We start from the raw sequence: 69,310 nt of genomic DNA, 5'->3' as shown, positions 1-69,310 counted from the left end.
ACTCTTAAAAGTTAAAACTATCCAAAACGTTAATCATCATTATCTAGAAAAATCACACTTTCTACAAAGACGGTATTGGTTCTCTTTATGCTATCATCCTTTTTATCCTTAAAATTAGAGGCCTTAATCACTATCAATGCTGCAATCGTGAGATTTTTTTTTTTTTTTTCTATTTAGGCTCAGCTGGGATTTTGGTTTTACAAAATTACATATCCTTTTACTGTTAATTGGCATCTTTGTTCTTCTGGTTTATCCATTTTTGTTCTACATTCGTGTAGTAAATGATGAGAAAGGAAAAAATAATAAAAAAGTTTTGGAGCATTTTCACAAAATTAATGTATATTGCCTCAAATGCAGAAATATTTTTGCAAATTGTTCTTGATTGGAAAGGGAGAATGAAGGAATTTAAGGGTTAAAAAACAACTAAATTAAGACCTAGCCCAAAAAATGAATAAACCCACACCCACACACCGGTTAATAACATCAATGCAATTTTGTTGTTCATTTTTTTAATTATGTCTTATCCCATGCTTGGTTATTTTGGTGATTAACAAACACACAAATCTCAATGAACTAAGACATAAATCTCAAATTGGGATTAAAAAAAAAATCATTAATAAATGTCCTAAGAACATCCATTAATTATATATATATATATATATATATATATATATATATATATATATATATATATATATATCAAAAACCAGCTTAAAGATTCTTTTTGAGTCTACCTAAATGTAATCAAATATCTATATTTATCTCAAATCTTAACAGTAATAATTATCACATATTTACTATTCTACACATTGTATACTCACTTCAGTGGGGACAAACATAAAGAATAGAAGAGGGAGGGGGTGGGTTGTCAAAAACGTTATAGAAAATGGGAGCAGGATGTGGATTTTGTTGATGTTTGTTGTAGTGTATTGGTATTTTCTTTGTGTTTATTAGTGGTTGGTTGCTCAGAAAGTGAGAGAAGAAAAAGAAGATGATATTTTGAATTTTCATTTATTTTTGTTATTTGAACTTTTTCATTTAAATGCTAAGGTGGTATTATTATGTTTTCTGGAGGTTCTTGTTGTGTTTTTGGGTTTATGTTTTTGTTGTGTTCTGGAGGATCTTGTTGAATTTTGTGGGTTTGTGTTCTTGTGTGTGGATGTTCAAGATGAACCAAGATCTTAATTCATGTGTGTTTTGTCTTTTAGTTTATTTTTTTATTTTGTAAAAATTGATAAATTATTATTTTTAATTATATAATGACGTGGACGTGACATTTATTATTATTATTATTATTATTATTATTAGCATCTAACATACTAGCTGTGCATTCAGTGTGTTACATATTCTATTTCCGTCGATGAGATGACGATAAAGACTAAATTTCATCTCATAAAGACTAAATTGAAACAGATCTTCAAATTTTATGGACCAGAATATGAGCTCAAAAGATATGGGGATCAAAGTGGAAAATGAACCAAAAGTAGTTTTGTCAAGAGAGTCAATTTCGTAAAAGAGGCCATTTTGGTTTCCCTAGGAGAACAAAATATTTTGATACCGATTAATATGCTTGTGTGCACGCGGGTGGAGGAGTGTGTGTTTGTATTTATCTATATAAGTATGAATTTTTTACTTTTTATGTTTATCAACAAAAAGTTTAAAATCCACATATTTATAAGCCTAAATACATTAACCAATTTATTAATTTAAAATAACATGTTTTTTAATTAAAAAAAATCAAATTTGTAACATTTTTCTTAAAAAAAATTTATTGTATCAGCCGAAACACTCAAAATACATTACAGGTTGGTACAATTCCATATTTTTCCTTATATATTTTGGTGGAGTATTGATATTGGTTTAATAGTTAGTATGATATATTTTCTCGGTATTAATTTATCTAAATTTTTCCTTCACACTCTGCAAATAAGCTACTAAATTTTTTTTTAAAAAAAAGTACTAGAGTTACAAATTATTTTACAAACTACAAACATAGTGAGTAATTATTGATAAGTAAAAAAAAAAAAATGTTAATACTGACCTAAGCGAGAACTAATAATAATTTACCATTACAATAGTTTATAAAAATATCTATAAAGGCAAAAACATCATTTTAGTCCCTACATTTTGGAGCTACAGTCAATTTGGTCCCTATTATTTTTAACTTGTAATCAATTTGGTCCCAAATGTTAACTCACTAACGAAAAATACCTACATGACAAATGATGTGAACAGCTGGCATACTTGGCGCTGACGTGTCATTAAAATAATAATAAAAAATGCTCTAGCATTTGAATAAAAAAATTAATTTATCAATTTTAATGAAATAAAAAAAAAAACCAAAAACTAAAAACATGAAGCCAGATGATTTTGAACATGAACCTAGATATAGAACCTATTCAAATCTCAACCATCCACAAAACCACTTTGAAATTTAGCGAAAACCATTCAAATACATAGAACCTTTGAGATTTCCTCACGAAATTGACGGAAAAACAAAATCTAACAAAAATTTTCCAGTACGATTTTTTCTCAATGTGTAAATGATTCCAGGGACAAAGTTAGGAACATGAAAAGGAAAGTGATAGAAAATATTCAAGGGATTTTTTTTTTCTTTCTTTTTTTGCGTTTTTTCATTTATGAAATTTTCGCTTTTCGGTAATGAATTGAAGTTGATGAAGAGTTTTGCTGTAGCATTGAGAAAGTGAGCAGAGATATTGTGAGTTTGGGGTTTTGGCTTTGTGGCTATGGTTTTGGGCTCCGTGGAATGGAACAAAAAGTTGTGAGGGAACGAATAGAGATATTTGAGTTTGGTTTTTATTTTTTTGTGTGGATAAGATCTGGGTTTAGTTTATGGAGATGTGTATTTCGAGATCTAGGTTCACGTTCAAAATCATCTGGGCTCATGTTTTTGGTTTTTGGTTTTTAATTTTTTAATTTTCTTATTTCATTAAAATAGTAATTTAATTTTTATATATTCAAATGCTGATAGGCTATTTTTTATTACTATATTAATGCCACGTCAATCTCAAGTATGTCAATTGCTCACACCATTTGCCATGTAAATATTTTCTATCAGATATCAAATTAATTACAAGTTGAAAATAATAAAAATTAAATTAATTGTTACAAAAATACAAAGACTAAATTAATTATAACTCAAAATATAGAAAACAAAATAATATTTTGGTTTATTATAAAATTGTTGGCTGAAGTTAGCGTTTCTTAAAAAAAAAAAAAAAGCAATTCAATACGTACACCCAAGAAAAAAAGGAAAGAAAGAACCAATGTAGACAAGTATATGTGAACTGCCTCAAAAGAAGAAGGTAAAGTGTATAGTTGATTCAAAAAAAAGAAAAAGGTAAAGTATAAAGGGTTGATTGAATAATAGCAAGAATGGTCAAACAAGCGCAATATAATTTCTTGGGAGATGTGAGGAGATAAGGCAGAAAGTGACTCATGCACTTTGTACTATCAAAAGAGCTTTTGAAATTGGTGGAAGACAATTGCATGTGAAGTGTGAGGTACCTAACCAGAAGTGTTCAGAAATGATCAGAATTTGTAATAATTGACTTAAAAAAGACAAAAGTGATTAGAATTTGTAATAATTGAGGTGAAAATTATTGAAGCGTGAATGTGAACGTGAGAAACTGATCGGTTTCGGATCAAAAGTATCTGAATTTGCTGTTTGTTTTAAAACTACGAAAAATCAAAGTAAGTTCGGGTGAACATATTAGAGTCTTTTAAAAAAAAAAAAAAAAAAACCAAAATATTGGTCATCGTCGCCAAATTTTCACCCCTAGGGGTGAAAATTATTCAAGCGGATGGTGTGTTAGCAACGATGACCAATTTTTTTTTTTTTTTTTTTTGAGAACTGATTAGAAACTTTCATTAAAAACGAACCAAAAGAGCAAAAACAAAGAAACCCAAAAAAAATAAAAAAGTATAAATCCCAGGCTTAATTACAGGCAATTAGCCAAGGAAAACAACTACTCCAAGTGCAGGAAAAAAAAACTACAACCAGACCTTACACAAAGAGCAGCTACTAAAATTTGACTTGGGGTGTTACTCAACCAAAAAAAAAAAAAAATTGACTTGGGGTGAGATTTTATTTATTTATTTATTTTTTAATACTGAGTTTGGATTTGACACGATTCTCAAAAAAGAGGACCAAAATTTAGACCTCAGGTAGGATTTGATTTTTTTTCCCCCTACATGATTGAGTTTGGGTTTCACCCAAAATTGATTAGGGTCAAGATTGGATTGAGTCTACCCTAATCAAACTACTTTTAGACAATGAAAATAGGAGTTTAGTTAAGATCAAAATTAGGATGGCAATTCTAGTTCACGAGTCGGGTTTGTGTTATGTCGAGCCATGAGTATTGAATTATATGGGTTTAGTAAACGTGTTAGAAATCCTCAACTCGAATACAACCTGTTTATTAAACAAGTTGACTTAACCCGACACGTTTAACTCGTTTAATTAACAAGTCATGTAAAAATCAATACATATGACCTGTTTAATAATCTATTTGATTAATAGGTCATACCTATTCTATATAATTTGTATCAATTCTCATATATGTAAAATTAAAATACAATTGGCTCTAAAAAAATTAAAATACAATTATAACAATAAATATAGTAATAAACATTTAAAAATAATCATAAATTAAGCAATAATATCAAAATAACTAATAACTTTATAAGCCAAATGGGTCAAATGAGTCAAGCGGGTTAGCCATGTCAACCCAAATATGACCCGAACTCATTTAATATCAACTCATGATGAATTTATAAATGAATTGGTCATATCGAATTTATGAATTGTGTGAGATTTTACCACCCATAATAATCATCCTATAAGTTTTTTTTTTCTTAAACATTGAAGGTAAACTAATCGTTTAATTAATATTATATAATAATGGTTGAAAGGTCAAATATTGTTGCCAAGGGAGTGGCACTCAGAGGAGTCCCGCCAAACGAGCACAACATGATTTCTCGGAAGATGTGAAGAGATAAGGCAGAAAGTGACTATGCACTTTGTACTATCAAAAGAGATTTTGAAATTGGTTGAAGACAATTGCATGTGAACTGTAAAGTGCCTAACCTGAAATGTTCAGAAGTGATCAAAATTTGTAATATTTGACTTAAAAAGACAAAAGTGATCAGAATTTGTAATAATTGAGGTGAAAATTATTGAAGTGTGAATGTGAACATGAGAAACTGATCGGTTTCAGATCAAAAGTATCTGAATTCACTGTTTGTTTTAGATCTATGCAAAATCAAAGTAAGTTCGGGTTAACCTATAGGAGTCTTTAAAAAAAAAAAAACCTAAGGAAGCGTTTGGACGCGCTTCCCACGTCCAGCATTTGCGTTTTTTTAGTTTGATTTTTCTGTGTAAATAGTGCACACTGGTGGATCTGTGCATCATTTATAGGACCTACAAATCTCATTTCTCAACGACCTTTTCATTAAAAATAGGTATCATAGTATTATTTATATATTTAGAAATTATTATACTACAGTGTTTTCAATTGTATCCAAATTAATCCTAAATATTACAAATTATTTAATCAATTAATTCAACAAATTACCATAAAACCAGAAATACGAGACAATACACATATTAACAGAGTAATTCAATATGATTCCTACTAGTACTATATACACACAAGTATTGAACATCAATTCAAAACTATCAACCATGTACAAAACCATATATCAATTAAGATATGATATCACCGTTAAATTACCAATTGTCCCAAAAACTTAAACTTTTAGAAAATGATGAATTTAATCACTTAACCATTAGTCTACCACTCCCCCTTACTTGTGGGTCTAAACTTTCCCTTAATAAGTAGGGGCCCAACAAGTGGGAATTTAACATTTTAAATGGGAAGTAGAGTAAAGTCAGGGATCGAACACAGGATCTCCTGCTTTAAAACTTTTAGGAAATAGTAAATTTAATCACTTAGAGCCCGTTTGGTTTAGAGATAGCTCAGTTTTCATAACTTAATTTTCAAAACTCATAACTCAGTTTTCAATTTTTGAAAACATCCATTTGCTATTTCTTATTTTCATCACTCTAACTCAAATTTTTGAGTTTTGAGTAATGGAAACAAGTGTTGAAAACTAAGTCAAACACAAATTTTTTTGTAGGACCCACATGTTTTGAGAACTCAGTTATGAAAACTGAGTGATATGATTCAAAAACCCACTCATTCAAACAGGCTCTTAACCATTAGTCTAACAATCACAAGATAATACAGTTTATAACTGTTTAGATCAATTGATTCAATCAATTACCATAAAAATATGAGAAGATAATTTTAATAATTTAATTGTTACAATAATGGAAGGGAATTTGAATATTAGATTTTTAGAGTAATGACATCCAGGAGGAGGAGCCTGCCAAACAAGAAATTTCATGGAAGATTCATTGATGAAGAATGGAGAACAATGGTTTAGACCAAGTGAGATGTAATTTTTCTTTTCAATTTTTAATAATTGTGATTAGTTTTAGATTTTTTTTTCGAGAAATACACACAAACACACACACACACATATATATATATAGGGATGAGATTAGTTTAGAATTTGAATGTACAAATGCATAAATGTAAAAAAAAAAAAAAATGAAAGGAGATAAATAAATAAAATAAAAATAAAATCTCAAAGCTTACCAATAAATTAAGTGAGATTTATAGATATTACATTGTAAAAAATTTAATAAAAAAAATTTATGTTTACCTTGAAATACTACCAAGCGGCAACTACTAGTATTAATTATATTATTATGGGTCCGATTAATGTATGCCCTTAGAGCACATATTAAACTATCGATTTTTAGAAATATTTTTCTCAAAAATTAAAAAAGCTGTCAATACTTTTTCAATTCTTGATAAAATATTTTTAAAAATAATTAATTATTATATACTTTTAGGATACACATTAACAAAATCCTACTATTATTTATCAAAAAAAAAAAAAAAAAAGGATAAAAGCAACAAATATTTTCTTTCTTTCTTTTTTTCAATGGGAACATCTTTTTTCACACGTTTATCACGTACGTGTCTTTTTTCTAAAAGGAGCCTTATGTGCTGGAGCTTGTAGTCTTGGAGATCGTCATTAAGATTTGGGTAGATCTTGATAAAGTGCGGAGCTACATGTTAGGGTGGGGGCCTATCCCTAAATATTTAATATTTTAATAATTAACCCTCAAAAATGTAACTTGGCCTCTAATTATTTGAGTTGGTCCAATAATGTTCTTAAATATATTGCCCAATTTGTCTAGTAGTTATAGAGAACGTATTGTTTTTTAAATTTATTTTTTATGGTAAAATGTGTTCTCATATTTTTTAAAGTTTTGGATCATTCATGTCTTTGAACTCTTCATTAATTCAATTGAAATTTTTTTACTCACAATTGTAGGCAATTTGGTAACTTATATTGAAAATGAAAATTGTAAGGATTTCACTATGGAAGACGGTAAAAGATTAATTCTATAAAACATTTAATTTTGAGAATTTATTATGAAAGATACTAATTTTTGTGTATGTGTATAGAAGCATGTGTTTGTGTATTCATATTAAAGTTTGTATAGACTAATAAATTAGCAACACAAATCGGCCCCTCAAACAAAAATTTTTGGTTTCACCCTTGGATAAAGACTTGGACTCACTCGCTTTACTCATTCCTTTGAAATCATAATTTGAAAATTTACGTATGAATACACACACACAGATATATATATATATATATATATATATATATACTGATTTTATCAAAAACCATCTTAGAGAATTATTATTTTAATGTCAAAATTTTTTATTTACCCCCAATTTGAGGTTTATGCCTTAGTTCAATGAGAATTAAGTGTTTGTTAATAACCAAAATAGCCAAGCCTAAGATGAGACATAATTTTAAAAATAGACAACAAAATAGCATAGAAGTTATTATCCAATGCGTGGGTGTAGATTTATTCATTTTTTGGACTGTCTGTTCCCATTATGGAGTCTAGACTATTTGGATTAAGGCATAATTTCAAATTGTGATGAATGGAATTTTTCGACTAAAAAAAAGCTTCTAAACACATATAGTGCACACAATTAGCCTAGTCTCTATTGCTACTGCTACAAGGAAAAAAAAAAAAAACAAGGCAATTCATTTATTTTAAGACAAAATCACATTAAATTGTTAATAAATAAATCCAAGAGAAATACATAAATAAGTGAAATTAAATAGCCAAAAATAATTATTTTGCAGGTGTTTTTTATAAAGCAAATGTCACAACATTATTTATGTAAGCCTCCAAATCAAAACATTCCCACTTCAAATCATCCTCATCATTCGTTTTTTACTATATTTTTTAAGATGTGTAATTTTTTCTTTATTTTTTTTTTTCATTACTCTTCTATAGTAGTTTGTCACTCTTAAAAGTTAAAACTATCCAAAACGTTAATCATCATTATCTAGAAAAATCACACTTTCTACAAACACAATATTGGTTCTCTTTATGCTATCATCCTTTTTATCCTTAAAATATAAAATTTGAGGCCCTAATCACTATCAATGCTTCAATTGTGGGATTTTTTTTTTCTATTTAGGCTCAGCTGGGATTTTGGTTTTACAAAATTACATATCCGTTTGCTGTTAATTTGCATCTTTGTTCTTCCGGTTTATCCATTTTTGTTCTACATTCGTGTAGTAAATGACGATAAAGGGAAAAAAAATAAAAAAAAGTTTTGGAGCATTTTCACAAAATTAATGTATATTGCCTCAAATGCAGAATTTTTTTTTGCAAATTGTTCCTGATTGGAAAGAGAGAATGAAGGAATATAAGGGTTAAAAAAAAGCTAAACTAAGACCTAGCCCAAAAAATGAATAAACCAACACCCACACACTGGTTAATAACTTCAATGCTATTTTGTTGTTCATTCTTTTAATTATGTCTTATCTCATGCTTGGCTATTTTGGTGATTAATAAACACACAAAATTCAATGAACTAAGACATAAATCTCAAATTCGGATTAAAAAAAAAAGCTCATTAATAAATGTCCTAAGAACATCCATTAATTATATATATATATATATATATATATATATATATGTATGTATCAAAAACCAGCTTAGAGATTCTTTTTGAGTCTACTTAAATATAATCAAATATCTATATTTATCTCAAATCTTAACAGTAATAATTATCACATATTTACTGTTGCACATGTTGCATACTCACTTTTTTTAGAGAGTCCTTAAGATTTGATTTAAGATAATTTCACAATTTTATCTAAAATTTATTGATTTTTTTTTTATTTTTATGAACAAGAACCCAAATTTCTTGATTTCACATTTTAACCCAAATTTGTGTTTTCAATACGTATATATTTCTTTTGAGTTTGAGAAAATTTTAATACATAATTTTAAAAATGTATGAGTATATGTCAAGATTTAACCCAATCTTTAAGGATGATGTACAAGGTCCAGCATATGGTCATATCCCATCCCATAAAGATTCTTTTAGAAAAAAGACACGGACCTGATAGACGTGTGAAAAAAAAAAAAAAAAAGTTCCCCACTAAAAAATAAGAAAGAAAAAAGTTGCCCACTAAAAATAATAGTAGTTGCTTTTTATCTTTTTGGATAAATATAAATACTCTGTAAATAGTTACTGCTATTCTTTATCGTCACAATTCTTCTCTACTTCCCAAATACTTCCAGCATATTTGTGACTTACCTGAGTACCAAAGAAGACATGGCTGAGGCTATCGTTACTGAATTTGCTAAGGGAATACTAGGAAATCTGATAACACTGGTTACTGACCAGATTGGCCTTGCTTGGGGCTTCAAGGATGAGCTGACACGGCTTCGTGACTCAGTAGAGATGGTTCAAGCTGTGCTAGCTGATGCAGAGAAAAGGCAAGTGGGAGAAGAGAGCGTGAGGCTTTGGCTGCAGAGGCTTGAAAAAGTTGCTTATGATGCTGATGACGTGCTAGATGAGCTTGCTTACGAGCTTCTTCGGCGAAAGGTAGAGATCCGAAACCAAATGAAGAGAAAGGTATGCTTCTTCTTTTCATTTTCAAATCCCATTGCATTCCGTTTCAAGATGGCCAACAAAGTTAAGACTATTGCTGATTCACTGAAAAGGGTTTATGATGAAGCAATTAGATTTGGACTTATTAGAGCCGAATCAATAAATGCTAATCTTGATACTATGCTAAACCGAGAGACAAACAGCGTTATTGATAATTCAGAAGTTGTAGGAAGGGAAGACCATGTTTCAGAAATAGTGGAGTTAGTGACAAATTCAACTAGTGAAAAACTCTCAGTGATTCCCATAGTAGGAATGGCGGGTTTGGGGAAAACAACTTTAGCAAAACTGGTCTACAATCATGAGCTAGTAAAGAGTCATTTCAATAAGAAAATATGGGTATGTGTCTCTGATGATTTTGATGAAAAAAATATTTTAAGAGGCATTCTAGAATCACTTACAGGTAACTCAAGTCTATTAGAACAAACAATGCAATACTTGAAAAAGTTAAAAAAGAGTTGGATGAAGGAAGATATCTTCTAGTCCTTGATGATGTATGGAATGAAGAGTCACTTAAATGGGATACTTTAATAAGTTGTTTGTTGGGAATTACTTCAAATATTGGAAACAACATTATTGTAACAACTCGTAAAGACAATGTGGCAAATATCACTGGGACACTTCCCCAATGTCACTTGGAAAAACTTTCAGATAATGAATGTTGGTCCATAATCAAGAAAAAAGTATCTCCTAATGAAAGAGTTCCACTAACTCTAGATTTGGAGGCTATTGGAAGGGATATTGCCAAAAAATGTGGAGGGGTTCCATTAGCTGCAAAAGTTTTAGGAGGGATAATGTGTAGTAAAAAAGAGAAAAATAAATGGTTAGCCATTCGAGATAATGAAATTTGGAATTCCGAACATGGTAGCAATGAAATGCTACAAATATTAAAATTGAGCTTCAATCATCTTCCATCACCATCTCTTAAAAAATGTTTTGCATATTGTTCAATTTTTCCTAAAGATCATGAGATTAAAAAGGAAGAATTAATTCAGCTTAGGGTGGCCGAAGGGTTCCTTCAACCATCTCAAGGAAGTAGTTTGGTGATGGAGGATATTGGTAACATGCATTTTGATATTTTGTTAGCAAACTCCTTATTCCAGGATGCGGAAAAAGATGTGTATGATAATATTATAAGTTGTAAGATGTATGATTTGGTACATGATCTTGCCCTCTCAATTTGAAAATTTGAAACTTTGATTTTGAAGGAGGATTCACGAGATGAAATCAATCATGTACGACATTTATTAATCCAATATGATAATGAAACAGTATCAAAAGTGCCACTTTCAAATGATCATGTTCGGAGATTGCGCACACTTGTTTCAAAAAATGCTATGTGTGGAAATATATTATCAGATTTTAGATGTTTGCGTGTTCTAAAATTATCTGGGGAGATAACAGAGTTATCAAACTCAATTGGTTGCTTGGTACACTTGAGGCTTCTCGACATCTCAGAGACTAAAATCAAAGCATTACCAAACTCCATCACCAAGCTCTACAATTTGCAAACTTTAAGACTTGAAGATTGCCATAGTCTCAGAGAGCTTCCAAAAGATTTAAAAAATTTGGTTAACTTGAGGCATTTGCATGTTACTCGTTATGATGAATACCGACCGCTAAAAGATATGGGGAATTTGAAATGTCTACGAACATTGTCATTTTTCAGAGTGGGTAAAGTTGCAGGTGAGCAAATCAAGGAATTGGGATGCTTGGAACAGCTTAGTGGAGAATTAGACATCGATAATCTAGAGAATGTGAGAGATCAAGAAGAAGCTAGAAGCGCACATTTAGCACTAAGGGCGAAAATAAACCGATTAAGATTTTACTGGTGTCTTCGTTTATTTAGAGAAGTCAACTATGGTAATGACGAAGAAGTGTTGGAAGGCCTCCGTCCTCATCAAAATTTGAAATCCATAACAATTTATGGCTTTGATGGAAAGAAATTCCCATCATGGATGTCGCTTTTTGACAATTTGATCCAGATAAATTTAGAACACTGCGAAAATTGTGAACAAGTTCCCACCCTTGGGCGTCTACGTTGCACAATTTCTAGAATTCTCCATTACAGTTTTTTTTCTCTCAACTTTCGTTTCTTTCTTTCAAGCTTTTCATCTTCCTTTTCATGGTATCAGAGCCACTTTCCATGGCTTCCACAGCTTCCACCACTGCTTCCACATCTAGCACTAGCTCTCCTTCCACAACTCACACTCCATCATTGCAATCTCCACTACTACTCCTCTCTAACATGTCAAACTTGATGTCAATCAAGTTAGACTACACAAATTTTATACCATGGAGGCATCAACTTGTCACCATTCTTGAAGCTTATTCACTGTTTGATCATATTGATGGCACTGTGCCACAGCCATGTCAATTTCTTCTTGATACTCAAGGTTCTTCCACTGTGAATGTGAATCCTGAGTACTCAGCGTGGAAAATTAAAGATAAGGCCTTACTTTCTTTGATCAATTCCACACTGACTCCACAAGTGTTCTCTCTTGTGGTTGGGATTACAAGCTCTCGAGAGGCTTGGAATACTTTGGAACAAAGATTCACATCTACTTCAAGAGCTAACATTCTGAATTTGAAGCTTGAGCTACAAAGCCTCAAGAAAGGAAATGATACTGTGAATGTGTTCTTGCAAAAGATCAAGATTGCAAGAGACAAGCTTCTTGCTGTAGGTGTTGTGGTTGATAATGAAGAACTGATTTGTATTGTTCTTCGAGGCTTGCCTAAAGACTTTGCTCACTTTTGCTCAGCTATTCGCACTAGGAGTGATCCAATCACGTATGAGCAACTCTCCATTATGTTACAGAGTGAAGAACAGGCTATGGTTGAGAATCTTGAGTCTATTCCTCCATCTCTGGCCATGTTTGCCTCTAATTCTAGACCTAATGGAAGCAACACTCAAAATCAAGGGTCTGGTAGAGGTAGGGGCCGCAATGGCTCTAATAGAGGAAGAGGTGGTGGCAGATATAACAACAACAATGGTGGTTTTTCTCATCAGAATTTTTCTCCTGGTGGTTCTTCTCATCAGAATTTTTCTCCACATCAGAACCAATATAATGCTCAATTTGGAAATCAGTCCTATACAGCTGATTCTGGTCGTCCTGTGTGTCAGATTTGTGGAAAAACAGGACATTCAGGACGGGATTGCTATCACAGAATGGATTTTGCTTATCAAGGCAAAAATCCTCCAACCAAACTTGCAGCTATGGCTAGTGTCTCCAATGCTGCTATCACTGGCAATCAAGATCCATGGTTGGCTGATTCTGGTACTTCTGATCACCTTACAGCTAACTTGAACAATATTACCAATCCTTCTCAGTATAAGGGTGCTGAACAAGTCACTGTAGGTAATGGTCAAACCCTTCCAATCAACAATATAGGTAATTCTTCTATTCATACCAAAAATCACAAGTTTATACTAAAAAATGTTTTACATGTCCCTAAAGTAGCCATGAATCTTTTATCAGTGCACAAGTTTTGTTTACACAATAATTGCTCTTGTCATTTTGATGCTAATGAGCTCAAAATCCAGGATATTCCTACGGGGAGACTCCTCTACAGGGGCTTGAGTGAGAATGGTGTCTATCCTATCTACTCAAACCTTCAAGTCAAGCCTTCTTCATTCACCCATCCTTCATTCAATTCTGCTCCTACAGCTTCACCTTCAGCTTTTAATATTAGCAGGTCTAATAAATGGTTGCTATGGCACCATAGACTAGGTCATCCTAGTGATAATGTTTTACATTCTGCCATTTCTGTTCTTGAACATTCTGATGTTTTCAAGCTCAATTCTGATGTTGTAACACATTGTAAGCATTGCCTTAGTGGCAAAATGCATCGACTTCCCTTTGTTAAGTCTAATAATCAATCTACAGCACCACTTGCTCTTATTCATGGTGATGTATGGGGTCCTGCTCCTATTATTTCTGAGAATGGTTTCAAATATTATCTTGTTCTTGTTGATGACTATACTAAATTCACATGGGTTTACTTGCTTAAACTCAAATCAGATGTTTTTAATATCTTTAAGCATTTCAAAACCACTGTTGAATCTCAACTTAATCTGAAAGTTAAGACTTTTAGGTCAGATGGTGGTGGAGAATTTTCCTCTAAAGCCTTTGCTGAGTTTTGTTCCTCTCAAGGCATTATCCATCAGTTTTCTTGTCCTCACACTCCACAGCAAAATGGTGTTGCTGAAAGAAAACACCGACATCTTATTGAGTGCTCACTCACTATGTTATCTCTTTCAAAACTACCTCTCTCATACTGGTCTTATGCAGTTGCCACTGCAACTCATATCATTAATCGGCTTCCTACACCCAATCTGCATAACAGGTCTCCTTGGGAACTTTTGTTCAATTCTGTTCCAGACCTCACACACCTTCGGGTCTTTGGTTGTACATGCTTCCCTTTCCTTAAACCCTATAATACTCACAAGTTACAGCCCCGTACTAAGCCTTGTGTCTTTCTTGGCTACCCTGCCTATTCCAAAGGTTACATCTGTTATGAACCCTCTTCTCATAAAATATATCTTTCTCGGCATGTATTGTTTAATGAGAATGAATTCTTGGGTTCTGAGGTCTCTTCTTTATCCATTGGTCTCTCAAATTCGGCTGCTACTTCTCAATTTTCCACTTTTCCTGCCTGGCTGTCCTATCTCTTACATACCTCTCCACCATCTATTCACACATCCTATCCCACTGCTCCTGTCCTTGCACCACTGTTGTCACAATCCTCTGATTCACTACTAACACAGTCCATTACTCCTGCTCCAGTATCACAATTATCCGCACCTAATGCACAAATATCACCCACTAGCAATACACCTCTTGCAGAAATGCCACATACCATTCCTCCTTCCACTGCTTCCATTATTACTGAGTCTTTGTCTACTGCATCCCGGTCACCAGATATTGTTCCACCAGTTGTCATTCCTACCACTAATACCCATCCCATGGTTACTAGATCTAAGGCTGGCATTTCCAAACCAAAAGCCTATGCTGCCAAACCTACCCCCATTGACTATACCCTTACTGAGCCTCCTACATACAAGGTTGCCGCTCAATTTCCTCAATGGTGTTCTGCCATGGATGAGGAGTTTGAGGCCTTACAGAGGCAGGGTACTTGGAGTTTGGTTCCTCCATCATCCTCTCAAAATGTTGTTGGTTGCAAATGGGTGTTTAAGCTCAAACACAACAGTGATGGTTCTATTAGTAGGTATAAAGCTCGTCTGGTTGCTAAGGGGTTTCATCAACAGTATGGTGTGGATTTTGAGGAAACATTCAGTCCTGTCATCAAACCTCCTACAATAAGGATTATTCTCTCTTTGCCTGTCCACTTCAATTGGCCTCTACGGCAGCTTGATGTCAGGAATGCTTTCCTTCATGGTCTACTTAAAGAGGAGGTTCACATGGTTCAACCTCCAGGGTACATTGATCCCATCCACCCTAACTATGTTTGCAAGCTCCATAAATCACTCTATGGCCTCAAGCAGGCCCCTCGTGCCTGGTTTGACAGATTCTCCACTCAGTTGCTTCATCTGGGATTTCATGCCTCACTTGCTGATTCCTCTCTTTTCATTTTTAGACAAGGCAAAATTCTGGTTTATCTTCTTGTCTATGTGGATGATATTGTTCTTACTGGCAACAACCCTTCCTTTCTCAATGCTCTTATTCAGCAACTTAGCCACGCTTTTGAGCTCATGGACCTTGGTGATCTTCACTACTTTTTGGGTCTTCAGATCACAAGAACTGCTAAAGGATTGTTTTTGAATCAAGCCAAGTATGCTCATGATCTTCTTGCACGGCACAATATGCTTACTTCTAAGCCTGTCAGTACTCCTTGTGCTCCTCACATGAGACTTGTGCCTAATGAAGGTTCATTGCTAGCAGATCCCCATCCTTATCGTAGCTTGGTGGGTTCGTTGCATTACTTGACATTTACTCGCCCTGATCTCAGCTTCGCTGTGCATCAAGTTTGCCAGTTTATGTCCAAACCCACTGATGTGCATCTCATTGCTGCTAAGCGTATTCTCAGGTATCTCAATGGCACTATGGACTATGGCATCTTCCTCCAACCTGGTCCTTTGTCTCTTTCAGCCTTTTCTGACTCGGATTGGGCTGGTGATCCCTATGATAGGCGTTCAACCACGGGTTACTTGGTCTATTTGGGGTACAACCCTATTACTTGGAGTGCTAAGAAGCAACTCACTGTATCTCGTTCTTCAACTGAGTCGGAATATCGTGCACTTGCTTCCACCGCTGCTGAACTTTGTTGGCTTCGTCAATTATTGAAGGATTTGGGCATTTTCCTTTCTTCTCCTCCCAAGCTTTGGTGTGATAACATCTCTGCCCTTGCCATAGCTTCTAATCCTGTCTTTCACGCCAGAACGAAGCATATTGAAGTGGATTATCACTTCATTCGTGATCGTGTGCTTCGCAAAGACCTTCAGGTCAAATTCATCGTCACGGCTGATCAACTTGCAGATGTGTTTACTAAGAGTCTTCCTACTGCTCGATTTCAGTTCTTGCGCTCCAAAATCATGGTGTCTCTTGCCCCCTTGATTTTGAGGGGGGATGAAAGAGGAAGACATTCATTGCCCGATTTACCAAATCCCATTGCAACAGCTAGATAACAGTAACTTACCAAGCGGTGTCGTTTCCTTTATAAATAAACGGCATCGTTTGGATAAGTGAAGACCATGCTCTTTATGACTCAAGACGTCACTGTTTCTCATTTACTGACACGACGACGTTTTGATTTAATGCTTCAGGCTTGGTCTTCTTTCTTCCGTAGCTCTGCTTCAGTGTTCTGCAGTAGAAGTCATTGTGATCTTTTCTTCTAGATATTTTCTGTAACAAAACAGATATTTATTCCGTGAGATTAGGATAGTTTGTTATAGTTAGATATCACGTGTTCAATTATAGGAGCTATATAAATAGAGTTGCATGTAATTTTTCATTTGAGCATCTTGAATACAATTTCTAGAATTCTCCATTACAGTTTTTTTTCTCTCAACTTCCGTTTTTTTCTTTCAAGCTTTTCATCTTCCTTTTCAGCCTTAAGGCTCTAGAAATACGCGAAATGGGTGACGTGACATGTATTGGAGTTGAGTTTTACGGCACGTGCAGTGATGCATTGTTCCCAAAATTAAGAACACTCAGAATTGGATATATGTACAAACTAGTGGAGTGGAAGGATGCACCGGAGGTGACATCAGCATGTGAAGTGTTTCCTTGCCTTGAGGAGTTGACCATTGAATATTGTATGCAACTGAAGAGTGCCCCATGTCATTTTCCATTTCTACAGAAATTAAAGATTGTAGGAGACAACAACACGGCTTTGGAAAGGATTAGCAGCAATCTTACCACGCTCAAGTCCGCCGATATTTCTGGAGTGTCAGGACATACTTTTGCGCCAGGGCGACTTTTCTGTACCTCTATCCAATCACTCTGCATATCTGATTGTGGGGAACTGAGTTATATATGGGACCCCTCGCAACTCCTCATTTCCCTCGAGGAGCTGACAATACATAATTGTCCTAAGCTGAAGTGTTTTCCACTTATACAAGGTCTACGCTGCTTGGATATATTCGAGTGTGGTTTTGAAGTTCTATCTCAGCTAGAATTATGTACGTCTCTCTCAGAATTGTATATATGTGCTTGTCCTGATTTGAAATCACTTCCAGATCTACAAGAATTCCATTCTCTTGCGCAATTAAAGATCTACGCGTGTGATAATCTCAAATCAATTTCAGATCTACAAGAATGCCATTCTCTTGCCGAATTAGTTATCCATGGGTGTCGTAAGCTCGAATCAATTCCAGATCTACAAGGATGCCGTTCTCTTGCGCAATTAGATGTCTACGATTGTGATAATCTCAAATCAATTCCAGATCTACAAGGACGCCATTCTCTTGCCCAATTAGTTATCTGCGCGTGTCCTAAGCTCGAATCAATTCCAGATCTACAAGGATGCTATTCTCTTGCGCAATTAGATATCAGGTATTGTGATAATCTCAAATCAATTCCAGATCTACAAGAATGCCATTCTCTTGCCCAATTAAAGATCTACAGGTGTGATAATCTCAAATCAATTCTAGATCTAGGAGAGTTGTGCTTTCTTACCCGTTTAGAAATTCAAAGTTGCAGCAACATCACGCGTCTGCCAGAGGGGTCATTAAAATGCTTGAAGAGATTGGAGATTGGTGAGTGTTGTGAGGAGCTGGATGTTTTTCCCAGTCTCAATTTCACCCAACACTCTCATACGACGCTCGAATATTTACGCTTGGAAGGGTGGGATAAACTCAACTCTCTCCCGGGCGAAATTCAACAGTTCACTGCACTTGAAACTCTGGTTATCCAAAGTTTTTATGGAATAGAATCTTTACCTGAGTGGTTGGGCGACTTTTCTTCCCTTAAAAAACTCGAAATTGACTGGTGCAATAACCTGACGCATCTGCCCACAACCACAACACGCCTCATCAAATTAGAAGAACTACATATTTGGTGTTGCTCCAAGTTAGAGGAAAGATGTGCAAAGAAAAGCGGGGAAGAGTGGTTGAAGATTGCCCACATTCCAAAGATAGACATGTAAGTTTTCTGATACCTCAAATCCTCTTCTCATATACTCTCCTTTGAATGAACAAATTATATATATTATTATTCATAGTCAACCCTAATTTCTTTATTCCTCTTTTCACTTTCCCAAATAGACCATCATCAAGAGATTAAAGTTTTCGGCATCCCCAGTCACAGAAAAAATGGCCCAACATTGCCCGTATTCCAATTATACCGAACTAATGGGGTAATTCCATCTAAACCTTATCTCCTCTTCTTTTCTAGTAAACATTTTTTTTAACGAACCAGATATAAATTTATGTGCTTGTAGGTTATTTCGTGGTTTTAATAAACTGGGGAGAGAACTGAAATGCGTTAATGTGAAAAACAAGTTCAGGTAAAGTGGTCGCCGTTAACAGATTGGTTGTAGGTTCAAATCCTACTTGGGGAGATTTGACTCATCTGCTTTGACCGTTATTGATAGGTAACCTGTTCCTTTGTCTTTGTTTCTATTGCATTCTATACATGATATCTAATCTTTAAAATCAAGATTTATAACATCTGCGACGGTTAAAAAAATTTGTGAGTGAATAAGAAAGCTAAAGCCAACATCTTTCTAGCTAAACCTTGTGAAAGCAGCAAGCGTAGTGTGTGTGTGTATATATATATATAGCCATTGGTGGTACTCTGCATTCTCTATTCTTCTTGCAGAGACCTAATAATATTCAAATCGATTAAAACTTTGACACCTAATAATATATATATCCATTGGTGAAGGTATCATATTCGGACGATCTTAACGCTTTGCTAGACTTTTGGGGCAACTCTTCCTTTCATGAAGAGCTGAATTTTAGGGAACAAGATGGCTGATTTCTGGAGCAAATTATGGAAGAAGTGCAATCCATGCCAATAGAGATGCTCTCTGTTGTTAGCTAAGTGGAAGGTCTGCCAAAGTGGGTGGAAATTTATTAGAATTTACTACCATCTAATGCTCACTTTACAAGAAAAGCTGAATATTTCGTACTGTTTGCTGCCAGAGTGGTTAAATAGCTGGAAATGCCAGGGTGTTAATTTGATTCCTATCTTGTTGAAGTTAATTAAAATTTGTGAGTTTCCTCCAATCTCATATTCTTCTCTTCTGAGGTGTCCGTATTAAGTAAAGGTAACCTTCAGATTTCTCTATTTTGTGTGCTTACTAGATTTCTTGAATTTATAAAAACTGTGATCAAATGAAATAGAACAAGATGGCTTTGTTTGTGAAGATAATTGAACTTAATAAGTTGGGCACCATACTTTATCTCCTAATAGCCCATTTAAAATTCATTCTTCTTTGTTAGGTTCAATTTTTGTGGCAAATTGATGGCAGTTAGAGCTTGAGGACCCTGCACATGTTATGATTGTCATTGAAGTTGGATTCTTGAAGGTTTTATTAATTTATCTTTTTTTACGCTGCTCATTTTTATTTCTTCTTATGCATCATCTATGCATTGGAATGAACATAGGATTTCTGTTGAACAAGGCTAAATGCTTAGGGATTTTATGCTTACCTCAAGTCTCTGCCTCATCTACTTTAATACACAGCAGCATAATAATTAATAGCTAAAACCACAAATTAGAAAGAATGGAATTTTTTTCTTCTGTATTTGGGGAACCTTTCATTTATACATCATCTGTTTGTTTACAGTTGCAAGAAGCCAGAATTTCTACCAGCACTGGATGTGGTGGAATGCCTCGTTAATTTAAAGTTGCCAGTTATTTTTCAATGTTCCAAATAAAAGGTCACATTTGATCAACAGGCTCTCAATCTATTTCATTCCCTTCAAACTTCAAACAGCTGACAAAGGATTTGAGCAAAGCGCTGTGAAATTCTATCATTTGACTTGTCTGTAAATGACATGTTTAATGTCCCCAAGAAAGAGGAACAACTTGAGATTCAAGTCAAAAGAGAGCATCTTTTCATTTTATGTCTGATATCAAGTTTCAAATTTTTGGTAAGCCATCTTCGTTTTAACCTGTGTGAAATTTCTGGTTGCTGGCCAATTGGACTAACATTGCATCTATATCTACAAATGTCTACAAGTTTACTGTACATGATAGCACTACTACCTTTGTCAACCAACAAAATATCAAGTGAGTCCAAGTTTTCCAGCTTTTACACCATGGTTTCTTCTATCTCCTATGTACTTAGCAGTGGATCTTTTCTAATAAACTGAATTCCAGTATGTCATCCACCCATTGAATCTTATTTTTTTTTCTGGTTTATGGTTGGTTAACCTAGGGACCTCTTCTTTCATCAAAATCTGAACTTTACTGCACTCTAAGGTATATATCTGCCCAAATAATTTCTTCTTCATATCTTTCTAGCTTTAATTAATGTCAGTTTTGTTCTTCTCTTCTTGTAAGCTTTTCCTTAACAAAAGGGCCAATTGGTTTTGGATGCTTCAATTCATGAACGTGTTGGAAGAACAGTTCTTAATAGTAAGCAGATAAGGTAATGGACATATATAACTTTTATTGGCTATTATTCAAAAATTACCATTTGCTTTAAAATTTCATTTTGTTACTCAGAAATGATCTGAAAGTTTTACACATTAAGTCATGTATGATTATGGATATAAAAACAGTGAATGGCCACTCTCCCAAAAGATTTTGATGACTCCCCTAACCAATTAGAAGAGGGCAAGATCCATGACATACTCCAACAGTGTGGCAGGATAGCATATTCTTGTTTCAATTGGGCTGGTACAATTACAATGAACTTGCCACTTGAGAAGCTACACATATTCATGACAATGGTGGCTTCTTAAAAGCTTTTTAAATTTCTGCATTTTGGTAAGCTATGTTCCTTGTGAATAAGTTGGTTAGATTCCTTGAAATTGATTGTGGACAATGCTAACCAAAATTAGCTACACAGATTCCTAACAGTTCATCCACCTATCAAATCTTATTCTGTTATTATGGCCTCACTTAGAGCCCTTTGTTCTAGTGACTACAACACTTCAATGGTTGCTAAGGTATGAATTTGGTGGTTAGCCATCTTGCAAGCTTGATTGATTGTCAAAATTGTTCCACAGAAAATCACTTCTACATATCTTTGCCAGAGAAATTTAACATACTAGCTTCATTTATGAATTTTTACACATCTGTTACAGCCTTCTGTTCTTGTCAATCTTGTTATCTTGACTGAGTGGCCAACCTGTTTGGGTGCTCCAATTCATACAAGAGTTTGAAGGATACTAGCCTACAGTGACTGGATATGGTAATGAACATATGTTTCTGTAAGTTGACTCTTATTTGCAATCAATTAGTACCATTTAAAAAAAAATTAATTAATTGTATTACTCAGAAATACGAGCTAAAAACCTCTATTAATTAAGTCAATCATGACAAAAATATCTTACTGTGCTATTATATAATTTTAATAACGAACTGTATACTTCAGGTGATTCTATTTTGGTCTCAATAAAGTTTATTACTTATTAAAAAAAAAAAAGTTGTAGTTCCTACCCTAAAAACCTTATTGTCAATGAATAGTTGAAGCAAGATACAGTATGTAGTTTTCCTGGAAAAAGATAGAACATACATGTATGAAAGCTAAATCTAAATTGCTTACATAAACTAATTTTGCAGTGATAGTTGCTAATTGCTAATCAAGGCTGAACAACTTTATGCCTGGTCAATATATTGAGACTTAAGCTTTACTATTAATAACTCTGTTACTTTATCTTGTAGCCTAAACAACCCACTAGCAAATTTAATTTTATGTCTGATATCAAGTTCACACAATTTTTGGTAAGCCATATTACATTTTATAATACTAGCTTCTCTTAATTGAGTTTCACTTGTCTGTTACAGTCTTCTCTTCTCATCGGTCTTGCTGTCTTAACTAAGAGGATATGCTGCTTGGGCGATCTAGTTCATTCAAAAGTTCTAAAATAACTAGCCTACACTGCGTGGGTAAGGCAATGAACATATATCTCTGTAATTTGACTCTTATTTGCAATTATTCAATTAGTACCATTAGGTTTAGAATTGATTGTATTACTCAGACATATGACTTAAAATTTCCATCAATGAAGTCAGTCATGACTAAAATTTCTTACTGTGTTTTAATCCAATTTCAGTTGTAGCTCCTACACTAAAAGCCTCACTGTCAGTGATAAGTTGAAACATGATACAGTATACAGTTTTCATTTTTTTTTTTTTTACAAGGCAATATGCAGTTTTCTTGGAAAAAGATAGAACATACTAGCATGAATGCTAAATCTAAAATGTCTTACATTACTAATTTTACAGTCTACCCCAAAATGAAGCTGTGATAGCTGCTAATTTCTAAACAAGACCGAACAACTTTATGCCTAGTCAACATTTTGAGCTTTAAGCTTTGCTATTAATAACTGTGTTACTGTATCTTGTAACCCAAAGCATCCACTAGCACATTTTATTATATTCTTCTCCTGGTTAAATTTATGTTGAATATTTGTTTATACAGGTCCCGAAGTTGTCTGATTTGCTACAATCTCAACTAAATTTAAACTTCACTTGTCGAAAGCTGATGTCAATTGCTGATACTCATTCATTAGTGCTGTTCTGCTTTTCAATTCGTTGGGCTGATATCTTGGAAAACATCAAAAGCTAATGGCAATTGCATCTGAATTTGAAGTGTATTGGTCAGTAGAGGAATCATTGCTGCATGTATATAAGCCTCCAATCTGGAAAATAGGTAACCTTATCTGCCGCAACAACAGATGAGTTCTCTAAGACCTGACTTAGATACTAAAGGTATACCTTCTGTCATTGTTACTGTTTTTACGTCATATTTTACTTGTAAAAGAATAACTAGTGTTATTTAATGCCTTATCCTTTGTCATTCGGTTTAACCATTGAATTGTAGAACATAAAGAAATGTCTTTTGTGTGTTTTTGTGTACCTTGTGATGTTATTGTTGTGATAGCAGAAGCTCTAATACAGATTTGGTTGGCTTGGTTGGCAGCCTTGCATATGCAGTAGTATGCACTCATTGTCTCGGCCCAACATTTCTCAAGCTGTCAATGTGGAACCTAGTTGCTATGTGCAAGATTAGGATAATGGTCATTCACAAGTTAATGGATCTTGAGATGTATTTTGGGAATGCTGATTTGGGTTTGAAGTTTGAGAGATGAATCTGTTGGAAGACATTTAGCTGGATATGTTGATTCAGACTATGCTGGAGAAGATCTGGATAATCTTTGTTCTACTCTGAAGCTAGAGGTTGACCTCCAGTGAGTTGGAGGTTGATACTGCAGTCAACTATTGTATTATTAACCAGTGAAGTGGAATACATGGCTATGATTGAAGCTATCTAGGAGGTTATTTGGCCACACGGTTTGATTGAAGTCTTTGGGAATCATCTGGAGCATGATCTCGAAAATTCAACATAGCTAGGAGTTCTATTTGACTTTGTCAACTTTTATATATATGTTGCTTTAACTAAAGAGAGGGCTGCAGTGCTGTGCAATGATTACAGAGTAGAAAAACTTCTCTTTAGCTGAATCCTTAAACCTTGTATATTGGAGAGTTTTTTGTGTATATTTGGGGTTTGAGTTTTGTGAAAGTGACTTTTTGCCTATTTTGTGATCTCCATATTTGATTAATGAAATTTTCTCCACACCATCACCCATGTAGGCTATTGCTGAACTACGTAAATCCTTGTTTCTGTGAATGTTTATTTTTCTTTTAGGTCTTTTTTTTTTTTTTTTTAATTTTTAATTTCTATTATTTGTTTGGAGATCTTTCTAAAATCCAAACTAGTTTTCACAATTGATCTTGTATGGAAGTGCTATTTAGAGTATGTTTCCCACAATAGTTATTTGCGAAATAATTTGCTATATCTATAGAATAATTTATCATCAATTATCACCATTTTCACAATCCAAATTTCTCTACGATCTAATGTGGGTTATTGTATGGTATTCCCTACCTTAATATCCTAGAGCTTCCTTATAAGTCATAATTATAGTTCTTTAGTATGCCACCATATGTTGGTATTGAAATATATTTCGGACCAACAGGCAAAGCAAGGGAGATATGGCAAGCTTTAATAACCTATGTTAACCTCGAAGGTGGCTGCTTTGTTCTAATTGCAAACCAATTCTGCATAGGAAGGGAAGACTATCTACTGTCACTATAATGTATTTTATATTTCAATTATAAACTAATCACCATCTAGATCCATCATTCAGTTCTAAATGATGTGGTACATCCTTTATGCTCTTGATAACATCATATACACGGGAGGTAGTGTTAATATATCACCATCTGACCATGTCCATTCTAGCCAGACCTAATACTAAGGAGAGGCCATCTTAGCTTATCCAGGTAAGAATTTATACTTTGCATGATTGTTAACAGTTGGGAATTGGCCAAATCTGAAAAGTATAGGCATCTTTTCATGAAAGATGGATTGATCCACGTTGACTCTCAAAACTGAAACAATTTTATTCACTCTTTGATATTCCAGATCTTTAAGAGAATTGTACGAGCAAAGCTAGATTTTAGTGGTATTGGGCATCAAGTGGGACTAAACTTTGTCAAGCAGACTCTAAATATACTCAATCCAATTTTGTTTACAATTATAGTGAAAACAGAAGTTTTTAATGAGCTGTAATGATGAATTAGCTGTGTAAATAAATTGAATTCTAGAATTTACTCGTCTTAGTTGTCTTCTTACTAAACAGCTAATTTAGGCTTCGCATTTTATTTTCTAAAGTTTAGAGGATGTACAAAGGTCGGATAGTGGCCACAATTTGTCAAAAACATTGCAAGAAATCAAACCAAAAAAATAATAAAAACAATAAAAATTAAATATTGTGTAATTTTTGAAGTTGGAGTGATGAACTTAAATATGTAGACAAAACATTGTATACATTACATATAGCCTTGTACTAATAAATATGAACCGGCCAAATTGTGTACGATGACAAGAACACAATATATTCTTTCAAGCTGTGGTATCATCCCTATTAGAGAATTTAAGAACACTCACTTGGTTGGTTGAATTGAGTGTTGTTAAATAAGTCGACAATAACACACATCATCTTTCTATTAGGGGTTAAAGCATAGGGCTCCAAACAAGTTTGGAGAAACTTTGTCAATAAATAATTATATATATATATATATATATATATATATATATATAATATAATCTTTTCACCGATCACACTAGAAGATAATATTGAGAGTACCATGCAAGATCTTTTACCTTTTTTTGGATGAGATTATAGTTAGACCCTCACTATCAGGTGCTTTTTTTTTTTTTTTCATGGCCTTCAATTTGTGAGTGACAACTCCCCTTAAAATTGCCAAGGATTTTCTACAAAAATTCCTCTCAATAAGGTTTTGATTGGACTAAAGGAATGTGGGAGGTGATCATAGAACCTAGATGTATTCACAGATGCCAAAATACATGTAGAATCAATTTTCCAAAATGGAACATAATCTTCCAACAATGCCAATAAAGATAACAAAAGTCAACTTGGGGAACTACAGTAGAGATACGAATACGACCTTTCGAAAGTCTTTGAAGGGCCCTTACAGAGCCAACAATTAGCTGAAATAACGGTCACTAAGGTGTAAGTTCTTCAAGTTGCGATTCTCAGATCTCCCCCAAATAAATTTGTTTATCACTACTGCAAGATCCAACAATAGGTTCACTGGGATGGAAGACACACTCATTGATTGAACCAGTGTGGCCAGGGAGCTTATACAAGATGCGTCTAGATGTAGTATCCCAAATGTAAATCATCCGATCTGAACTCCCGGCAGTGACTTTTTTTCCATCAGGTGACCAGCTACACCTCAACAAGTTCTTTTCAAAGTTGTGTTGGTGCCCTTCCATTACCTTTACACACCGACTTTGTGGTGCATATGGACGCATATCCCATATGCAGAGTTTACAATCCATACCATTTGTAAGGAGATCAGAGCCATCAGGACTCAACTGCATGCCTGCTATCATATCTTGATGGCCTTTAAGTGTCATTGTAACTTCACCTTTGTGCTAGTCCCATTCCTTTACTTCATTGTCAATACCGCCTGTGAAGATCTTATCAGATGCATCCTAGAAACTAACTGCTGTGATTTGGTATTTTATCTGGAAATGTCTAAATGGCGCCCCTCTGACACATATCCAACAGTTTGGCAGTTCCATCATCAAATCCACTGACAACAAGTGGTGGCCCTCTTCTAGAAGGACAGCATGAATTCACAAATGAGGAGTGTTCTACCATTTTCTTGATTTGTTTTCCTCTTTCAACATTTCGTGCCCTCAGATTCTATGTGATGTATCATCTCTATAAAACTTTATGAGATTCTTAATGGTATGCTTAGAATAAAGAATACAAGTCATCGTCCAGGTTTAATTCATGTTTTGACATAATATTAAAAAATCAATCATTATATACTATATAGTCTAAGCACTTGGATTGGGTCCATTATCCAATTACACCAAATGATGACCTCCAATAATAATAAAATATGGTATCATCTACATGGGTTCAATCCAACTTACTCAGATATAGGTTTCGAATTATACTATACCTATATGTAATTTTTTTTTTTTTTTGGCTAAATTGTAAATTATATCTCTAAAATTTTGAGGTGTTTAGATTTTAACATCCTAAAATTTTAGAATTTAGAATTTACCCTTAAAAAAAAAAAATTATTTCATCTGCATCAGCAACTCCTCCATTCATATTTTTCATTAAGTGTCACACAAGCTTGTTACACGTGTTTAATTCATCTAATAAAATAATGCCACGTCATTTTTATTATGTCATATCATTTTTAATTATTTTTAATTTTATATATTGCAAAAGTGATGTGGCAACATTTTATTGAACAAACAAAAGAGCATGTCAAGGTGATGTGACAAAAGATTACTAATATAGGTGGAATACAACTTTATGAAATAAAATTCAAATTCCAAAATTTCAAAGCATAAAATTTAAATATATATATATATATATTATTTTTAAGATGAGAGTTCAACAAAGGATTAAACTAATTTTATTATAATTTTGTATTAAGTGTCGAAGGTAGATTTCAATTCTACTCTAAATTTGTGCTGAGTTTCTCTTCAATCTAAAACTATTTTAAGTTTATTTAAAAGTACATCAAAACCATTTAAGATTATTTCCAATTCATTTGAAACTAATTTAAATTCTTTTTCCAAAACTTATAGTTAACACAAATATAAAATTTAATTAGAAATTATTTTAATACTTTAGAAAATTGATTATGCATTTTCAGTAGATTTTCATAATAAATGACTTTTTTTTATCGTTTATTTGCGAAATATAATAAACACCAACAACGTTGTATTACAATTAAAAAAAAAAGTTCAACAAAGTATAATTTTTTATATTAAAATATATCATGTGTAATGACAAATAATAATAATATAACGGCGTTAAAAAATCTCACACTCTTTCTTATTCTATCTTTTGCCCTGGCTCGCAGGAAACCCCAATAGTTTCATATCTCTCGCCACATCTCATCTCGCTGTCGAGAAGAAATTTGGATTCTAAAGCTCTTTCCTTCCGATTGAAAAGTGAAATCAAAACGTTTCATAATTACGAAAACAACCCGACGGATTGTCGATTTTACTGAAGCAATAATTTTCGAGATTGGAGGTGAGAAGTCTGAAGAAATCTGAAGCCATCGATTTTTATTTTATTTTATTTATTTATTTATTTTTGCGGCCAAGAAAAAAGAAATGAAGAAAGAGATGATGCTTTTATATGGAAAAATTTTGGGGACACTGATTTTGCCCCCAAAATTTTCACACCCATACAATAAGGGCAACTGAGTTTTGTTTGCCTGGGTAAGGCAATGAACATTTGTCTCTGTAAGCTGAATTTTATTTGCAATTATTCAATAAGTACCATTTGGTTTAAAAATTGATTGTATTACTCAGAAATATGACTTAAAACTTCAATCTGGATGTGAACTGCAGTGGTCAGTTGAGAAATCATTGGTGCATATATTTAAGACTTCAATCTGGAAAATAGGTGACCTCATCTGCTGCGACATGATAGAATGAGTTCTCTAAGACCTGACTTAGATACCAAAGGTATACCTTATGTCATTGTTACAGTTTTTTCATTGTCATATTTTACTTGTAGAGGTATACCTTAACTCATACTAAAGGTATGACTTAGATACTAAAGGTATACCTTAACTCATACTAGTATCCACAATCAATCCTGTGAGGGAGTGCTATCTAGAGGTCTTTTCCCGCAACAGTTATTTGTGAAATAATTTGCTATATCTGTAGAATAATTAATCAGCAACCATCACCATTCTCACAATCGAGTATTTCTCTTACAGTCTAATGTGGGTAAGTGTTCAATATTCCCTTTATATTTTAGAGCTTTCTTATAATTTATAGTTCTTCAATATTTTGTTTAATCCTTATGCCACCATATGTAGGCATTGAAGTAGATTTTGGACCTTCAGCCAGAGCAAGGGAGATATGGCAGGCTTCAATGAGCCATGTTATCCTCGAAGGTGGTTGCTTTGTTCTAACTGCAAACCAATTCTGCAAAAGGGAAGACAATTTGTTGTCACTATAGTCAATGTATTTTGTGTTCTAGTTACAACCTAATAACCATCTAGATCCCATCATTCAATTCTGGATGATGTGCTCCATCAATTGGTCAAGGTTTAAACTACATAGGATCACATAGAGGGATACATCCTTATGTTCTTGATAAAATCATATGTGCTGGAGTTCAGTGTTTTTATATCACCATCCGGCCAGGTCCATTATGGCTGGACCTAATTACCAATGGGAGTCAATCTCAGCTGATCTACATAAGATTTTATACTTGCAAGTTGTTAACCTTTGGGAACTGGTCAAATCTGAAATATATTGGCATCTCCTCATTAAAGATGGATTGATCCACTTTGTCTCTCCAATCTGAAACAGTCTTATTTGCTTTTCGATGTTCTAGATCTTTGTGAGAATTGTCTGAGCAAATTAAGCTAGATTTTAGTGACATTGGGGGTCAAGTAGGACTAAACTTTGTCAAGCAGACTCTAGATATACTCAATCAACTTTGTTTACAAATGTTGTGAAAGGAAGAAGTTCTTGAGGAGCTGTAATGGTGACTTAGCTATGTAGAAAACTTGAGTTCTGGAGTTGACTTTTCCTAGTTCTTCTCTTACGAAACAACTAATTTAGGCTTTGCATTTTTCGTTTCTTAGGTTTAGAGGATGTACAGAGGTTGGCTAGTGGCCACCATTTGTAAAACCCTAATTCTCCTCACTATTTAAGATTTGTATAGTTTGTATAGTTGCTTCCTGAAAAATTGTCTACAAAAAATCAAACTTTTTGTATAGTTGCTTCTTGGTAAGCTTAATTTTTCAGAGTCTGCCCACGGGGATAGATTGGCTTGTACAGTTCATGAATATGTTAGTCCTGAAATTTTTGCAACTGGATGGATGAACTTAAACTTGTAGATGAACATAATGCTCCAGCAGACTAAGCAAAGCAAATATGAATTTTGGCTTTTTTTTAGGTTTCTTTTAATTAGGCAATCTTAATATCTTATACGGTGCCTTATTACATCCTATCGAAGGACACAAATATCAATCGACTTTATGAAATCACTATTTAAGATTGAAGATATTATATTTGTTCAGTGAGAGGGAAAAAAGAAGGGGGAAAGAGAGAGCAGCAGGAGCTGAAACATGAAAGTTGAGACCACATTCTTCATCCTTGGTAACTAGCCCAACTAAATTAGAATTTGATGTAGGTTCCAGTTAACTTAACTGGTAAAGTTTCTTGTTAAATATATTTTTGAATGTAAGGAATAATTGAAGGCTTGTTAAATATATTTTTGAATGTAAGGAATAATTGAAGGCAGTAACGATATTGTATCCATATGCCTTGGTGTGACTAGTGAGCATAGTTATGAAAACAAATACAATCCATATGCAGTTATCATACATAGGGAAATATTTCCAGTCCTCCAACTGAGGCCATCAGGCATCAACTACCACATAGAATAAAAATAAATAAAATGAGGCCATCAAATATTGATCTTACGTTTTCACCGATCACACAGGAGGAAAACATTATGTACCATGCAAGATTTTTTACCAATTTTTAAACGATATTATAGTTACTTAGACCCTCAAGATTCAGTTCAAAAGCATGGTCATCCTAATATCCTGTCATTTAATTAGTGAGTGACACAAAACCCCTTGTAAATACCAAGGATTTTCTACAAAATTCCTCTCAATTTCAGGTTTTGATTGGAAAAAAGTATGAGGGGGTGATGATAGAACCCTAGATGTACATACTGATGCCAAAATACATGGAGAACCAATACTCCAAAATGGGAAATAATCTTCTACATTGCCAATAAAGATACCAAAATTCAACTTGGGGAACTACAGTAGAGATACAAAATTTTCGAAGTCTTTGAAGGACACTTAGAAAGAGCCAACTGTTGGTTGAACAAGCAGTCACTAAGGTGCAAGTTCTTTCAATTCTCAGATCTAACCCAAATAAATCTATTTATCACTACTACAAGATCCAACAAGTTGTATCCCAAATGTAAACCATCCAATCTGAACTCCCGGCAGTGACTTTGCTTCCATCAGATGACCAGCTACACTTCAAAAAGTTCTCAAAATTGTGTTGGTGGCCCTCTCCGTGAAGGACAGCAAGAATTCACAATGAGGAGTGTTCTGCCTTTTCTTGATTTGTTTAAATGTTTTCTTGATTCAACATCCCATGCCTTCGGATTTTATGTGATGCTTGGGTCTTGTCCATTTTATTTTAGCTTTTGATCGGTTGGTCTTGATAAAATTGGGTTTATGTACAATAATAGGTGATTCTCGTGCATCCCATGCGACTAGTTTAAATTTTAAAGTATAATTAATACTCCATGAAACTTCAAGGATTAAGCTAACTTATTCTAATTTCGTTTGTGTCAATTGTCATAAGTTAGGCTTTAATTCTACCCTAATTTTCTACCGAGTTTCTCTTCAATCGTCATAAGTATATTTAAAAGTACTTTGACTCTTTCAAACTAATTTAAAATATTTTTTCTAAAATTCATTGTTAACTCAAATATAAATTTCAATGAAAATTTTACTATACTTATGCATTTTCAGTAGATTTTTATAATAATTTTTTTAGCTTATTTGAAAAATAAACCCTAACAAAATTCATTGTTTGGCAAGAAAAAAAAAGTTAAAAATTAAATATATTAGTAGTTCAACAAATCACAACCAAATGATTAAATTGGAATAATTACAAATAAATATTTTGCATACTAATATACCCTTCTAAGGTTTTGCTATAAAAGTTAGCAAAGTTTTTAAAAATGAACAGAATTAATACTTCGTTTAGGAAGAAACTTTTGAAACCCAAGCACATATATAATTGTAATTAATTTTAATTGCATCCTAGCATATATAGAGCCAGTTTGGATCAATGTTTGTGCAAAGCAAACATGTGTTTCCAGAAGAAAACACAAAACAACATCGGTTTGGACCATTTGGCCTTTCTATTGTGCGTGTTTGTTTCTTAAAAAAAAAAAAAGGTTTAGCCTCTTTTTCTATTTTTCTTTTTTAGAAAAATACAGTTAATTGTGGCTTTCAAAAATTTTAGAGTTTTCAAATTGCAATTTTTACAAGTATTACCAAACGTTTAATTGTGGCATTCAAAATGTAATTTTAAAAACGTTATTCTTATAAAATGAAGTTTTAAAAACAACCTATCTAATAAACCCATAGAGAGTAATCACGTAATAATGACAGAAAACATAAACAAGATTGCTTTTAAAACTACGTTGGGATGGCTTATTTCCATTACTCATTCACAGGAAAAGTCTAAAGACACTGATTTTGTTATTGAAATTTTCATATTCCATCTATAATTTTGTGTCGTAGCAAGTCTCAACAGGAACATAGCCCGGAATTGAAATTAGGGGGCAGTTAATATTAAAATAACAATTTAAAATTAAAATGTTGGAATTGCTTCTTGAAAAGTTTTGATATTCATAGTATATCAAGTGCAGCCCAACAAGTTTGGAGGCCTAAGGCGATATAGTTAAATGGGGCATTTATGTTATCACTTAAATAATATTTAACTAATATTTAATATCATAATTTTTATAACAAAATTCCGTTATTTTTATTTTATAATATGTTTTTTTTTTTGTGGAAAAAATGCTAAGAACAAAACAAATTTTACTAAAAAAAACTTACAAATGATGTAGAAATTAATGTGATTAGTGACACTTAAAGAAGATAATAAACAAGTATTTAAATGAATGATATTAGGAATATTATAAATTTTACAACATGAGGCTTACAAAGATATATCACCAATCACAAAAAGTAATTCAAAAATGCATTTAATAGGTTATTAACATTCACATATCATATTAATTGTCACAAAAATTTGTAAAGTTTTCAAGTAAAATTAATAATATAAAATTAACAACAATTGTCACGAACATTAATATCACTTTTTTATTTATCAATAACCACTCACCATATTAACAATTTGTAAAAAAAAAAGATTTGTAAAAAAGTTTGTATTTCTAGTATTACTCATAATATAGTAGTCCTAAAAAAGCTAAAATATGTAATTTCATAATAACTCCCCTAAAACTTGTAAATAATTTGATAATGGTAAGTACATTCCACGTAATTGACTCCCCCCCCCCCCCCCCCAAGGAAAAGGGGAGTGGCAACTGGCAACTGGCTTCTTCCTATGAACTGATTTGAGAGAGAGAGAGAGAGAGAGAGAGAGAGAGAGAGAGAGAGAGAGAGAGAGAGTTGAAAGTGCAACATTTAAAGATAGTGGAGATAATATAGCAACACAACATAATTAGTCCCATAAAAAAAATACAACATAATTAGAACTAAATAGCTCTCCTAACTTAGAGCACTTGTAGCAGTGGAGCTATATAGCTATTTTAGCTATAGCTCCACCAAAACACAAAAATCAGCCATGCAGCAATAGAGTTAAAGGTATATTTTTTACCTTCATTGCCACGGTGCACATTTATAAATAGATGTGCATTGTAGCTAAGAGCTAAAAAAAATAGTTTTTTTATTCTCACTTCCTATTAAAATATTATTTATTTGTTTTTTTTTTCTTTTTTTTTCCTTTTCCGCCGATCCACGCCACCAACCCATCTCGCCCTTACTTGGTTGCTTTTTTCTTTTTTTCCTACTATGGCTGTGGTGTGGTGGTGGTTGTGGTTGTATGGGTAGATCGGCATCGGTGGATGGCTGGGTTCGTCAGCATCAGTGGGTTTGTGGGTAGATCGGTGCGTTCGTGGTGGTGGCTCGGGTGGGTTTTGTGGTGGTGGGTGTGGGTGTTGCCTGGTGGGTGTGGGCTTGGTTGATTTTTTTTTTCTTTGTTGTGGGTTGTGGTGGTGGTGTGGTTGTGTGTGGCTGTGGTGGTTGTGTGCAGTGGTTGTGTGCAGTGAATGTATTATTTTATTATAGTGGATATATTATTTTATTGTAGTAGATATCTTATTTTATTGTGGTAGATATCTTATTTTATTGTGATATTTATATTATTTTATTATATTAAAAGTTAAAATGATCCACTGCTACAGCATATGTGTAGATAAAATAGATAAAGTAACTTTTTGTGATGTCAAATAGCTAATTTTTTAACTCCACTACTGTGGATGCTCTTAGAGGTTACTTTAACATCCTTCAACAGTGGGCGTTTGTACTTTGCAGGCACTTTCTTTTGTTCCTTTTTTTTTTCTTTTTTTCTTTTTAAATTTATTTTGCAAATGAAAACCACTAGAAAATAAAAAAATAATTGAAGGCAATTGTATCACCGTATATGGCTTGAGGATACATATATGAATAATATTTCAAATTTTTACAACATCCATGCAATAAATACCTACAAAGTATCTAGATCAAATAGGTTTTTTTTTTAAAAATTTGATAATTATGATGGCTAGAGGAGAGAGATTTGAACCAAAAGACTTTCAGTAGAACCAAATAGGTTATTGAGAACAAATTAAAAGCTAAAGAGTAATGAAACAGTTACAAACTATTTTACAATATTTTTACAAAATATTGATGTGGTCAATCTCTTATTAGTTTTCATCTAGACCCACTATTAATATATACATGTTTCTCATCATTAGCATATTTCTCAAGGTGGTTGATACTGTACCGGATCGGCCATACCAGTACATATACTGGTATCAAAACGCTAACATTTTGTACCAGTTTAAATACCGGCTGTACCAGTCATGTACCGGCCATACTAGCCGATTTCAGGCATTACCGACTGGTATAGGAAAAAAAGCTTTTTTTTTTTTTTCTTTTAAAGTTTTGTAATTTTTGAATTTTTGTAAGAGTAAAATGGTAACTTATTTGCATTAACTTATTAGTATTATTAGTTTTCTTAGTATACAATGAACAATTAAGTTTTCTATTTTTTATATTGTGTTTTTTTTTTCTTTTAATTGATGCTAAAGTCTAAAACCATGAATAATTTGTTCTGAATTGAGGATATATTTTATGGCAAACTTTTATATTATAATATCTTCGTATAATTGATTTTGACCCTTTTTGCCAACATATACATATATCTCCCCACTATAAAATCCCGCTACTGAGTCTACCAAAAAAAAAAAAAAAATACAAACCCAGGTGAGAGCTTAGGATTTGGGATCCACCAAACAATTTAATTGTTTTTTTAAAAAAAAAAATCCTGCTAATGTCCTTAGTTTTTTAAGAATTTAGATTCAAAGATACAAAGATACAAAACCTAGGAAAGAGCTTAGGATTTTGGGAGAATGCTATACCAGCATATAAGTTTTTGACTAATTTTTGGTGTTTGTCAATTGCTATGGAGATCAGGTGAGGTGGGTGATATATGATTCTTTTTTGCAGAATGAATTATAGGAAAATGAGGATATTGTGGTGTGAAAAATTAGAGTAAAGATAATAAACTTCAACGTTCAACCATAATAAGTTTTCTATAAGGGTACAAAACATTTATGGACATAGTTGGAGATAATTAACGCTATTAGATCACTTATTTGTAGAAGATTGATGACATGGCAATTAGAGTGTTTCTACCGTTTGATTTATTATAAATCAATGGCTTATAAAATTTGTAACTCTTACAAAGTTATACTAGGTGTAACTTAAACTCATCTCATATATATATATATATATATATATATATATATATATATATATATATATATATATATTTCTCTCAATAGTATATTACTTTGTTCATGAAAACATGAGTCTATACCTGCTGCAATGCCCATATTCGAAAAGGATATCCATCTACGTACATAAAAAGAGACAAACCAACTAACTTTTTTTTTTTTTTGGGGAACAACCGCGTAACTTAATTAAGTTGTGCAAATTGACATCTTGTGCAACTTGCATAATCTTGGCCATTAAACAAATTAAAAAGATATATATATATATATATATATATATATATATATATATATATTGTTAATTTGTGTATGACTGTGTGAGCAATATTATCTCTCTCTCTCTCTCTATATATATATATATATATATATACAAATTAAAAAAAAAAAATATATATATATATATATAGTGTTAATTTGTGTATGACTGTGTGAGCAATATTATCTCTTTATATATATATATATATATATATATATATATATATATATATATATATATATATATATATATATTTGTGCATGGGCCATTAAACAAAAAAGTTATATTGATGTTGACGCAGAAATGCACAGGTAGATGGTGGTATGCTATTCTATATTATATATGTCAGCCGTCTTGATTGAATATTTAGCATTGATTCTGTCACAATGTGAATCCATACATTCCCGTTTCCCTTAGACAAATTACATAAAGAAGTTAGAGATGTTGATGCGCAATTCACATGCAATGCAAATGGTGGCCAGCTATTTCTGTAGTACTATATATTACTTCTTTGACCATTTAGTGTAAAATAGATACGTACAAGTTGATGTTCTGATGTTCCCATTTTCTATATAGTTATTGATGTTAGTCTTTAGCATACTGATACCTCTATAGTTTTCAAAATTCTTTTGTTTAATCTGAAAAAAACACTCTTAATCTCTCAAACAAACCTCTCCTAATCTCTCTATAACTAGAAACAAAAAACAGAGACAAGGGAAATGAATTGAAGAATTCTATTATTATTGATATGAGAGAGTACAATACAAAACATCAAGTGAATAGATATCTATATATATATACACCAAAGGAAGAAGATGAGAGAGACCCAGAGAATCTGGTATAATAGACTTGTAACCACCTCGCACGAGTCATAACAGACTCTCACATGTGCATAAAGTAATTGAGTCTCCAATCCTCCAATAACTGAGAACGACACCGTTGGGTATTAATGAGAAACAAAGCCGTTACACTTTAGGCGTGCTTTATACTTGAGCACTTTAGCAGACGACACCGTTTTGGAGGATTGAGAACTAGCCGTTGCTGCTTCTTTAATGTTTGAATCCGAATGTGCACTTTCATCCCCCCTCAAACGAATGGGGAATTTCCACATGAGTTTGGAAGTAAGCCAATTAAACCGAGGGGAAGAAAGACCCTTGGTAAACAAATCAGCAAGCTGATCATGGGTGGAAATGAATTTAATCAACAAATCATGTCTAAGAACCTTCTCATGAACAAAATGATAAACCACCTCTATGTGCTTAGTCCGAGCATGGAAAACTAGATTGGAAGCAATGTCCAAAGCACTAACATTGTCACACCAGAGAAGAGGAGGATGAGGAAGAAAAACACCAAAATCTCGAAGAAACATATGAAGCCAATACAATTCAGCTGCAGTGGAGGCTAGGGCTCAATACTCAGCCTCTGTGGAAGAACGAGAAACAATGCATTGTTTCTTAGCAGACCAAGTAATAGGGGAATTACCAAGGAACACAACCATGCCAGTGATAGAACGTCTGTCCATTGGATCCCCAGCCCAATCGACATCACTATAAGCAAATAAACAAATAGGCCCTGGAGTAAATGCAATTCCAAAATGAAGAGAACCTTGAAGATATCTCAAGATCCTTTTAGCAGCTTGAAGGTGATTTTGAGTAGGATTACACATATGTTGACATGCTTGTTGGACAGCAAAAGAAAGATCTGGTCTGGTAAAGGTGAGGTATTGTAAAGCCCCAACCAGACTCCTATAGGACTTAGGATTAGACAACAGTGGGCTGTCATTAGGAAGGAGATGATGATTAGGAGAACATGGAGTCTTACAAGGCTTGGAATCTGTCATGCCAAATTTCTGAAGGAGATTAGAAGCATATTTGGACTGATGCACAAACAAACCAGTAGAGGCATAATCAATTTGGAGACCAAGAAAGTAGTGAAGCAGTCCAAGATCCTTGAGGTCAAGTTTTATGCCCAAAAGCTTGATGATGGAAGAGACAAATGAAGAGCTGTTACCAGTGATGGTAATATCATCTACATAGAGCAACATATACACAATGAAAGAGTTATGCTTCAAGATGAACAAATTACCATCAGCAGCTGAAGCAGAGAAACCCACATGAAGTAGCTGAGAAGTAAATCTCTCAAACCAAGCCCGAGGAGCTTGTTTGAGACCATAAAGAGCTTTGTGAAGAAGATACACATGGTTGGGAAAGGCATGATCAACATAACCTTGAGGTTGAGCCATAAAGACCTCCTCTTTAAGAACACCATGTAGAAATGCATTTGAAACATCTAACTGTCTCAATTCCCAACCATGTTGCATAGCCAAGGCAAGAAGAAGTCTAACAGTAGCAGGTTTGACAACTGGACTAAAGGTTTCATCATAATCCAACCCATACTGTTGTAGATAGCCCCTAGCCACCAATCTTGCCTTATATCTTGCAATAGAACCATCACTATGCCTCTTAAGTTTATAAACCCATTTGCAAGTCACAACATTCTTATGTGGAGGAAGAGGAACCAAAAACCAAGTGTGTTGCTTCTGTAATGAGTGAAATTCAGCATCCATGGCAGCCACCCATTGAGGATGCTTGAAAGCAATGTTGAAGGAAGGAGGTTTTGCCTTAATTAGTATAGTCACATTGGACCTACATAACTCTAGGCTTATAAATTCCATGCTTAGACCTTGTGATCATAGGATGGGCATTAGCAGAAGAAGGAACAAGACTAGTGGATATAGGATTGGAAGAGGATAAAGAAGGTTGGACACAATCTGGAAGCACAGGTGTAGGAGACATTGAGGAAAGGGTGTCAATAGGAGCAAGAACAACAGGAATAGGACTGGAAGAAGAAAGAAAAGAAGGAAGTAAAGAAGAGACTAAATTAGTATCTAATGGAAGAGAAGAAGAGGTAGAAGGAACAACAGATGGAGAAGGAGCAGAAGTAGGAAGAGGAGACACAGGAAGAGACAACCAAGCAGACAAGGAAGAAAAAAAAGGAACATAAGGATTAGTAAGATTAGGATTAGTAGCAAAAGGAAAAAAGGGTTTCATTAAACAAAACATGACAAGCAATATTAATCCTGTTTGAAGTAGGGTCAAGACAAATATAACCTTTGGACATGGGAGGATAACCAAGAAATACACAAGGGGTAGACCTAGGTTGTAATTTGTTTTTGTTATAGGGTTTCAAGAGAGGGTAGCAAGCACACCCAAAAGCTTTAAGAGCAGGAATAGAAGGATTTTTAGAAAACAATTTCTCCCAAGGAGAATGAAATCCCAATATAGAAGAAGGAAGCCTGTTAATGAGGTAGATTGCAGCTATGAAAGCATAGGACCAGAAGTTAGAGGCAAATGTGATTGATAAAGGAGAGCAAGACCTGTTTCAACAACATGTCTATGTTTACTATTAACACAAACTCAAACAGGGGTATGATTCCTATGTGAAGCTAGCCACTTGCACCAGGAGATTTAGTATTGAGGAAAGTTTTGGGTACCGCAAAGAACCCAGCATGGGGAAAGTTGGGGCCTAACTAGGAAGGACCTTATCGTATTACCTCGGTTACGGGCATAGGGACTTACCGTCTTGAAGATCTGGATGAATATATTGTACAACATCCCTGGAATGTAAATAAACTGCGAAAGTATTACTATTAATGAAAGGCTTTTTTGCCATATTATTCCTATTTACATTCTATTATGTTGGTCGCTATTTGTCTAAATATCAAACTGAAACTTGGTCATGCCTGACTTTTCGGACCACATACTTTGTATAAATTGATATTTTATTAAATGTTAAACAAAACCTTAGTTATGTCTAGTCCTCAGATCATCTATTTTAGAGAAATTAACATTTCAGTTCATTTTTCTAAGTATCAAACTGAAACTTGGTCATGCTTGGCTCCTCGGACCACATACCTTGTATAAATTGATATTTTATTAAATGTTAAACAGAACATTAGTTATGTCTGGTCCTCGGATCATCTACTTTGGGGAAATTAACATCTTAGTTCATTTTTCTAAGTATCAAACTGAAACTTGGTCATGCCTGGTTCCTCAAACCACAAACCTTGTATAAATTGATATTTTATTAAATGTTAAACAGAACCTTAGCTATGTTTGGTCCTCGGATCATTTACTTTGGGGAAATTAGCATCTCAATTCATTTTTCTAAGTATCAAACTGAAACTTGGTCATGCCTAGTTTCTCAGACCACATACCTTATATAAATTAATATTTTTATTAAATGTTAAATAGAACCTTAGTTATGTCTGGTTCTCGGATCATTTACTTTGGAAAAATTAACATTTCAGTTCATTTTTCTAAGTATCAAACTGAAACTTGGTCATGTCTGACTCCTCAGACCACATACCTTATATAAATTGATATTTTATTAAATATTAAACAGAACCTTAGTTATGTCTGGTCCTCGGATCATCTACTTTGAGGAAATTAACATCTCAGTTCATTTTTCTAAGTATCAAACTGAAACTTGGTTATGCCTGAATCCTCGGACCACATACCTTGTATAAATTGATATTTTATTAAATGTTAAACAGAACCTTGGTTATGTCTGGTCCTTGGATCATCTACTTTAGGGAAATTAACACTTCAATTCATTTTTCTAAGTATCAAACTGAAACTTGGCTATGCTTGGATCCTCGGACCACATACCTTGTATAAATTGATATTTTACTAAATGTTAAATAGAACCTTAGTTATGTCTGGTCCTCGAATCATCTACTTTGGGAAAATTAACACTTAAATTCATTTTTCTAAGTATCAAACTGAAACTTGTTCATGCCTGGTTCCTTGGACCACATGACTTGTATAAATAGATATTTTTATTAAGTATTGAACAAAACCTTGGTTACATTTGGTCCTCGGATCATCCTTTCTAGGGAAATTAACACTTCTTGTTATCTATATATCTTATGTAAGTTGATATTTTGTTGGGCATTGGTTAAAATTTAATTATGTTTGATCCTCGTTCTGTTTATGTTTAACATGGATCCATACCTAAGTTTGCCATTCTGCTTGCAAATCTTGAAGACTCCAAAAATAGTGATAAATAAATAGAAGTTCACGAGCATTACTTAAAGCATTTGCAAGTATATTGAATTGTTAATTAATTTATAAAAGGAAATAGACTATTGTTCTATTGTGACTAACAAGCATCAAGTAAGATGAACAAGATAACAAAACAAGCATCAAATAAAAGAAATAACTTGCTCTTTCATTGATTCAAAATTCTTTGGAAGTACAATTACTTGCAAGTTGTCAAAATTACATTGGATAAAGGTAAAAGGAAAAGCTAAAGAGAAGAGAGCAATCATGGATTTAGCTTTATCTTTAAGGGGCCTTTAGGATCTTTTGGAAGCTGAGGTTGCTTCGAGGAGACATCAGCTATCCCTTTGCCTTTCAGATCTTCCTTCAAGGTTACTGGAACTGTCACCAAGACAAGCTCCATTGTTTGGTTAGTCTTTTTGTCCTTGGAAGGTTCCTTGGGATCACTGGGAGGCTATGTATCCTCAGGTGCCACCCCTTCTATTGGTTCAACATGTTTTTGAAGCTGACTTTCAGTGGAGACTGGGTCTTCAGCTACATTACCTTGTTTAACCTCTGCTCCTTGAGTAGCAGCACCATCCTTGGTTTGGGGAGGGGCAGAGGCTCGAATGGCTGGAGGATAATACATATTTTCTGTCTTCCAAAGTCTGGAAGAGGCATCAACCCCAGCTTGGGAAAGTGCCTCATTCCATACTTGGAGACAGTAATGCCTACATACCTCTGGGACTTGAGCTTTAAAAGTTTCTATTGTCTCGGCCACTCCTACCTCATAACCCTCTTGTTTAGCTTGATCATTTGCCTTCTCAGCCTCCTCTTTGGTCTCGATAGCCTCCTCTTTGGTCTTGATAGCCTCCTCTTTGGCCTTGATGACCTCCTCCTTTGCCTTCTCAGACTCCTTTAAATCTCTCTTAAGATCCTCAATCAGCTTTTTTGCTGCAGCGAAGTTCTCGTTGGCTTGCCTAAGTTGCAGTCTTTGGTTCTCGGTCTGCTTCTCAGCTGTTTTTAGAGCAGCATCCAAGCTAGACTTCTCACTCTCTGCTTTGCTCAGATTAGCCGAGACCTCCTGTAGTTTCTTCTCCTGTAGGTCAAGGATCTTCTGGGCGTTGTTGCGCCTTAATTCTTCAGCCTTGAAGGACTTGTACATACTAATGATGATCTCATCTACCCTATGAGCAGACTGAACAGCCTGTGCGTAGAAGACAACAAAGTAATAAAGCAAAGTTAAAATTTTCAAGTGTAACAGAAATGGAGGTAAGCAAAGCTTCGATGAGATCTTTACCATAGCAAGTTCCTTCTACAAAGTCATGAAGACATTCTGATCTCTCATTCTTCTGAGCTCACCCATGTCTTCGAGTAACAGTAAAGCTTGCTCTAGTGCGTCTGCTACACAAGCGGCTATTCCCTCATCAGAATTCCTGATGGATGCGTCAACAGTGACTGCATGGTCGTCCATGGTCATCTCAGGAGCCAGATTGGGGCATGTACAGCCGCGTGAGACTCGGTCTATCTATCTGACCTCGTCGGCACTGTGCGGGCCTGTTTTCCTCCTTTTTCAAGCTTAAGCTCCCTGGAAAGGGGGTCTTTCCCTCCCTCAATCACTTCTTTCCCTTTCTGTTGATCCCTCTTTCTTTTGTGATCAGCTTAGTTAGTGCGTTGAGATTGGGTAGGAGGAGGAGGGAGCTTGGATTCAGGGACTTTCTCGGCACCTTTATCTTTGGTCTTGGTTTGAGGTACCTTGGGAAGCTCTTGGGTCCCCACTTGAACTTCCAGTACATCCTTGAGACTTTGCTTTGGCTTGCGTTGGATGCCCACGATATTAGATTGTTGGGTGGTGTCTTGTAGGGTTGAGGAGGATGTGCCGAGGACAGCAACTTGGTCTTCAGGGGAATGAGGTTGATTGAAAACCTCGAACTCATCCTTGGAATCAGATACTTCAACAATCTCTTCTTCTTCCTTTATACTAGGTTGAGAAGAGGTTGCTTCGCCAGATGTATGTTGAGTTGGAAGAGGGATTAAGGGAATACCGTCTGGTATGGGTTGTAGGGGTTGTATGGGATGTGTGATAAATGTGTCTTGAGGAATAGAAGCTCCCTAAGGTAGCAAAAAACCCTCGACAACAACGCTTATTCAGCGTAAACATGGGTCCTTGGCTCTGATCACGCACTTCGGCGCCTGGAAAGCTTTGGATACAAGATCGAAGTCGAGGATTAAGTGAGCTGCTCGGAGTTGGCCGTCAGTGTGCACAAACACTTCAGCCTGCAGTATTTTGTCTAATCTTGCGAAATCAACAAGATAAGGATGACGATCCGTTGCATGTGGGTCTGCAAATCATTGAGAAGAAAAACAAGATAAGAATAAGTAAATGCTTTTGTATAAACCCAAGTTTAAAAAGAGTGGTTATGAATGGTTCAACTAGATCCAGAACTTCACCTGGTTTCCCCTCCCTCATCGGACAGGGAACGCCGTCGTGCCAATCCCCTGATATGATTAAGATATCATTTTTCAGACCCTTGTTGGATTCAGGGAGGCATTGGATTAACCTAACTTTTGGATACCTAGATTTTAGGTAATATCCACCTTGTTTCTTTGGAAGTGGAGGTTATAAACCCAGTTCACATCATGATGGGTGAGTCCTAGGTTCATCTTCTCATTTAGGGCATCTATGGAACCCAAAATCCTAAACATGTTTGGGGCGCATTGGGTAGGAGCTAGTCTAAAAGCCCTAAGGTAATCCCTGGTAATGGTCCCCATTGGGATTTTCATCCCCCCTTCGATGAATGCTATCATCGGGATTACTACCTTTCCCCATTTGTCTTTTTTCTAACCACTCCTCTTCTGTACAGTATGTAACAGACACACCCAGTGGAATTATGTACTTAACCTTAAATTGTTCCATTTTTTCATCTGAATCTACTAGGGATGCAAATCTACCCATTTTTGGGAGCAAGGTGTGGGTATGATGGAAGAACTAAGAAAATAGATAAGCCGCAGAGAAATAAACACCAAAGAGAGAGAGAATAAGAGAAATAATGAGAGATGGAGTCTGGGAAAACTTACTTTAAAAACGACAAAGTCACCTCGGCCTAGTTCTTGGTAAATGTGAGGGCGCGTGTAGATTGCGAAAAGTTGGCAAATACGTTGTATGAGTGTTGTAGTGTGTAAGATAGTTTGAATTGTTAGTTTTTATATCAGTGGAAGTCATAAAGCGGGAAACTTCCCGCCTATGTCCCTATGTCATCCTCAACCGTTGGATGCACATCACGTCGCTAAGCGTGGGGGACAGAGAGATGTCAGAATTTAATTTGGGGATGTTCCACAAGTCGATACGTCAGGAATGCGCTATGGGCAGTTCAAAAGTCATCATCCCTCTCAGCAAAGATGTATGGTGTACACAAGCTAACGATGACAGATGTCGAGATCCTCCTTTCCTCCCGAGATAGCAAATGAGAATCTCGAAGGGCTATTGTAGGGTCATTGGGCCCAGAAATACGTGTGGGGTGGCCTAAGAGTATTTTTTGGGCTAAAGGCCCAATTCGAGGACACTAATGGTCCGAGGATGTACGAATGTCAACTCATAAAGCAATACTAAATAATATAGAGATAATGTCTGAGCAAGTATGTCCAGGAAGATAGTCCGAGGAAGATTTTGTCCTCGGCTATGTAAATTCGAGGTAGGAGAATGGTTGGTTAACATCCACGGACAATGTTCTAGAAAATCCTATAGGTAAGGGTAAACACGGAAAACGTGGAGGATAAGAAGAAGGGCGGTGGAATATCTAAGATAAAGCTATTACTACCGCCCCCACATTGAATGTTCTGCAACTGCTATTCTAGCCGCATTAATGGGGAAGTGAGACATGAGCATCAGAGTTAAACTTGGCTCCTGTCTCCAAAGACTTCAGGAGAGATGGATGGGACAAGTATCTAAACCAGCAATCTAACCCTGACGTGGAGGATGAAGATGAGAAGAAGGAGGGGATATAAAAGGAAGAAAGGATCTTCAGCAAAGGGGATCGGGAGACACAGAGAAATAACACTGTATACCTCAGTATCCATAACTGTAACCTATCTTGAGAAGAAATAATAGAAATCATCATCGGCTTGTGTCCGATGAGAAGATTCTTTCATATAAACAGTTCCTTATGTGTATTATAGGGAGAAAAGCCCATCATCTTTGTTATCTAACACGACTAGAACCTAGAGTTCAAGCCCACCCTCTACAAATTTTATTGTAAAAGGTCTTTCAGGCCCATCCCATTCTGATTGTGGGTTCGGGCTCAAATTGTGTCCTTACAAAATATATATACATCCTATCTTTTCATTGATACACCGAAAGAAACTATTAAAAATACCGAGCAAGATCTTTTACCTTCTTTTTTTTTTGGATGAGATTATGGTTTTTTTTTTTTTTAGAGTTTCAATTTATAACATCTACTCTTGATAATAACTCTTTATTATCAGACCAAGACACTAATCAGTTTTTGGTGTAAGCGGAATTGAACCCTAGATCTTTTATTTGACCATTAGAGATTTTACCAGTTAAGCTAACTGCAACCTGTGATGAGAATATGACCTTTAATTTGTGAGTGACACAACTCCCCTTAAAATTGGCAAGGATTTTCTACAAAAATCCCTCTCAATAAGGTTTTGATTGGACTAAAGGAATGTGAGAGGCAGTGCTGGCTCAATGCTAAAAGCAATTAATGCCATGCCTAAGGCCCCCAAGCCAAAAAAAAGGCCCTCAAATTTTAACTAATAATATTCTTGTTTTTCATTGTAATAGTATTAATTAAGTCCAAATATTAACTAATAAATAAAATAATATTTTTTTATCAAATGAAAAACAAGCAAAAAAAGAGAGAGAAATGCTACATCAACAATACTTTTATAACAAAGCATAAGTAGCAAGTTGTTACATGCTGTTATCAATAGCAAAAAAAATAATTTTAGTGATGCATTCAAAAAGAAAACAAGAAGTAACTTAACATCTAGGATTTGTTGTGAAAAATATTATGAATACAGCACTTCTAAAAAAAAAAAAAAAGCAATACACAAAAATATTCACAACATTTTTCACAATAGTTAAGTTAGCAAACTTTTACTAGTTCTCATCTAAGTTTATCACTAACATCACTCGTTTACTTACCACTATCAATTTGTCGCATCAACAAGTGTTTAAAATAATCAATCTTTGCCTTAGGCATTTAAATGCATCAAGCCGCCCTGGCAGGAGGTGATCATAGAACCTAGATGCATTCACAGATGCCAAAATACATGTAGAAACAATATTCCAAAATGGAACATAATCTTCTAACATTGCCAATAAAGATACCAAAATTTAACTTGGGGAACTATAGTAAGAGATACAAATACAACGTTTTCAAAGTCTTTGAAGGGCACTTAAAGAGCCAACAATTAGCTGAAAATACAGTCACTGAGTTGTAAGACCCCCCCCCCCCCCCAAAAAAATATTTATCACTACGGCAAGATCCAACAATAGGTTCACTGGAATGGAAAACACACTCATTGAGAAACCGACGGCTGTGATTTGGTATTTTTCTGGAAATGTCTGAATGGCACCCTGCTAACGCATATCCCACAGTTTGGTAGTTCCATTATCAGATCCACTGACAACAAGTGGTGGCCCTCTCCGAGAAGGACAACATGAATTCACAAACAAGGAGTGTTTTGTCATTTTCTTGATTTGTTTTCCTGTTTCAACATTCGATGCTCTCAGATTCTACGTGATGCTTGGGTCTTGTCCATTTAGTTTTAGTATTCGATTGGTGAGTCTAGATAAAAATTCGGATTATGCGCTATAATAAATAATTGCACTATTTTTTTTTCCCCCATAAATCTCTGGCATCCCACTGATTTGCCACTAATTTAAATTTTAAAATATAATTAATATAGAATTTCAGTTAGATTAATATTTATTTATGAAAGTTCACTCGAGGATTTCTCTTTTTTTTTTTAATGTGTTAAATTTCTTATAAGCTTCAATTTTACCCTAATTTTATGCCGGAGTTTCTCTTCAATTTTAAACTATATTTATGAAGTACTTCAAACCCTTTTTAATTTAAAATACTTTTACTCATAAGCTATCTTATCCCCCGATCCTAACTGGTATGGTACCTGGTAATATGTGTGTGAAAGACCTCATCAACCAGCAAACCAGGCAGTGGGACCGTGGGAAATTGACTCATTTGTTTGCCCCATCTACTCGCCAAGAAATTTTGGCGATACCCGTATGGAATCAGATGATAGGATAGTTTGGAAGGAAAATAAAGCTCAAGAATTCTCTGTAAAGTTGGCGTACCAGGTGGCCCTAAGGATTACTCAGCAGCCTAGGGGTGAAAGTTCACGTACTCAGTGGAATGGTAAAACATGGAAGCATATCTGGACAATTAATGTACCCCCAAAAGTCCGAAACTTTGTGTGGAGAGCGTGCTCAAACATATTACCAATGAGAGATAACCTGCAGAGAAGGAAGGTGAGGGTGGAGCCATGGTGCGAATTCTGCAGACAACACCCTGAGACAGTGTGCCATGTTCTCTGGGAATGCCCCTTTGCTCGTAATACTTGGGCCTTGGTCAGGGGGAGACTGCAGAAATGTCCTAACGAATCTTCAGACTTTTTCTTGCTGTTTAGGAGGCTTCGGGAGAGACTTGAACAAAAAGATATTGTGGTCTGGGCTGTTACAGCGTGGGCTCTTTGGAATGCTCGCAACAAGTTCTATTTTGGAAAAAAAAAGAAAAAAAAAAAAAGCTACAGCCGAAGGTCATTGCTGATGGGGCTTTAGCTTTGCTGACAGAATACCAAAGACATATGGACTGGGAAGCACAGGTGCGGCGTTTGGGCTGCCGCACCCGCGTCCGACGCGGCCTGACACGGGGACGCGCAGGCGACGCCGCTGCCTGCGCGTCCGTGCCGCGTCGAGCATTAAAAAAATACTTTTTTCGGCGCGATTCGCGCCTATACGGCGCCGATTCGGACCGACGCGCGCGAAATCGGGCAGATTCGCGCCGATTCGGCCCGAATCGGTACGTATCGGGCGCAAACCGATACCGGCGAAATCGGCCGATACCGGCAAAATCGGCCGATACTGGCCGAAATCTGCAGATACAGGCCGAAATTCAAAAAAAAAAAGTATTTCTCTTCAGCTAGGCTCTCTCCCATTCTCTGTATTCTAGTTATTATTTACTATTGCTCTTAAATTTGGTATATATTTATATAATGTGAAAATAGTATGTTTAGCAATATATTAAAAATATAAATAAAAATATTTTTAATAATTTTTTAATCGCCGCACCCCGCCGCACTCGCACCCTACTTTTTCAAAAATTGCCGAGTCCCGCACCCGCTCCCGCACCCGCACCCGAATCCCGAAACGCACCCGTGCTTCATAGCTTATGGAAGCACAGAGAACAGAAGCTTAGCATACAATGAGTCCAACAACTTATATGGTCCAAAGTTACATTTATGTTTACTTTCATGTTCTGACCTGACTTGAGCCCTACGGGCGGCTCTAGCATTAGGGGTATGCATGTATCACCTGGTAGCATGTTTCCAGGGTGATTTTGTTATAACCTTATTGTAATTCAGTTGGTCAAGAGAAGTAATGCAAATTTCTACCGTCGAATTTTCAAAAAAAAAAAAAAAACTTTTACAAAAATTATTGTTAACTCAAATATAAATTTCAATGAGAATTTTACTATACTTTAGAGAACAGATTATGAATTTTCAGAAGAATTTTATATTAAATGATTTTTTTAGGTTATTTGAAAAATATAAAGTGGTAATATTAATATCAATATTTTCCCCCTTAAAAGTATTGTATGATTTCATTCTCCATATTTAATAAATTTATCACTAGCCATTCATAAATCTAATCATATACTTTAAAAATATTTGAATTAGGTAAGATTTAATGTGATGCTAGATCTTCTTCATTTATTTATAGCATTTGATTGGTGAGTCTTGAGAACAATTCAAATTATGACTGGTTTATAATATCATTAAGATGGAAGTTCAAGAAAGGATTAAACTAATTTTATTATAATTTTGTATCAAGTGTTGTAAGGTAGATTTCAATTCTACTCCATTCGAGATTGGAGGTGAGAAGTCTGAAGAAATCTGAAGCCATCGTTTTTTTTTTTTTTCCTCTCCCGGCCAAGAAAAAGAAACGAAGTAAGATATGATGCTTTTAAACGGAAAAATTTTGGTGACACTGATTTTGCCCCCAAAATTTTCACACCCATACAATAAGGGCAATTGAGTTTTATTTGCCTGGGTAAGGCAATGAACATTTGTCCCTGTAAGCTGAATTTTATTTGCAATTATTTAATTAGTACCATTTGGTTTAGAAATTGATTGTATTACTCAGAAATATGACTTAAAACTTCCATCAATGAAGGAAGTCAGCCTTGACTAAGTTAAAAGCCTCACTGTGAGTGATAAGTTGAAACAAGATACAGTAGCAGTTTTCTTGGGGAAAGATAGAACATACAAGTATGAGTGCTAAATCTAAAATGCTTACATTACTAATTTTGCAGTCTACCCAAAAACAAAGCAGAAATAGCTGCTAATTGCTAATCAAGGCTGAACGACTTTATGCCTAGTCAAAGTTTTGAGCTTTAAGCTTTGCTATTGCTAACTGTGTTACTGTATCTTGTAACCCAAAACACCCTCTAGCACATTTAATTATATTCTTACAATGGTTAAATTTATGTTGACTATTTGTTCATACAGGTCTTGAAGTTGACTGATTTGCTACAATCTCAGGTAAATTTTAACTTGTTGAAAGCTAAAGTCAATTGCATCTGAGAGTAGTTGAAAGCTGGTGTCACTTGTAGGGGTAGATACTCACTCTTTAATTTTGTTCTGTTTAATTCTTTGGGCTGGTATCTTGGAAAACATCAAAAGCTAATGGCGATTCATCTGGATGTGAAGTGCAGTGGTCAGTTGAGAAATCATTGCTGCATGTATTTAAGATTCCAATCTGGAAAGTAGGTGACCTCATCTGCTGCGACAATAGAATAAGTTCTCTAAGACCTGACTTAGATGCTAAAGGTAAACCTTATGTCGTTGTTACAGTTTTTTCATTGTCATATTTTACTTGTAAAAGAATAACTAGTGTTATTTAATGTCCTTTCTTTTGTCATTAAGTTTAACCATTGACATTGTAGAATATAAAGAAATGTCTTTTGTGTGTTTTTGTGTACCTTGTTCTGTTATTGTTTTGATATAAGAAGCTCTAATACCAATTTGGTTGGCAAACTCATATGTGCATTGTTACACCTCGGCCCAGCATTGCTCAAGCTGTCAATATATGGATAGTCGTTATATGCAAAATTCTGGGAAAGGTCATTGGCAAGTTGTTAAATGGATCTTGAGATATATTTGTGAACGCTGATTTGGGTTTGAAGTTTAAGAGATATGAACTTATTGAAAGACATGTAGCTAGATATATTTGATTCTGACTATGTTGGTGATCTAGATAAGCTTCATTCTACTATGAAGCTAGGGGCCGACCACCAGTGAGTTGAAGGTTGACACTACAGACGACTATTGCATTGTCAACCAATGAGGCTGAATACATAGCTATGATTGAAGCTATTAAGGAGGAGATTTGGAAACTAGGTTTGATTGAAGACTTGGGATTCATCAAGTGCCCGATTTTGAAATTAAATATAACAAGGAGTTCTATCTGACTGACAACTTTTACATATATGTTTTTTCAGCCAAAGAGAGGGCTGCAGTGCTGTGCAACAATTAGAGAGTAGAAAAACTTCTCTTTGTTTTAGGTGAAGCCCTAAACTTTGTATTTGGGAGAGAGTTTTTAGGGTGTATATGGGGTTTGGGGTTTTGTGAGAGTGACTTTGTGCTAATCTCCATATTTTGTTAGTGAAATTTTCTTCTCACCATCACCCGTGGATGTAGGCTATTGCTAAACCACATAAATCCTTGTTCATGTGGTTGTCTAACTTTCTTCTTGTTTTTTTTATTGCTATTTTTTGTTTGGCGACCGTTCTAAAACTCTTACTAGTATTCACAATCAATCCTATGTCGGAGTGCTATCTAGAGGTCTTTTCCCACAATAGTTATTTGTGAAATAATTTGCTATATCTGTAGAATAACTAATCAACAACCATCACCATTCTCACAATCGAGTATTTCTCTTACAGTTTAATGTGGGTTATTGTTCAGTATTTCCTTACTTTATATTCAAGAGCTTCCTTTTATAATTTATAGTTCTTCATTATTTTTTTAATCCTTATGCCACCATCTGTAGGCACTGAAGTAGATTTTGGACCTACAGCCAAAGCAAGGGAGATATGGCTGGCTTCAATGAGCCATGTTAACCTCGAAGGTGATTGCTTTCTTCTAACTGCAAACCAATTCTGCAAAAGGGAAGACAATTTGCTGTCACTAGTCAATGTATTTTGTATTCTAGTTACAACCTAATAACCATCTAGATCCCATCATTCAATTCTGAATGATGTGCTCCATCAATTGGTCAGGGTTTAAACTACATAGGATCACATAGAGGGATACATCCTTATGTTCTCAAGAAAATCGTATGTCTTGGAGTCGGTGTTATTATATCACCATCCGGCCGGGTCTATTAAAATTTGGACCTAATTACCAATGGGGGTCAATCTCAGCTGATTTAGATAAGAATGTATACTTGCAAGTTGTTAACCATTGGGGACTACTGGCCAAATCTGAAATGTATTGGCATCTTTTCATTAAAGATGAATTGATTCACTTTGTCTCTCAAATCTGAAACAATCTTATTTATTTTTTGATGTTCCAGATCTTTGAGAGAATTGTTCAAACAAAGCTAGATTTTAGTGGCATTGGGGGTTGAGTGGGACTAAACCTTGTCAAGCAGACTCTAGATATACTTAATCAATTTTTTTTACAATTTTTGTGAAAGCAGAAATTTTTGATGAGCTGTAATGGTGACTTAGGTATGTAAAAAAATTGAGTTTTGGAGTTGACTTTTTCTAGTTCTCCTCTTACGAAACAGCTTAGGCTTTGCGTTTTCCTTTTCTTAAGTTTAGAGGATGTACAGAGGTTGGATAGTGGCCACCATTTGTCAAACCCTAGTTCTCCTCACTATTTACGATTTGTATAGTTTGTATAGTTGCTTCCTGAAAAATTTTGTATACAAAAAAATCAAACATTTTGTATAGCTGCTTCTTGGTAAACTTAATTGTTCAGAGTCTGCCCACGGGGATAGATTAGCTTGTACAGTTCTTGAATATGTTTTTTTTTTTTTGTTTGAGGGGGCCGTTCTTGAATATGTTAGTCCTGAAATTTTTTCAACTTGATGGATGAATTTAAATATGTAGACGAAAATGATGCTGTATTTTTCCAGCGGACTAAGCAAATATGAATTTTGGCTTTTTTAGGTTTCTTTTAATGAGGCAATCTTATTTGTATTTTTAGAAACTTTTGGAAATTGAATGTAAGGAATAATTTAAGGCAGTAGCGATACTGTATCCATATGCCTTGGTGTGAGCATATTACAAACATTTACAGCATCTATTCTATGGGGATGATGATAGAACCCTAGATGTATTTGCTGATGCCAAAATACATGAAGCACCAATACTCCAAAATGGAAAATAATCTTCTACTTTGCCAATAAACAGTAGAGATAATCTTCTACTCCAAAATTTAACTTGAGAAACTACAGTAGAGATACAAACTTTTCAAAGTCTTTGGAGGACACTTAAAATAGCCAACTATTGGTTGAAAAAACAGTCACTGAGGGGCCAATATGGCCAAATACCACTATAGGCCAAAAAATTTGGTAATCTACCACTGTTTTAAAATATATATGTATGTAAAACTCTTTTGAAACTCGAGTTTATTGCGTAAGAACTCGAGTTCCTTGAAAAAATAGCCTTTAAGTTTGCCGTGTTATTTTTTATGGAACTTGAGTTCTTGGAATTCGACTTACACAACAAACTCGAGTTTCACAAAATTGAGTTTCAAAAAAGTGGTAGATCCCTAATTATTTTGCTGTCAAATATTTCCGTCAAATATGGTATTTGGCCATTTTTGCTGTCACTAAGGTGCAAGTTCTTTCAATTTTCAGATCTCCCCCAAATAAATCTGTTTAACACTACTGCAAGATCCAACAATAGGTTAACTAGGATGAAAAAGACACTCATTGATTGAACCAATGTGACCAGAGGATCTTATACAAGATGCTCTAGAAGTTGTATCCCAAATGTAAACCATCCAATCTGAACTCCCGGCAGTGACTTTGCTTCCATCAGATGACCAGCTACACTTCAAAATGTTCTTCTCAAAATTGTGTTGGTGGTCCTCTCCGTGAAGGACAGCAAAAATTCACAAATGAGGAGTGTTCTACCTTTTTCGTGATTAGTTTAAATGTTTTCTTGATTCAACATCCCATGCCTTCATTTTATGTGTAGCTTGGGTCTTGTCCATTTAATTTTAGCTTTTCATTGGTTAGTCTTGATAAAATTGGGTTTATGTGCAATAATAGGTGATTCTCGTGCGTCCCATGCGACTAGTTTAAATTTTAAAGTATAATTAATACTCCATGAAAGTTCACCTAAGGATTAAGCTAATTTATTCTAATTTTGTATGTGTCAATTGTCATAAGTTAGACTTCAACTCTTCCCTAATTTTCTACCGAGTTTCTCTTCAATTTTAAACTATAAGTATATTTAAAAGAACTTTGACTCTTTCAAACTAATTTTTAAATTTTTTTTCTAAAATTCGTTGTTAACTCAAATATAAATTTCAATAAAAATTTTACTATACTTATGCATTTTCAGTAGATTTTTATAATAATTTTTTAAGCGTATTTGAAAAATACAATAAACATTAACAAAATTCATTGTATTGCAATAAAAAAGAAAGTTAAAAATTAAATATATTAGTAGTTCAACAAATCAAAATTAAATAATTAAAATGGAATAATTACAAATAAATAATTTGCATACTAATTTGCAAATAATAACAACAAAATTAATACTAAATTTAGTAAGAAACTTTTGAAACCCACACACATATATAATTGTAATTAATTTTAATTGCATCCTGGCATATATAGAGCCAGATTGGATCAACGTTTGTGTGAAGCAAACACGTGTTTCCAGAAGAAAACACAAAACAACATGGGTTTGGCCTCTCTTTGTTTTTTTTAGAAAGATACAGTTAATTGTGGCTTTCAAAAATTTTAGAGTTTTCAAATTGCTATTTTTACATTTATTACCAAACGTTTAATTGTGGTTTTCAAAACGCAATTTGAAAAAAGTTATTTTTATAAAACGCAGTTTTCAAAACAACCTATCCAAACAAACCCATAGAAAGTAATCATGTGATAATGACATGAAACATAAACAAGATTGCTTTTAAAACTACGCTAGGATGGCTTATTTTCATTACTCATTCATAGGAAAAGTCTAGTGACACTAATTTTGTATTTGAAATTTTCACATTTGTTCTATAATTTTGTGTCATATCAAGTCTCAGTAGGGACAAAGGCAGGAGTTGAAATCAGGGGGCGGTTCTGCTGCTAGTAAGTGCAACGGCTTTGGCCTCCAACTTTTGCTACTTAACCATTGAATTTTTTTTTTTTTTCCATGCATCTATTGTTAGATAAAGACAAAATTATTTTGTTTAAAATTATTTAAAGATGCAAGTTGTTTGTTTTTGGTAAAATAGGTTGATTGAGCCCCCTCCAAAACAAAAGGTTGATTGAGCATAATTCTTTTTAACTTTGCTATGGATAATTTTTGTTATTGGGCTAATTCATTTGGGCTTGTATATTTTGCTTTAGATTTTAGATCTATAAATTTTTTTATGACCTTTAAAATGAGAAAAACGATAGGATTACAAATTTTTTTACAAATTACAGATCTAATTAGTGGTTATTGGTGAGTAAAAAAGTTATATAAGTCATAAGCATAGATACGAACAAATAAGAATTTAATACCTCAAAAATTTGCAAAAATGTTGTAGAAACATTTTTAACTATAATATTATGCTTAAAAGAATCAATGATAATTTTAAGGGGAGCAAAGTATACTTTTTATATACAAAAAAAAATTAGTGCCTATTTATATACTAATTAAAAAAAAAATGGGGGTGGCTTGCCACCCTAAGTCCATATATGCCTCCGTCCCTGGGTCTCAGTGAAGTGAGCTAGTCTAAGAATATTTATGTGAAAGGGCAAAGCTTAGATAAAGTTACTTATATACAGTTCCTTAAGTTCCCCTTTTAAAAATCTGTCACTTGTCTAAATGTATAACTAAACAAACATTGTTAAAAGTACCGTAACTTTCGGTTGTTGTATTTTTTTCCCCTTGTCTGTGAGAAAAGAAAACCCATTGGCTTCAGATCTAATTTCTCACACACAATCGCTTGGGTCTAACCAGGGGAGAACGATGACACAAAGGAGATTATAGAGGTGGTTGCAGCATGTAGAGGATTGGGTTTGGGTAGAGTTGTAGCAAAGTAGGTTTTGATGGGAAGGGTACCCCCCCCCCCCCTCTCCCGCCTCTTTTTTTCTCTAATTTGTGTTTATTGGGAATGAATGGATGGATCTGCTATTACTGTTCTAATGGCTATTTGTTCCAAACTTATGAGAATTAGATTTATCCAAGTAGTACATTGCTATGGCGGTCTTCATCTTCTTTTTTTTCTTTCTTTCTTTTTCATTATTTAAAAAACCATTTGTCTAGCATATAAAGCATGAACAAATCAATTATCTTCTAATAAAAATAATGGGATTAATGGAGAAGATCATTCCAGGCTTGTCCTTCTGAAGCCAGTTTTTATTTTCTGATATTGTTTGGGAGAAGTTTGAGAGATTTGTAGTTGGGTTTTCTCACACGCGCAAGTGAAAAAAAAGAAGAGAGAGAGAGAGAACGGCGTTAAAACTGTGTTAGTTTGGTTGTTCAATTAGACAGATGACAGATTTTTAAGAGAAGAACTTAAAGAACAATATATAAGGAACTGTATCTAAGTTTTGCCCTATGTGAAAACACTCAGTGTCTGTAGTGGTTTTGGTTGTTCACCAACTATTGATTCTGCTGTCAAATTAAATACAAATTAATGAATGCTTATTTGAATCAGCCTTGGACAATCCACATAAATTAAGAAGATAAGTATTGTTGAATGGTGCCAGCTATATATATATATATATATATTTCTCAATAGCATATTATTTTGTTCATGAGTACATGAGTCTAACAAAAATGTGAACGTATGCCTACTGCAATGCCCATATTCGAAAAGGATATCCATCTACATAAAAAGAGACAAACCGATCGACTAACTTAATTAAGTTGTGCAAATTGACATCTCTTGCAACTTGCATTATTAATGGTGGCCATTAAACAAATTAAAAAGCTATATAAGATGTTTGTGTATGACTGTATGAGCAATATTATCTCTTTATTATATTTGTGCATGGGCCATTAAACAAAAAAGTTATATTGATGATGTTGACGCAGAAGGGCACAGGTAGATGGTGGAATGTTATTCTATATATTCCCGTTTCCCTTGGACAAATTACATATAGAAGTTAAGAGATGTTGATGCGCAATTCACATGACAATGGTGGCCAGCTATTTCTATATTATATATTGTTTCATTGACCATATAGTTAGAATCCCACAATAGCGCAATTCACATGACAATGGTGGCCAGCTATTATATATTGTTTCATTGACCATATTATGAGTAATGTTTGAGATACAGCTATTTCTAACTATATTATGTCTATCTATTATCTCAAATAAAATTACAGCTATTATATATTGTTTCATTGACTAAGGTGCAAGTTCTTTCAATTTTCAGATCTCCCCCAAATAAATCTGTTTAACACTACTGCAAGATCCAACAATAGGTTAACTAGGATGAAAAAGACACTCATTGATTGAACCAATGTGACCAGAGGATCTTATACAAGATGCTCTAGAAGTTGTATCCCAAATGTAAACCATCCAATCTGAACTCCCGACAGTGACTTTGCTTCCATCAGATGATCAGCTACACTTCAAAATGTTCTTCTCAAAATTGTGTTGGTGGCCCTCTCCGTGAAGGACAGCAAGAATTCACAAATGAGGAGTGTTCTGCCTTCTTCTTGACTTTTTTAAAATGTTTTCTTGATTCAACATCCCATGCCTTCAGATTTTATGTGATGCTTGAGTCTTGTCCATTTAATTTTAGCTTTTCATTGGTTAGTCTTGATAAAATTGAGTTTATGTGCAATAATAGGTGATTCTCGAGCATCCCATGCGACCAGTTTAAATTTTAAAGTATAATTAATACTCCATGAAAGTTCACCTAAGGATTAAGCTAATTTATTCTAATTTTGTATATGGAGATGAGCTCAAGTTACACATTTTTTTTATTATTAGATTTAAGTAGATCTAACGGTAAAAAATATGAACCCATTAATGTTAATTATCATATCATTTATTATTTATTATTTTTTGAATTTTCATATTTGTTTTTACTCCTAAAAATTTTCACATTATCTCTCTTCTCTCATCCTCCGAGTAATATTACAATCACAAACTATTTTACAATATTTTTACAAACTGCTGATGTGACCAACTTTTTATTGGTTTTCATTTAAGCTCATCATTAATATCATTTTTTCATTTACCAATAATCATTCACCACATCAACAGTTTGTAAAAAAATTTGTAAAATAGTTTGTATCTCTAACATTATTTCTCATCCTCTTAGTCATTATAGTCATCACGAAAAGACGTAATTGAGTTTATATTTTGATTTATAAATATTTGTGTTGGAGCATTATTGTTTGTTTCAACAATTGCACGAATGATACCATTATACAAAGAATCATTATCTTGGAGTATTATAAAGATTTGTTTCGACAATTGCACCAACAATTTGTTTTATTTGTACAAGTCACAAAATAAATTTAAAGTCTAGGACTTTGAGATCGCAAAAGAAGCCTTTGAATTGGTTTCAAATCTTTGTATAACTTGGAGTAGAGGTGGTGTTTTCCTCTTTGAGGATGCAGTGACGCTGAATTTTTTAATGTAGATTTGAAGTTAACTGGTACTAAAGTTTTTATCTAAGATTCTAAATTCCTTTTTAAAATTATGGAAATTCAAAAAAAAAATATGAAAATAGAGACAGATATATGAAAATAAAAAGTTTCAGATATTTTGGTTGAGATGAATGTAAGTACATTATGGAAATAGAGACAAATATGAAAATTCAAAGAATAAGGGATAATAAATGATATGATAATCAAAATTAATGAGTTCATATTTTTGACCATTAGATCTACTTAAATCTAATGGTGTAGAAAGTATAACTTGAACCCATCTCTTGTATGTGTCAATTGTCATAAGTTAGACTTCAATTCTACCCTAATTTTCTACTGAGTTTCTTTTCAATTTTAAAATGTAAATATATTTAAATGTACTTTGACTCTTTCAAACTAATTTAAAATATTTTTTCGAAAAATCATTGTTAACTCAAATATGAATTTTTATGAAAATTATACTATACTTATGCATTTTCAGTAGATTTTTATAATAAAATTTTTTTAGCTTATTTAAAAAATATAATAAACATTAACAAAACTCATGGTATATATTGCAATAAAAAAGAAAGTTAAAAATTAAATATATTAGTAGTTCAACAAGTCACAATTAAATGATTAAAATGGAATAATTACAAATAAATAATTTGCATACTAATATACCCTTCTAATGTTTTTTTTTTTTAAAGTTAGCAAAGTTTTTTAAAAACGAATAGAATTAATACTAAATTTAGGAAGAAACTTTTGAAACACACACATATATAATTGTAATTAATTTTAATTGCATCCTGGCATATATAAAGCTAGTTTGATCAACATTTGTGCAAAGCAAACACATGTTTCCAGAAGAAAACACAAAGCAATGGGTTTGGCCTCTATCTCTTTTTTTTTCTTTTTCTTTTTTTAAATATAGTTAATTGTGGTTTTAAAAATTTTTAGAGTTTTTAAACTACAATTTTAACGAGTATTACCAAACATTTAATTGTGGCTTTCAAAATGCAATTTTAAAAGCATTATTTTTATAAAACGCAATTTTCAAAACAACCTATCCGAACAAACCCATAGAGAGTAATCATGTGATAATGACCGAAAACAAAAACAAGACTGCTTTTTAAACTACACTGAGATGGCTTCTTTCCACTACTCATTCATTGGAAAAGTCTAGTGACACTAATTTTGTCACCGAAATTTTCACATTCATTCTATAATTTTGTGTCATAGTTGGTCTCAACAGGGACAAAGCCAGGACTTGGAGTTAGGGGGCATCTTTGTTGCTGGTAACTGCAGTGGCTCTGGCCTTCGACTTTGCTGCTTAACCATTGAAATTTTTTTTTTTGTGTCTTTGTTGCGTACGTCTACTGCTAGACAAGGACAAAATAATTTTGTTTAAAATTTTTTAAAGGGCCGGGTTGTTTGTTTTGGGTAAAATAGGTAAATTGGGCGTAACTCTTTTAACTTTAGTATGGGTAATTTTTGTTATTGAGCTAATTTTTTTGGGCTTGTATATTTTTTTTAGATTTTAGATCTATAAATTTTTTTATGGCCTTTCAAATGAGAAAAATGCTAGGGTTACAAAATTTTTTTACAAATTGTTGATCTGATTAGTAGTTATTAGTGAGTAAAAAAGTAATATAAGTGATGAGCCCAAATACAAACAAATAAGAATTTACTACCTCAAAAATTTGTAAAAATGTTATAGAAATGTTTGTAACTATAATATTACTCTTAAAAAAATCAATAATATTTTTAAGGGGAACAAAGTATACTTTTATAGAACAAAATTTCTAAAATTAGTACCTATTTATATATTAATATTAAAAAAAAAAAATTGTGGGTGGCTTGCCACCCTAAGTCCATATATGCCTCCATCCCTGGGACTCAGTGAAGTGAGCTAGTCTGAGAAAATTTATGTGAAAACACTCTTCGATGTCTGTAGTAGTTTTTGGTTGTTCACCAACTATTAATTCTGCTGTCAAATTAAATACAAATTAATGAATATTTATTTGAATCAGTCTTGGACGAGTCTTTTGGCTCAATATTGTAAAAATTACAGTTTATTGGATTTATGTGTACTGTGCAAAGTTTTTTAGCAAAATGAGGAGAGATGCAAATTTCGGTATTGGTGTTGCCGAAATACAAGTAAAAGAAGAGAGAAAAATTGACAAATTTTGGTATTTCGGCATAAGTATTGCCGAAATTCAACAAAAAGTGGAGACAAAAACTGACATCAATTTCGTCAATTTGATTGCCGAAATTCAATGGTCATTTTGCTTCTGTTAGTTCTTCATAGTTTATTTTTGTTTAAAAAATAAAGATAAGCAACCCAGGGGGATTGAACCCTTGAACAAGGGATACTCCGCATCAGAAACTGACATCAATTTCGTCAATTTGATTGCCGAAAGTCAATGGTCATTTTGCTTCTGTTAGTTCTTCATAGTTTATTTTTGTTTAAAAAATAAAGATAAGCAACCTAGGGGAATTGAACCCTTGAATAAGGGATACTCTGCATTAGAAGCCGCCAATAGACTACCCTACAACATGGTTATTCTATATGGAAACTAAATTAACTTATTCCAAAACTGATAGATATTTCAAGTTTTCAAAAAAAAAAAAAAAAAAAAAAACACACACACACACACACATTTTATTTATATATTTTCCAAAAATTGATAGTTATGATAACAAGAATGGTAAATTCAAATTATAGGTCATCCACAATGATGTCAAAATTAATTAATATTAACTAAATAAAAATAACAATTTTGTAAAAACTAGTAACCTTAATTAAAAATGACAAAATTTAGTTACAAAATGGGTTGCAGACTAAGACTATAACCCTACTCAATAAATTTTTATTGGAGGTGAATTTTGACATGTGTATTAAAAACATAAAGGACATATAATTCAATGATTAGATTATCAAAATATGTAGTAATATTTATTTTATTAAATAAGGTTACAACCAATTTTGTAACTAAACTTTGTCCAATTAAAAAATTGTCGAAGTTTTTTGAATATTTTACAAACATATTACATGAATTAAAAAAGAAGATGATATTGTTAATATTTTTTCAATTTAAGATAAATTTTGTTATTTATTTTAATAGTATATCATAAGAATATTTTTAGTAATCAAAGTTGGCAATACAAGTCATACTTGCATGATGTGTCTAGCATAATTTTTCCATGAATTTTTTTTTTCTTTTGAAAATTCATATGGCTCGTTATAAATAGATTAAAATAGGTAATATAGTTTAAATTTTTGGAAAATAATATTTTATTTCAATAGTAAAAATTAAAAAAATACATATTTTTTAATATGTATTAATTTACATCCATTATAATTTGGGATTACTATTGTAGGGACACGATTTGTACCTAAACCCAAAATAGTGAGAAAATAGACCCAAAGCGCCCAATACAATGAATTTGTAGATAGTGGATTTGAAATTTAGGTTCTAATGAGTTTGTATACCAATTATGATGGGTCAAGATCACAATAGAAATAAGTTTATAAAAGGTAAATCGTCTTCAGACTCAATTCGAGGAGGCTAACTCCTCCTTATATATCTTTCTCCTAGATATTTCATAGCATTTTTCTGTCCTATGCTCTTACGATGTATATCCTTACCTACAGGATCTCCTAAAACGTCGCTTCTATGTGGCAGACCATATCTTCCGACCTCGGCTTTACTCATCCAAGGAAGTATTCCTCCTCAGACCACTTTCTTGGTCGATCATGATCAGACTATTTCTTAACTTACCAATACGGATTTTTAAAAAGATATTTGTTCGTCCTCAGACTACTTAATGCCCTCGGATTGGGCCTCTAGCCCAATATATACTCCTGGACCTATCACCCCCACATCTATATTTTCCAATCACAAAAAATACCTAGGGGTATGATGAGTGTTATGTGTTTGTGGTTGAAATAATGTTTTTATCACACCCCTAAGTATTTTTGTGATTGAAAAATGTAATAATTTTAAATTATAACGGATATAAATTATTAATATTTACCAAAAAAAATAGAAAAACTCTGAGCACAAGTACGAGCGCGTGCTCAAAGGCTAGTATTCCATAATTATCACGCACTTCTCAGAGGCTTTCTATTTTTTTTTTAAGATATTACTACAATTTGTAATCATAAAATACATATGATGAATATTATGCGTTTGTGGATGAAGTAATTTTTTTTATCACATCTCTAGGTAATTTTACAGTGCTATCCTCAAGTTTTGTATGGTTGGAATTATTAATACTTATCACACGCATACTTAGAGACCCTTCTATTTTTTTTTCCTGAAGGCTAATAATTTACATTCATTATAATTTGGAATTTCTACATTTTCCAATCACAAAAATAACTAGGGTGTGATAAGAATTATGCAAAAAAAATTATTTCACCCATAAACACCTAAATCTCATCACACCCTAAGTATTTTTGTAATTGAAAAATGTAGAAATTACGAATTATGATGAATGTAAATCATTAACCTTCAGGAAAAAAAAAAATCAGTTTCAATTGTTATTTTTTATTTAGTGAATATTAATTAATTTTGACATCATGGTGGATGAACTATAATTTGAATTTACCATTCTTGTTATCATAACTATCAATTTTTGGAAAGTATATTAAAAAAATGTGTGAGTTTTTTGTGTTTTTGAAAATTTGAAATATCTAACAATTTTAGAATAAGTTAATTTAGTTTCCAAATATATTAAACATGTTCTGCGGTAGCCCACTGGCTGCATCTTATCTGGAATAACCCTTCCTCAATGGCTGCATCTTATCTGGAATAACCCTTCCTCAAGGGTTCAATCCCCCTGGGTTGCAAATCTTTATTTTTTAAACAAAAATAAACTATGAAGAAACCAACCACAAATAGAAAACTAACGAAAAAAAGAACGTAACAGAAGCAAAATGTCAGATTTGTCAGTTTCTCTCTCTCCTTTTTCTTGTATTTCGGCAACATCAATACCAAAATTTGCATTTTTTCTCATTTTCCTAATAAACTTTGCACAATATACATAAATCTAATAAACTCTAATTTTTACAATACTGAGCCAAAAGACTCAGCCTTGGACAATTCACATAAATTAAGAAGATAAGTATTGTTTAATGGTGCCAGCTATATATATATATATATATATATATATATATATATATATATATATTTCTCAATAGTATATTATTTTGTTCTTGAGAACATTAGTCTATAAAAAATGTGAAACGTATACCTGCTGCAATGCCCATATTCGAAAAGGATATCCATCTACATAAAAAGAGACAAACCGACTAACTTAATAAAGTTGTGCAAATTGACATCTCGTGCTACTTGCATAATGGTGGCCATTAAACAAATTAAAAAGCTATATATAATGTTTGTGTATGACTGTGTCAGTGTGAGCAATAATATTATCTTTTTATATGTATTTGTGCATGGGCCATTAAACGAAAAAGTTACATTGATGTTGACGCAGAAGCGCACAGGTAGATGGTGGTATGCTATTCTATATTATATGTCAGCCGTCTTGATTGAATATTTAGCATTGATTCTGTCACAATGTGAATCCATATATTCCCGTTGCCCTTAGACAAATTACACATAGAAGTTGGAGATGTTGATGCGCGATTCATATGAAAATGGTGGCCAGCTATTTCTGTATTATATATTACTTCATTGACCATATAGTCAGTGGCAGAGCCTGAAAAGTTTTCCAGCTGAGCTAAGCTAAATAAAAAAAAAAAAAAAAAAAAAAAAATTGTTTAGGAGTTATCCAAAACTCAAACAACAAAACAATGTATAAAACTTGTGTTCAGAACTAATTCAAAAGGATTGAGGACTTAAAGGCCTAAATTCTAACATTTTTGGGTGCTAATAACTACATTTTTCTACAATTTGTGTTTTTTTATTTTTTTTTTATTTGAATACTATATATATATATAGTTGAAAATTGCAAAAAGCTAGGAGGCCATGACCAGGGCCGGAGCCAGGACTTGGAGTTAGAGGGGTGGTTTTGCTGCTAGCTATATGCAACAGCTCCAATCTTTGACTCTACTATTTTATCACTAAGAATTTTTGTTTAAAACCTTTTAAATGGCAAAGTTGTTTATTTTGGGTAAAATAGATTGATTGAGCTTAATTTTTTTTAGCTTTATTATTGGTAATTTTTGTTGTTGGGCTAATTTTTCTGGACTTGTATATTTTTTTTTTCAATTTAATCCAATAATTTTTATGGCCTTTAAAAGGTGAAAAATGCTAAAATTACAAATTTTTTTACAAATTGCTAATGTGGTGAGCGGTTATTGATAAGTAAAAAAGCGATGCAAGTGTGCGAACCAATAAAAATTTGCTACCTCAATAGTTTGTAAAAATGTTGTAAAAAATTGTATAACTATAACATTACTCTTAAAAGAATTGGTAGCATTATTAAAAGTGGACAAAATGTAATTTTATTGAACAAAATTGTTAAAATTAGTACCTATTAATATACTAATATTTTTTTAAAAAAAAATTTAGTCAATATATAAATCCGTCCCTGGCCATGCCCCCCGCCCCCCTAGCTTCGCCTATGCATATAGTTATTGATGTTAGTCTTTAGCATACTAATACCTCTATAGTTTCCAAATCTTTTGTTCAATCTCCACGATATTATAAATTAATAAGGCTATCGTGGAATTTTAAATATGATAACAGACTGACTCCTTATTTACCACATTAAACTCCCATATCTTTTTTTACTAAATTTTCCAATTTATTATTCATTAGAATATTAAAATAACAATTTAAAATTAAAATGTTGGAATTGCTTCTTGAAAAGTTTTGATGTTCATAGTATATCAAGTGCGGCCCAACAAGTTTGGAGGTCTAAGGCGATATAGTTAAATGGGGCATTTATGTTATCACTTAAATAATATTTAACTCCCTATCAAAAATATATATATTTAACTAATATTTAATATCATAATTTTTATAAAAAAATTCTGTTATTTTTATTTTATAATATGTTTTTTATTTTTGGAAAAAATGCTAAGAACAAAACAAATTTTACTAAAAAAACTTACAAATGATGTAGAAATTAATGTGATTAGTGACACTTAAAGAAGATAACAAACAAGTATTTAAATGAATGATATTAGGAATATTATAAATTTTACAACATGAGACTTGCAAAGATATATCACCAATCACAAAAAGTAATTCAAAAATACATTTAATAGGTTATTGACATTCACATATCATATTAATTGTCATAAAAATTTGTAAAGTTTTCAAGTAAAATTAATAATATAAAATTAACAACAATTGTCACAACCATTAACATCACTTTTTTATTTACCAACAACCACTCACCACATTAACAATTTGTAAAAAAGTTTTTATTTCTAGCATTACTCATAATATAGTAGTCCTAGAGAAGCTACAATATGTAATTTCATAATAACTCCACTACAACTTGTAAATAATTTGATAATGGTAGTACATTCCACGTAATTCACTTCCCCCCCCCCCCCCCGGGGCAGGAAAAGGGGAGTGGCAACTGGCTTTCTTCCTGTGAACTGATTTGTTAGAGAGAGAGAGAGAGAGAGTTGAAAGTGCAACATTTAAAGACAGTGGAGATAATATAGCAACACAACATAATTACTCCCATAAAAAATAAAAAATAAAACAACATAATTAGAACTAAATAGCTCTCTTAACTTAGAGCACTGCAGTGGACTAAGACATAAATCTCAAATTGGGATTAAAAAAAAATAGTCCATTAATAAATTTCCTAAGAACATTAATTAATTAATTTTATATATATATATATATATATATATATATATATATATATATATATATATATATATATATATATATATATATAACCAGCTTAGAGATTCTTTTTGAGTCTACCTAAATATAATCAAATATCTATATTTATCTCAAATCTTAACAGTAATAACTATTACATATTTGCTGTTGCACACATTGCATACTCACTTTTTTAAAAGTGTCCTTAAAATATGATCTCAGATAATTTCACAATTTTATCTAAAATTTCTTGATTTCACATTTTAAACTGAATTTGTGTTTTCAAAACATACATACATACATATATATATATATATATATATATATTTCTTTAGAGAAAATTTTAATACATAATTTTAAAAAAGTCCGGTTAATGTATACCCTTAAGGTATACATTAACAAATCTGTTTTTGAAAATTTTCTATCAATAATTGAAAAAGTTGCCAAAATTTTTTCAATTTTCAATAAAAGTTTTTTCAAAAATAATATACTATTGTGTGCCTTTAAACATGCATAAGTATAATCCATTAAAAAAAAAAAAAAAATGTATGAGTGCATATTAAGATTTAACCAAATCTTTAAGGATGATGTACAAGCCCCAGCACATGGTTATGTCCCATCCCATAAAGATCCTTTTAGAAAAAAGACACGGACTTGAAAGACGTGTGAAAAAAAAAGTTCCCCACTAAAAATATAAGAAAGACAAAAGTTGCCTGCTAAAAATAATAGTAGTTGCTTTTCATCTTTTTGGATAAATATAAATACTCCGTAAATAGTTACTGCTATTCTTTATCGTCACAATTCTTCTCTACTTCCCAAATACTTCTAGCATATTTGTGACTTACCTGAGTACCAAAGAAAACATGGCTGAGGCTATCGTTACTGAATTTGCTAAGGGAATACTAGGAAATCTGATAACACTGGTTACTGACCAGATTGGCCTTGCTTGGGGCTTCAAGGATGAGCTGACACGGCTTCGTGACTCAGTAGAGATGGTTCAAGCTGTGCTAGCTGATGCAGAGAAAAGGCAAGTGGGAGAAGAGAGCGTGAGGCTTTGGCTGCAGAGGCTTGAAAAAGTTGCTTATGATGCTGATGACGTGCTAGATGAGCTTGCTTATGAGCTTCTTCGGCGAAAGGTAGAGATCCGAAACCAAATGAAGAGAAAGGTATGCTTCTTCTTTTCATTTTCAAATCCCATTGCATTCCGTTTCAAAATGGCCAACAAAGTTAAGACTATTGCTGATTCACTGAAAAGGGTTAATGATGAAGCAATTAGATTTGGACTTATTAGAGCCGAATCAATAAATGCTAATCTTGATACTATGCTAAACCGAGAGACAAACAGCTTTATTGATAATTCAGAAGTTGTAGGAAGGGAAGACCATGTTTCAGAAATAGTGGAGTTAGTGACAAATTCAACCAGTGAAAAACTCTCAGTGATTCCCATAGTAGGAATGGCGGGTTTGGGGAAAACAACTTTAGCAAAACTGGTCTACAATCATGAGCTAGTAAAGAGTCATTTTAATAAGAAAATATGGGTATGTGTCTCTGATGATTTTGATGAAAAAAAGATTTTAAGAGGCATTCTAGAATCACTTACCGGTAACTCAAGTCTATTAGAAACAAACAATGCAATACTTGAAAAACTTAAAAAAGAGTTGGAGGAAGGAAGATATCTTCTAGTTCTTGATGATGTATGGAATGAAGAGTCACTTAAATGGGAATCTTTAAGAAGTTGTTTGTTGGGAATTACTTCAAATATTGGAAACAACATTATTGTAACCACCCGTAGTGAAAAGGTGGCAGCAATCATGGGGACAACACTTTTCAAGTGTAAATTGGAAAAACTTTCAGACGATGAATGTTGGTCCATAATCAAGAAAAAAGTATCTTTTAATGAAGGAGTTCCACTAACTCCAGATTTAGATGCTATTGGAAGGGATATTGCCAAAAAATGTGGAGGGGTCGCATTAGCTGCAAAAGTCTTAGGAGGGATGATGTATTGTGAAAAAGAGAAAAGTAAATGGATAGAAATTCAAAAAAATGAAATTTGGAATTCCGTAGAGGGTAGCCAAATGCTATCAATATTAAAAATGAGCTTCTATCATCTTCCATCACCATCTATTAAACAATGCTTTGCATATTGTTCAATTTTTCCTAAAGATTATAAGATTAAAAAGGAAGAATTGATCCAGCTTTGGATGGCTGAAGGGTTCCTCCAACCATCTCAGGAAAATAGTTCGGTGATGGAGGATATTGGTAACAGGTATTTTAATATCTTGTTAACAAATTCCTTGTTCCAAGACGTGGAAAAGGATGATTATGATAATGTTAAAAGCTGTAAGATGCATGATTTGGTACATGATCTTGCCCTCTTAATTTCAAAATTTGATACTTTGATTTTGAAGAAGGATTCACAAGATAATATCAATCATGTACAGGATAACATTAATCATGAACGCCGTTTATCAATCCAATATGGGGGAATAGTATCAAAAATTCCACTTTCAAATGACCATGTTCAGAGAATGCGCACACTTGTTTCAGAAAATGCTATGTTTGGAAACATATTATCAGATTTTAAATGCTTGCGTGTTCTAAAATTATTTTGTCGGATATCAGAGTTATCAGACTCAATTGGTTGCTTGGTACACTTGAGGCTTCTCCACATCTCATGGGCTGACATCGAAGAATTACCAAACTCCATCACCAAGCTCTACAATTTGCAAACTTTAAGACTTGAAGATTGCTATCGTCTCAGAGAGCTTCCAAAAGATTTAAAAATTTTGGTTAACTTGAGGCATATGCATGTTGATCGTCATTATAAATACCGACCACTAAAAGATATGGGGAATTTGAAATGTCTACGAACATTGTCATTTTTCATTGTGGGTCAAGATGCAGGTGAGCAGATCAAGGAATTGGGATGCTTGAATCAACTTAGTGGAGAATTAGACATTAGGCGTCTAGAGAATGTGAGAGATCAAGAAGAAGCTAGAAGTGCAAATTTAGCAATAAAGGCGAAAATGAACCAGGTAACATTTTACTGGAGTCTTTATGCAGAGAGAAAGGTCAACCATTGTAATGACGAAGAAGTGTTGGAAGGCCTCTGTCCTCATGAAAATTTGAAATCCTTAAAAATTGATGGTTTTAGTGGAAAGAAATTCCCCTCATGGATGTCGTCGCATTTTGACTATTTGATCCAGATAAATTT

At 33.5% G+C, this 69,310-nt stretch overlaps 1 protein-coding gene, 1 long non-coding RNA gene and 2 pseudogenes across 26 annotated transcripts in view; 3 read left to right on the top strand and 1 right to left on the bottom strand.

The window, feature by feature from the left end:
• Positions 1–9,653: 9,653 nt before the first annotated feature.
• LOC142631973 (putative disease resistance protein RGA3) lies at positions 9,654–24,316 on the top strand (annotated as a pseudogene).
• A 1,752-nt stretch (positions 24,317–26,068) lies between these two features.
• On the bottom strand, positions 26,069–47,417 carry LOC142631478 (uncharacterized; annotated as a pseudogene).
• Positions 28,174–30,365, top strand: LOC142631972 (uncharacterized). Its single transcript, XR_012843696.1, has 3 exons — positions 28,174–28,335; positions 28,659–28,775; positions 29,135–30,365. It is a non-coding gene; the product is annotated as an uncharacterized LOC142631972 (long non-coding RNA).
• A 19,472-nt stretch (positions 47,418–66,889) lies between the features above and the next one.
• Positions 66,890–69,310, top strand: part of LOC142631969 (putative disease resistance protein RGA1) — a 9,210-nt gene continuing 6,789 nt past the window's right edge. For all 25 annotated transcript variants that reach the window (XM_075806350.1, XM_075806373.1, XM_075806358.1 and 22 more), the window contains exon 1: positions 66,890–69,310. This exon is cut by the window's right edge and continues 1,173 nt beyond it. In XM_075806350.1, the coding sequence (XP_075662465.1) occupies positions 66,960–69,310 (2,351 nt within the window). In that variant the 5' untranslated portion in view covers positions 66,890–66,959.

Source organism: Castanea sativa, chromosome 4 (genome assembly GCF_040712315.1).
Source record: "Castanea sativa cultivar Marrone di Chiusa Pesio chromosome 4, ASM4071231v1".
NCBI classification, from domain to species: Eukaryota; Viridiplantae; Streptophyta; class Magnoliopsida; order Fagales; family Fagaceae; genus Castanea; species Castanea sativa.
Note: the sequence above shows the minus strand (reverse complement) of the source record. Positions and strands in the feature narration are given on the sequence as shown.